Raw genomic sequence first — 72,089 nt, forward strand, 5'->3', positions numbered from 1 at the left:
GGTGGTGTTAACAAAAAGTATTTTAGCTGCATATATTAGATAATGGTATGTTCCACCCTTTGCATGTGTTACAAAATTCAAAAATATATTAGATAAAGATTATTTGTGAACTTCCTAATAAGAGCCAAAGCACCATAAATAAGCTGAATATAACTATGTAAGGCAGGAATAACATTTATTTTTTGTAGAAAAATAACAAGGAAAAGCAGTCTCCATTTAGAATTTGTGTGTGTGCATGTGCGTGTGTTTGCCTGTGATTATATCACTTTGACTGGAACTATTATTCAATAGAAAAGTCCTTCAAATGTAATTGCAAAGTCAGAGACCTACAGGGAAATGGGATCAAAAGCTCTCATCACTCCAGATGCTACAAAGCCTTCCCTTCCAGATGCTACCGATTTTACTCCCCAGGTATTTTTAAATTAGGAATCTGTCTTAGCTGGTACAGGAAGACAAGAGGTCAAGCTCAATCAGATGATTCACCTAAACCTATTGAAAAAGGAAAGTGTCCTAGGAGTCTTGTCGCTATTGTAAAGGATTATTTAGTGAATCCGATTGCTGAGTTTCTAAATATCTCAGCAGTTTGACAAAACTTGATATCTTGACTCGATCAGAACAGAGTCTGAAAATACTGAAACCTTTATCAGAGAGTCTGAAATCACAGCAGCTGCTCAGAAATACTGATTACTGCTCACTGTGGAAAAAGCCCAAGTGTAGCGGCCCTGACTAGAATGCCACCATTACGTTCTAAGGACTAACTTCTCAGCAGAAACCAGGACAACATAGTTAGGCTCTTGTTCCTAACTTATATTCATAATTACTTATGAAGACGATTTTAGAAGATAGATATGTTTTTGTATGAGTAGTCTAAAGACAATAAATAGCATGATATTTTAAAATATCTATGTCACGGATAAGGATAGATTCATAAATCATTCTTTAATTTCTTTGCTCATGGCATTCAGTTTATAAAGCCAAACCGATATCTATGAAAAAATACCTTAAGTTATATTGTCTCTCCCTCACTCAGAAGGGGATAATAATGACAAACAGCAAAGGTTGTTCTTAAACATTTGTATCTGAAGACTATGAGCAGAGCTCAGAAGATTTGTATTAATTAACCCTTTGTTCTTTTTTATATATATATATATGAAGTTTATTGTCAAATTGGTTTCCATACAACACCCAGTGCTCATCCCAAAAGGTGCCCTCCTCAATACCCATTACCCACCCTCCCCTCCCTCCCACCCCCCATCAACCCTCAGTTTGTTCTCAGTTTTTAAGAGTCTCTTATGCTTTGGCTCTCTTCCACTCTAACCTCTTTTCTTTTTTTCCTTCCCCTCCCCCATGGGTTTCTGTTAAGTTTCTCAGGATCCACATAAGAGTGAAACCATATGGTATCTGTCTTTCTCTGTACGGCTTATTTCACTTAGCGTAACACTCTCCAGTTCCATCCACGTTGCTACAAAGGGCCATATTTCATTCTTTCTCATTGCCCTGTAGTACTCCATTGTGTATATAAACCACAGTTTTTTTATCCATTCATCAGTTGATGGAAATTTAGGCTCTTTCCATAATTTTAACCCTTTGTTCTAAATATGTGCAAGTATTCGATGTCATTAAGGAAACCCGGTAGTGCTAAAATCAAACTCAACTGCTACCTGCAGGAGAAACAAATTCTCATAGCAGAATGGAGAGAAGGGAAAGACAGAGGGATACAAGAGAGAAAAAGATTGAGGTAAATGCTTTTGAAAACTGTAGGGGTGGGGTGCCTGGGTGGCTCAGTTGGTTGAGCATCTGACTTTGGTTCAGGTCATGATCTCCTTAGTTCCTTGAGTGTGAGCCCCACATGGGGCTCTGTGCTGACAACTTGGAGCCTGGAGCTTGCTTTGGATTCTGTGTCTCTTGCTCTCTCTGCCCCTCTCCTGCTCTCTCTCTCTCTCTCAAAAATATATAAACATTAAAAAAAAAACAAAACTGTAGGGGCTATTTAAGGGTTGAAGAGAAGAATATTATTTGCAAAAGAATATCATTTCCAGCACAACCCCAAGTGTATATGGCCATTAATTAGCTGACATTAGGTGAGTTAAATAACCTCTTTGTGCCTCTCTGCTCTCATCTTTGATATTATGCGAACTGAAATCAATCAATCAAATGATGGGGTAATGGATATCAATCCTCACACCAGGATGTTGTGAGGACTAAATGAGATAATAGCAAATACAATGACAATATTAAATGGCTTGTATAGTTGTTGCTAGGTGCGTTAAGAGGGGATTATAATAACACAAGGACTTATTGAAAGGGCTAAATAAGATAATATTTAAGATATTGAAGAGGCTTAAGATAATCAGTTAATAAAACTTCTAAATTCTTGTTTTATTGTTTTGCAAATTAGATTGCTTTTTAGTAAATTATGTGAAAACCCAAATTTTACTAATATATCTACCATACTGAAAAATTGAGAATAGCAATGTTTCTAATGCTGTTTATAATTTGGAATTTTTCTACAAATATGTCAACTATTTAAGATTATCCTATTGAAATGAATTCATTCTAGGGTTGTAAAAGCACAGATTTAGGAATTTTAAGAAGGTATGGGCTTTTTATAATTTTTAAACCTGAAAATATAAAATTCTTTGAAATAAGAAGAGATATTTTTAAATGAAGGAAAACATAAAGTATATATATTTAAGATATTAAATATAAATGATAAATTATGTGAAAATATAGATTATGTTTTGTGTATTTTATTCCTCTAAGTAAAAGATATATTCTAGAAACTTCATGTGAACAAAGATTTTTTTATCCCTTAATACACATTTTCCCATTTTTATGTTTCCAGAATGAATAAGATTTTGACATCTGAAGGATGTCTATACTGCACATTGATCTTTATAACCTTAGGGCCTTTACCACCTGTCAGAAATTTCCATAATATTAATAATTCATTTCTTTAGCTGATTCTTCATTTATTCTAACATCTACTAACTTCACCACATTCAATACAGTGGTTTAGGAGTTGATACTTTGAAACATCCCACATTGCTCACTTGTAGAATATACATAAAAAAAGAGGAAAATGTGTTACATGGTCTACAGAAAAAATTAGTAATCATTCCATACCAAGAAATTACATGCAAAGTTTTAATCCTAATGCATGTTTTGAAATGCTTAATAGTGAAGTACATATTAAAATTTAAATTTCAATGGACTTTAGAATTAATATAATAAACAATATAATTAATTTCTAAGGTCTAATTAATACAGATCATTTTTCTGGCCCATAGAACACAGAAAAAAGAGTTGACATCATTGCTAACTCATAAATTCCATTTCCACAGTAACTTTTTTCCTTCATCTTGCCACCATTATTTTCTTCCTTTCTTATTTTTCTTCTTTTATTGTAACATTAAAAAAAGTACCATTTGGTATAGCCAATGAGAAACATGTAGAATACAATTTTGTTGATTAGTCTTAAGGCATTTGAGTACTACAGAGTCTATCAAATTTTGAGTTTATATTGATAAAGGAAATTTTCAACCTTTAATGTTGTGGGCCCTGCTCCTGGGCTCCCAAGGAAGCTATGCTTCTATCAGCTTCCAAAGGATTTCACCAAACTTCAGGGCTTGGGCTCTATTTCTGCCCTGAGCACCTGCTTCGTTAGCAAATAACTTAAAGAAACAGTTCAGACTAAAGATAGGAGTAAATAATCTCCCGAAGTTCCATTTCCACACCTCTAAAGCCTGCAACTTTGCACATACTAACAGCACAAGATAAAGTCTGTAATTTTCTGAACCGTCCTTCATCATGATGATTTGTAACTCTTCATGAAACGAAAAACATACATAAGCCTGTATTAAACGTTCCTTCTCCAGAGCATTCTTTTCTTTGTGTAGAGTGTGTACCCTGGGCAGCTGTCCTCAAACTCTCTTCTTTTTCTTTTCTTTCTTCTTCTTTTTTTTTTTTTAGAAATTCTAAAAGGTTCGTTCATTTTGCAACAGTATTTATCAAAAAACAGCTCTGAACAGCTAAATCACCACTACTTGTTCTTAAACAGACACTTTGTAGTCACACAAAACTAGAAACTATTTCATGCATAAAAGTTCAAAATGTAATAGAAAAAGATAATTGTCAATGTCAATAAGAGCTTTCAGGGAACTTAGAATAAGTAGGAGCAGGCTTTCCTCCCACAACTGGTGATGTTTTGCTCTATTACAAAGAAGCAAAGGTTAATTTGACAGCTGGCTTTAATATATTCTTCATGAATATCAGTTGGCTTTTATACCATAGACAACCTTCTGTAATATGAATATGAAACAATCATGCCTCACACTGCAAATTAATACCGGTTCACCTGATTATATATTTTTTTACATTTGACTCAAGTGCATAGTTTTATAATGTCACAAATAAAAATGATTTTCAATTAATATGTAGTAATGATAAAGTATTTATCTCAAAATTGTAGATTTTTTTCAGGAGCAATGCTAAATCCTCTCCTTATCACTTAATTAAATCAGGCTATTTTGCAATAGTTTCAGGGCTGTAATAATAGTAAGTCATTTGGATTACACTTTTGATTGACTTTTCTTAAAGTACTGAGTTAACGTTACTGCAAGTATGTTTTCCTAAGAAAATCCTGGAAAACGCTTTTCCTAACTATAACATATATCTGAGTTTTGAAAATGCCATAGGTTGATTTTAATTGTAAAAAAGAAAAAGACATTTATCTTTTGAATGTCAAGGATTATTAATAGTCCATTTTAAGAACTAAATGACAAATTAATGCCTTCATAAATCAACATGGAATCTGAAGGAAAAAAATTTCTTATACATTTTTTAATGCAGCTTTAGGCTCTGTGTTTTGAAGTTGCGAAGCTTTCAAGAGATGTTTACTTTGAATAACTTACATGATATTGTGCATGATTTTAATCACCCACCAGAGCTAAAAATTTAACTTAAAAATTGTAATCCTTATGTAAGTATGCTATCTCCAACAAAATTAAGTATGTAACCATAATTGCTAAAACATAGCACAGTGAATGTTTTTCAGCTAATCCATTATTCTAGTTCCCTTCCTCTTCTTGGCCAGGGAAGAATGGAACTTGCCTTCTCCATTAAAATAAGGCTATAGCTTGTTCCTGACAATGAATACGAACCAAAATAATAGCTCTTACTTCTGCGTAGAAGCATCTGATTCCTCATCATTGATTTTCTAGATTCAGCCCATGAAAGCATGTAAGGAAATATTTATAAGGAAGTGTTCCCAAGACCAAGGCAGCATAAAATGCTAAAATAACCCCTGGAAGACTGAGAATGTTTGGGACTGAGAAATACATTCTATTCATTTGTTATTGTTTGTTATAATAAACAAATCCTATCCTGACCAGTGTACATGACATCAGAGTAAATTCATGATTAATACATTTATCTCAGTTCATGTGTTGCAATTAAATCAATAGTCAAATTCCACTTAACAGTTAATCACAGATTTGCACATATCCTTGTCTTCCATTTTGTTTTCAGGGTTAATTTTTTTCCCCTAGGCTAATCTTTTTCACATGTGCATGATATTATATTTAGAGGAATAAACAAAATAGTATCTTTTAAAAAAATTATCTGTCCTTTGCAAAGAAATAAAATCACTCTCTATAATCTTTCCTACTTTATAATCCATGATGAAGCATAAAAAACATGAAATCCTCTAAAATGTAATGTCAGAGGAAAGAATTGACATATGTCTCATTAAATAACTAAGATACAATGGTTTCAAATATATGTAGTTATTACATATTAGTAGCTACAATTATACCTCATATACATTATACCTCATATATATCTAGTGTATTTATAATATATATATAGCTCTCAAATAATTTTGTTAAAATGATGCTTCACATATAGTAAATTAGGCCTTCTTATGTTTTTAACAAATTTTTATTAGAATTACATAGTTTGGCACATATGTATTAAGAAAGTCAATAGAGTTTTATTTTTATAGACCTGTTTTTTATTTTTTAGGTAAACATAAATATTATACCAAGATAGAGATATACCTGCTTTATTTCAGATATAAATGATTTCTTTTTTTAATATTTTCAATCTTTTCTGTAAGTTACAGAATTTATAACATTGAAAACGGAAATCATATGATTATAGATAAAAGAAATATATTTTTTAGAAGTTGTTAGGGTAATTTTAAACAAAATTATGCTTTATCTTTTATGTAAGTATGATTTTTCTTGCTTGAATTTTTTATTGTATTTTTATTTATTTATTTTTAGAGTTTATTTATTTTGAGAGAGAGAGAGGGTGTGAGAGAGAATCCCAAGTAGGCTCGCACTGTCAGTACAGAGACTGATATGGGGCTTGAACTCACAAACCATGAGTTCACGACCTGAACCAAAGTCTGACACTTAACTGACTGAGCCACCCAGGTTTCCCTCTCGCTTGAACTTTTCAAAGAAATTGAATACATGAAGCAAATAATAAAAGTTTTCCTATTAAATTCTGTTTACTTGTTTCTGATCAGTTCAATAACTGCTGTAAAGATAGGTTTCAAATGACCATTTTAAGATCTCCAAAAATTGAACCAGTCAGAAATATTTTGTGATTTATTTTACTATTCTTAAATTATAATACCTGCATGTTTAAAATTAAAATATTCACAATGTAATTCATAATAACTGGTATACTTTCCCCAAACTGATACACACATGCATACACGCATATCAACAAACACAGAGGGATGAGTTATTCTAGATCGCTGAATATTTTGATTAATACAAAGTTATGTGTGCCATATATAGCAACTAATTTCAAATGATAAACACATCGAAGATGATCATGGTAAAATAATTTTCATGTGTTAATACTTTATGACTACATTGTCACTAGCTCCCTAAAGTAATAAAAATATACTAGATAATTGAAATTGCAAGAGATCTCAGAAAAAATTCTGAGTTAAACATTGAGTTTCAAGTAATAAGTTAAACATTGAGTATCAAGTAATTTGAATGGTTCTATGGAATAAAAAGTGATTGGGCCACGTTATCAGACAGATCTGGGTTTGAATAACAGTATCACTGCCTGTGGTTTAACCAAGTGTTCTCTTCTTTGTCATCTCTAGAAAGGGGAAAAATGGACCTAATTAAACAAGACATTTTATATAAGTAAGTTGCCATTAGTAAATTACCCAGGACTCACAAACTCTTCAATATCTTACAATCACTTATTAAAATAAACAAGCATTTACAGTGTTCCTGCTGCAGTCCAAGTACTGTGCTATTCAAGGCATATAAAAATAGTAGTGTAGAAAAGAAAAATGGACAAATAAGGAAATTGCTGCTTTTTTATTAATAACTAAGGTTAATAATGAAGACCACCACTTTTGTTCATTGCTTCATTTATATTATGAAGCAGTTTTAAATTGCTATTTAGTTTACCAAGTGCCTGTAACTGTTCATTTATTTAAAAATATTTTATGCGGGGCGCCTGGGTGGCTCAGTCGGTTAAGCATCCGACTTCAGCTCAGGTCACGATCTCGCGATCTCGTGGTCTGTGAGTTCGAGCCCTGCGTCGGGCTCTGGGCTGATGGCTCAGAGCCTGGAGCCTGCTTCTGATTCTGTGTCTCCCTCTCTCTCTGCTCCTCCCCCGTTCATGCTCTGTCTCTCTCTCTGTCTCAAAAATAAATAAACGTTAAAAAAATTTTTTTTTAATGTTTAAAAAAAAATAAAAATATTTTATGCATATACATATTCCAATCACTATGTTAGCTAATGGGAACACCAGTGTATGCAAATAAGTAAGTAAGTAAGTAAGTAAATAAATAAATAATAAATTTGGCTTTAGATAATGACACTTACTGTCTGTCTGGTAATGTTATCAATCACTGCTGCATAACATACTGTACCAAACACATTGTGACTTCAAATAACCTGCATTTATTTTGCTCCCAAATCTTTAAGTCAGCTGGGACATGGCTGTACTGAGACAGTTTTGCTCCCTTTGTTGAAGTCAGCCAGAGAGTCAGCTGCAGATTGGTTTTGCTAATCTTGGCTGGGCTTTTTTATGTAACTGGGAACACGACAGAGATGAAACAGTAGACTCAAGTCGGCTCCACATGGTTTTTTATGCTCCAGCAGTCCTAACTAGGGCTTATTTATAAGCAGTCTTCAGGGAGTCCAAAACAAAGAGCAGAAATCCGCAAGGTAACTTAAGGAATAGGCTCAGAACGAACACACTCACTTTTGCACACTTGGCTGACCAAAGCATATTACAAGGCCAGTGCTGTGAGGGTGGAGTAGACTCAATTTGTTGGGAGGATTTCCAAAGTCACTTTGCAAGGCAAAGCAAATAATTGCAGCCATTAGTTTTCAAAATATTAAACGTTACAGTTGACACTGACATTAATGAATCATGGAAACAAATGTATACTTTGAATACACATAATAATGGTTTTCCATTTCATTGTTTGAAATCTAAGGCCTTACCGTGAGCATGGAAATTAAATGGGTTAAAATTTACAAATGCTGTGCATTTTGTGTAATTAATTTCTCAGTATAGTAAATACAACAAATGTCTGGGGGAACTATAAAAAATTGATAGGTACATCTCCAGGCCTGCTTTTTATTTTCCACAACATTATGCACCAAACCTAAGTACTCATTCTTCCTCTAATGGGCCTGGTGATTTCTCTCATTATTGCCTGACTTATGCTCTTCCTCATCTCCATAATGCATGGTGCTGTATCAGCATAGCCAAGTCTTCCCCAGCCATCACATATTATTTCAAATTCTGTTTTTTCCATGACAAAATCTCATGTCCACACTCTCAATTGGACCTCTCTTTAATTTTCATCGACTATTAATTTATATAGCATATGATATGAAATCACTTTAATTTCAAATGTAATTCTTTATGTATGTATCTTCTCTTTGCTACTAAACAGGGAGGTCCTTAGTAGAAAGGAATATACTCACCAACCATGTATCACTAAAATAACAGAAAAGTAATTTATAAAAATCCTTAAAGACCTAAAAAGATAAGAGCATTAGTCAAAGAGGCAGAAGTTCAATATTTCAATATAATTTTCAAAGCTGAACAGTGTATGCAGCGAAATAAATGATTTAGGAGAATGGGATAAGCAGGCTAGGAAATGTCTACAGAGGTGCAGAGGGAGACTTTAATAGAAATAAACCAGAATCTCACCCCCTTTACCCAACACAGAACTCCAGAAAAATTAGGAAGTGGAGACATGAGGTACTTGGGGCTTCAAGGCTGACACAAACCTCATTATTATCTCAATTTAACAGATGACAGTGACTTTGAAGAGGTTAAGTAATTGCCTAAGGCTTCACACAACTATTAATTCATGAGACTTGTATTAGATCCCCAAACTCAACATCTTGACTTACATTTAAGAAAACCTTTCTTTTATTTAAAACTTGCATTCCATTCATAGCCAAATCCTGTTAATTTTATTTAAACAATCTGCTTAAAATACGTTCTTTACAATCCTCTATTTCTGTTCCGAACTTTTTTATATATTCGATTATAATACACTTATGACAACAACAACAACAAGATGGAAGGGATTTAGAATGAGGATAAAATCTGTATGATCTAAACAAGTTAATTAATCATTATGATAATCAGTTTATTCATCTGTAAAATGGTGAAAATGAATCTGTTATGGACCAAAAGTTTGGGCCTTCCCCCTATTTCATATGTTGAACCCTGACCCCCTTAGGACAGTATTTGGAGATGGGGCCATTGAGGGGTAATTAGAGTTAGATGAGGTCATGGGGGTGGGGCCCTCATGATGGGATTAGTGCCCTGGTAAGAAGTGACTCCAAAAAGCTTCTGTTCCTCCACTCCCAAACAGAAGAAGTCACACAGAGTGAAGGCAGTGCCCTCTGCAATCCAGGGAGATAGTTCTCACCAGAACCAGATCGTGCTGACATCCTAATCTTGGATTCCTAGCCTTTAGAACTCTAAGAAAATAAATTTATCTTCTTTAAACCACCTAGTCTGTGATATTTATGTAAGGCAGCCTAATATGACTCATACAGAAATATAATACATATATTTGTCCCTGCAAAACAAACAACACACACCCCCACTTTTTTTTAATTATAAAGAGAACGGAAAAGAGTTTTATTCGAGCCCAAGTTAGGACAGCTGCCCAGGATACACATTCTTCACCAAGAAGAGAGTGCTCTGGGGAAGTAACATATGGTACAGGGTTAAATATGCTTGTTTTTTTTTTTTTTGTCTTTTTTTTTTTTTTTTTACATAAAGAGTTACAAATCTTCATGATGAAGGACATTCCAGAAAATTACAGACTTTATCCTATATTTTTAATATGTACAAGCCTGTGTGACTTTAATCTTTTGGGAGCCACGGAAGTTGCTTTGTTTTTCTTTATGTTTGGCAAACTTAAAAAAAATTTTTTTTTAATGTTTATTCATTTACTCTGAGAGAGAAAGAGCGAGAGCTGTGCACGTGCACACCCACATGAGTAGGGGAGGGGCAGAGAGAGAGAGAGAGAGAGAGAGAGAATCCCAAGCAGGCGCAACACTGTCAGCTCAGAGCCCCACACTTGCTCTATCCCACCAACTGCAAGACCATGACCTGAGCCAAAATCAGGAGTCAGATGCCTCATCAACTGAGCCACCCAGGTGCCCCTAAAATTTATTTTATTTTATTCTTTGTATTTTTATTTATTTTTAATGAAGCAGACATACAACGTATTTTCAGGACAGAAATACAGCCCATGCTTTGGGGTTTCGCCAAATCATTTTGACCTTGGTAAATGTTAAAGTACAGCTTCCCTGGGAGTCAAAGATCAGGGCCCATAAATGTTAAGAGTTGAAAATTTCATCCCAAATTGGTTATAAGAATTAGTTGAGATAATATCATTCCAAAAGCATTGTAACAAATGTATAGTAATTAATTTTATTTATTCTCTCACAGATAAACTTTATACTCAGTATTCTGAGATAGCTTCCCCCTTATGATATCTGTTATCTGCCCAAAAGTTTTCAATGGCAACCTACCGCCCAAGGAAGAATCCAACTTTTAATGGCTGGTAGGGCACACCAGGTGAGTTAACAGGTTTGAATACTGCAGTCTATAGGGCTATTTTTAGTACAAACTAGGCAATTATAGAGTTAGTGGTTTCCATATAGGAGGAGAGTTCTAATTTAATAAAAAAATTACCTATTTTTCTCTCTCTAAGCATATGAAGCCAAGCTATAACCTCAAATCTATTGCCAGGGTAGGTGCAGAGAGAAGACCTTCCTGGATTAATAAAAAAGTATTTGCAGTAACATAACCAATTCCAAACTATTTTGTTTTTACGTTTAACCCAAGTTTTATGTAAAAGAAGTTTTTGAAGTGCACGTAAAATAAGTTCCATCCATCTTAAAAGCAAATATCTCAGTTCTTAGAAAATAATATTGGAATACTAAAATATATTATGAAATATTTAAAATATGTATATATATTTATTGTAATTGAAATGATATTTTAATATATAAAGGAAAAAACTGAAATAATATGGAGGGAAAGTAAATAATAGGCTCTTATTTTTTTATTACATGTTTCCAATTCTTTATATATTCTTGGAAACAAAACTCTATTTATTTGATTCAAGTTTCATATAAATTTTTTTTCCCTTTTTTCATCTGGGAAGAACTTACAAAATTGTCCTGTGAGAGCTTTATTTTTGAAGATGTGAGAAAGTACTCTGATGAGGAAATTTTAGCCTGTGGAGCATAATCATCAAGGCTGCAGATTGCAGTATAAACTACACAAATACTAGCTCTGTGACTGTGGGAAATCATTAAAGGTGTTATCTCCATTTTATCCTGTATAAAATAAAGGTTAAATTAGTATTTATTACTTACAATTCAGTGAGAGTTTATATGTAAAGCCTTTTGGACTGTACCTACATGTGGTAACATGGCAATAAATGTTTACCTAGTGAAAAGTAATGGAATGACTCCATAGACATGTCCATTCTCACTTTAGTTAAATGTAAAAGCACATTTATTCATCAAAAAGTAGGAAATCCTAAGAATTTTCAAAATATCTAAAATAAAGTCAAAGTCAAAGTAGAGATGTAGAAACAGTCCTTTGTGTTCAAAGGCATTGTTTTAGTTATCTGTTGCGGTGAAATAAATCACACTAAAACTTAGCGGCTTACAAAATTTTCTCCTGATTTTCAGTATGGACTGGGATTTTCAGCTGAACTGATCAGCTTTAATCCTAGTATTGTGATGGTCACTTGTTCAGCGGGTGGGTGGACTGTACTCAGCTAAGACTTAGGGATGTATGAACCTTTCTTCTCTTCTGTGTTTTCTTTTCCACATTGTGTCTCCCCATGGCCTCACCCACAGGGTAGCCAGACCAATTATGTAGGGGCTCATGCATTCCTAGAGCACAAGAGCAGAAGCTCCTACGTCTTAGGTCTGACACTTGAACAATATCACTCTTGTAATGTTCTGACTCAGCAAACCACAGCCCAACCAGAGCTTGTATGACAACAATCTATAAAGGGGCTTACCTATCAGGATATGCAGCTCATTGGCAGCCACTAAAATAATAATGTGCCGCAGACATACTGGAAAGGGCGGTAAATTTATAAAGTCAATCAATGAATCATAGGTATCACCTCAGGCACTACTTGGGGGAATTCTTGTTATTGTCAGATTTTTTTACATCATTACATAAACCTGATATGTCATCTTAGTTGCCTTAAAAATCTCTCTGAAATATAATTTTTTATTAAAAGAATAAAAAAACTTGTATGAAGTAAATTTGAATACTAATTAAGTTGAAAAAGTTAATATATAAACTTTAAAGTATATGTTATAGATACTTTGTAAAGTGTATAAAAAATGAACTATATTCTATCTTATAAATGTAGAAAATGAATTATATTATACCTTATAAAGGTAAAATGAAACTTCAATGAGCAAAGCCATGCAGATTTTTCCACTGCTAGAAAACAAATATTATCAGTTATTAATGTTTATAAATTGAGAAATGTCTTCTTATCCATTGGCTGATGAAATCTCCCTCAAAATTCTGTATTGCATTATATTACTTGCATTTAACAAATTAAAAAAGTGAACTCAGTTCTAAAGATTACATGGGATAGCAGACCTGATATTATTAAAGACTGTCCTACAGCATACAGATAATGGATAATAACATCAAAATATATGTTTTAATGCATTACTGAAATTGCCAAAAAGCAAGAGAAAGAAGAGGAAGGAGAAGGAGGGGGAAGGGGAGCAGGAAAAGGTAAGAGATGGCAGATAAGGAAAAAGATAAAGAATGAGCTGAAACCTGAAAGGTTACCAGTAATTATTAATTGATTAATTAATTAATTGAATAAATACTTATCAATCATCTATTATTTTCCTACATACTATTCCAGACACTGAGGATCTATTGGTAGGAAAAAAAGATAAGGATCCCTGCTCCCATATACTTTATATTTTAGTGAGGACAAACAAGCATTAAATACACAAATAAGTAAAACATATAATATGCCAACAGAGGTTCATCTTGACTAACACATTAGTGTAGCAATCTACAATCTTCACATACCAATGCAAAGCTTGTTGTCCTGACCTTTTGAAAGCCAAAGAGTGCACTTTAAACCTATTTGACAAAATGCAAGGACAAGATCTATAAATACTGACAGGAAAGAAAAAAAGGTTAACTTTTTTCAATTCTTGTTAGACAAACTACACAAAGAAGTGATTCATATTAATAATAAAACAAATAGTTTCTAAAAATAACAGTGTAATAAACAGCCCTGCAACATGACACATAATTTATAATATACTACATTTCGAAGGAAGTATTTATTCCCATTTTTCAAATGAAGATTATGCAGAAAAAACATAGCAGGTCTGAGATTATCCTCAGAAGGAACTGCTTGTGAGGCTGTTAGCTGGAATCTGGGGAACTTGGATTTCGAGGGAGTTCACCATTCTCAGAACTCATGAGGGGCTCATTGTACTTAAACTGTGTATGCAAACAATACGGTTTACATTGAATACTAATTTATCATCTGAGAGTCTGGAATTATGGTATGTGCAAAGTAGGACACATTTGCATTGAATAATGAGCTTTGTTGGTAGACAATATTTCACATGTTACAACTCACTGTTAGAGGAAATGGGCAAGTCTTGTGTGACTCCACTGGAAAAGGACTCTTGGAAGCTTATACCTGGTTTCCTCAGGAATTTGTCTCGTGTACCTTCTCCCTTTGTGTTTGCTTTGTACCCTCTTGCTGCAATTAGTCGTAACCATGCATGTGAGTGCATGCTGAGTCTGGTGAGTTCTTTTAGAAAATTCCCAAACCTGAGGTTGATCCTGGGGACCACTGACACAAAGACTCTGAGAGCTGAACTTATTTGTCCTTCCCCATGGTATCTGATTTAAAAGATTTCAATAATATGAAAACTCCTAGTCAACTGAGAAAATAGGAAATAATACTGAACAGAGTGATGGTAATATTACTCTGAAGGAGAAAAACTAAGATTCTTACCAGAAGCAAGGTCATATCTATCATATACCTATTTCTCTGTAACAAATTTTTATTAAAAGAGTTTCTATCAATGAGGTAGACAACCATATCAATAAGTTATTATTTAAAAATCACAAGTCACAATCCCTCTTTCCTCACTTTCTCCAGAGTATTTAAAGAATTTTTAAGAGGAACTTAGCAGGTCCTGTTCCTGATTAATATAAAATGTAACTTCAGAAAAAGCAAAGACCTTTTGCTTCTTGGTCTTCTCTTTTTAGTTTTCTAAAGAAATTCTCTGTAAACAGGAATAGGGAAGAGGATATGATGTAATCTTAGCCTCACGCTCAATGAAACACTTTCTTTCACTCCATTTTCTTCCTGAATCTGTTTCTCTAGACAACATTTACCTCTATTTTATCCAAAGTCATTCATCTTCCCAGTATGCTAAGCTTGCATAGCCCTTTGTGTTGTGACCTACTGATATCAGCTAATCCCTGTAGATACAGAGATCAGAGGAATGGAGCTGTGTTGGCAAGACCCAATGTCAGCCGACTACCCATGGCACCTACTTAAGAATATCAGGTCTCATGGGGGTTGGGAGGGCACTTGTAATGACCACCTGGTGTTGTATGGAGGTGTTGAATACCTATATTGTGTACCTGAAATGGATATTACACTGTATGGTAATTAACTGGAATTCAAATAAAAATTTTAAAAAAAGAAAAAGAATGTCAGGTCTCAGTAAATGCACTAATTGTATTGTATACTTGTGCTCTGGATGTCTGTGTGTCGAGGAGGATATAAGGGTGAAAGGAAACATGAAAATAATCTGTGGAAGAGGGAGATTAGTGAGAGTATGAGGAAAGTGAAATAAAAGAGAAAAAGAAACTTCTGCTTTGGAATTTGTCCTTGGACTAATTTCACCTCCTGTATGCTCATTTTGTCAATGATTAAAGAAGGTCTTTGATAATTAAATAACTATGGCCTAACAACTTAAATTAAAACTTGTTGACAGTTTAATATTTACTTTCAATTATGATTTATATAATTCTTCGTTAAACAAATATTTGTAATGTAACTACATTTTGCTAGGTATTAAAGAATACACTATTCAGCAGATAATATAATTCTCTTAACCATGTATTAACTTTAAAGAATTAAAATATATCATTTCGACATAAATTATTTGACTGTTACTAAAGCAGTCTCAGAAAAGTGTTTTGTTTTTTCTGGTGAATGTCGGTGAAGAAAAAAGTGACCTTTTCCTCATGAGAAAATTAACAATATATATTTTTATTTCATGTTATGTTTTTAGTATGCTAAAACAGCATTTTTAAGAAGAGAAGCAGTTTCTTTCTTTATGAAATGCGGAAATAAAGATGAATGATGTGAGAGTTTATAATTAAGATGACCTTGACTTAAAGTTATTAAGTAAGTGTTGAATTGTGTTCAGAAATTAAGACATAATACCAGGTCCTTGGATTAGGAGTGTTTGCAATCATTCATTATTCCATAATTGAGGTCACTGGACTTATAAAATGTACTATGTCAAAATTAATTCAGTAATTCATATCCAAAGTCCTTTATGCACTTAGAAGCTTGAATTAAAGTCTGTGAATTAACAACAAAATATTTTGTTTACTTTTTTGGTTTTTCGTATAGCATTAATGCTATCTAAAACTTTATATCATTAAAACATATATTCTTATTTCTTGAAAGTTTTTGAGTATTATATTTGTATGTGTTATTGCAAATATATGAATTGTAAGGTTGAATATTAAACTCAGCTAGCATTTGAAGGACAAGATTAAATTATTCTGATAACTATTTATGATAATTTTACTCTTTGGCTATTGCAATTATAGAAAATAATTAATTTAATTAAACCATTTTTATTTATAAACAAAGTATGGGATGATATTTTTTTTCCTATGCTGTGCTTTTTATTCCCATGACTTATTCATTCCATAACTGGAAGCCTGTATGCCCCACTCAGTAAAGGAAATTTTTATGTCTTCTACTTTGTACTCAATTAAATTATGCATAATGGTTTTAAAAATTATGAACTAGTGTTAAAATAATGTGCTAATAAACCTTTTGATAAAGCCTTTATTGTTATTTATTATTTTATATAGTTATTAAAATATTCTTGCTCATTCTTATTTGATTAAAAAAACCCTTTAGACATGATTATAAATTTTACTAACACTGTTATATAGTAAACTTTGGTAACATTAGCAGCTTTAGTAAACTCAGAATATGTCAAATATAAGCTAAAATACTGGGTTGACTGGGAAAATTATCACTTTCTCTAATCATCCATATGCATGCAGTTTGCAGTGTGACTGCAAACCCTCCCATCAAAAAACGGAATCAATTTCCTCAGGCAGGCTTTGTGCTTTTCTTTGGCCAATAGAATTTTTCAAAGTGATGGTATATTAGTTCCAAGTTTAGGCCTCAAGAATCTTCATACAATTCTACTTCCTATTGAAACTACCATAAGAACAAGCCTGAGCTAGCCTATTGGTAGATAAGAGTACAGGTGGGGGTAGAGAGGAATTGTCCAACTGAGAATGTCCTAGAACAGTCAACATACAACCAAGACATTACCTCATGACAAGGGTGAAGTCAGAAGAGATCAACAGTCAGCCCTAAGAATATTCACAAGCCTGCAAACTAGTGCGAAATAATAAATGTTCTTATTTTAAGTAACTGAGATTTGTGGTAGTTTATTACAGAACAATAGTTAATTGAGGTGCCTAGGAATGTTTTTGTTTTTGTTATTCTTTTAAAGTTCATTTATTTTGAGAGAGACAGAGAGAGTGTGAGTGGGGGAAGGGCAGAGAAAGAGGGAGAATCTCAATCAAACTCTGTGCTGTCAGCACAGAGTCCAAGTGGGGCTTGAACTCATGAAACCATGAGATCATGACCTGAGCTGAAATCAAGAGCCGGACATTTAGTCAACTGAGCCACCCAGATGCCCCTAGAAAAATGTTTTTTGTATAAACATTATGTTTAGTATACAGTTTGGAATTTTTTAAATTTTATTTTAGACGGAGAGCACAAGCCAAGGAGAGGGGCAAAGGGGGGGGGGGAGAGAGAGAGAATCTTAAGCAGGCTCCATGCTCAGCATGGAGCCCAGTGTGGGGCTCAATCCCATGACCCTGGGACCATGACCTGAGCCAAAACCAAGAGCCAGAAGCTCAACCAACTGAGCCACCCAAGGTCCCTGAGAATTATTTTGGAAATAGATTTTTTAAGTGCTAGTGTGAGACCCTGCTGACACATTTGTTATACGACTAAAAAGGTGCAGATATTAATTCTTTTGATTTGGACTGCACTTAATTGGATTAGATTTCAAAGAAGGTAAAGAAAAGTGAAATACACTAAACAACTGAAATAAATAGATTTGGAAATTCCAAACTCAATAAACAAAACCAAGAATTCACTAGATGTGTTTAAAGGCTCACTGAACAAAATTGAAGAGATGATTGGTGAACTGAAAAACTGGAAGAAAGAAATATCCAAAATGAAAAGAAAAGTATTAGGAGTCATAGGAGGTAGAATCAAAAAGATGAACAGAAAATGATTGGAGATCCAAAACGAGAGGAAGAAGAAAATATATCAGAACCAATATTTGAAGAGTCATTGCCTGGAATTTTCATGAAATTCATGAAAAATGTCAAGATAGAAATTAAAAATTACTATAAATCCTATCAGAAAATAGCACTCCCCCCCAAAATTCAGAGACACATAATTATAAAACTGTTACAAATAAAATATAAAAACTAATTATTTTAACAGTAATTGACTTTAATTTTTTTAATTTTAGTTAAAAAATTTTTTTTTTCAGAGACAGAGAAAGACAGAGCATGAGCCGGGAGGGGCAGAGTAAAAGGGAAACACAGAATCTGAAGCAAGCTCCAGGCTCTGAGCTGTCAGCACAGAACCCAACATAATGCTCAACCCACGAACCATGAGATCATGACCTGAGCTGAAGTGGATACTTAACCAACTGAACCACCCAGGTGCCCCAACAGTAATTGACTTTAAAATGAAGAGGGGCGCCTGGGTGGCTCAGGCCATGATCATGATCTGGCGGTTCATGGGTTCGAGCTCCACGTTGGGCTCTGTGCTGTCAGCTCAGAGCCTGGAGCCTGCTTCAGATTCTGTGTCTCCCTCTCTCTCTGCCCCTTCCCAGCACATGCTCTCTCTCTCTCTCTCAAAGATAAATAAACATTAAAAAATTTTCTTTAAATAAATAAAATGAAGAAACCGATTTTTCAATTGTATATGTGATTTATCAAAGAAAATATTGTACATAGGGGAACCTGAATTGAAATACATTTGTACTTGACTCAAAAGTTTTTATGTTTTCCTCTGCATTGTATTTCTCCACTTCATATATTCCTAGCCTTTCCAGATGCATTGCCCCTAATTGGTTTCTTTAACTTCACCTAAGCTGAGTAAATGACAATTTTACTTTCCTTGTTTTCATATTTTTTGGTTTTGTTGTTTGAAATTGTATCTTCTGTTCTTAGTGATCATCACTTAACATAAATTGTATGCAGAAAGTCATCTAATAAGTGCTGTGGATGATTTTTTTGGCCAGTTATAGAAGTTGTGTTTCTTTTTTTTTTAAGTTTATTTATTTATTTTGAAAAAGAGAGAGAGTGTGCATGAGTGGGGGGGCAGAGAGAGAGAGGGTGAGAGAGAATCCCAAGCAGGGCTCCACATTCAGCATAGAGCCCAATGTGGGGCTTGATCTCATGACTGTGAGATCATGACCTGTGCCAATATCAAGAGTTGGATGCTTAACTGACTGAACCACCTAGACACCCCTAGAGGTTTTATATAACATGCAGTAAAAGTCCAAAAATGCTGATGTTTTCCCTAAGAATTAAAGGAAGTAGGGAGATGAAGTAACAAACTATCATCTTTATGGTTGGTAAAGCAGAACTGGAGGGCACAGCTTGCATAAGCCTTCCTGCATTTTTCCCCTTGGGATATGCAAGTGGGGCAAATCATATCTGCCAAGCTGAAGTTTAAAACTAAAATGGTTTATATCACATAACATTATCATTATGACCATAATTACCATCTTAATCCACAAAAATGCCTGTATCAACATGATGTATATTATTAGGATGACCGTGTGCAAAATTAGAATAACTTGATTTATCTTCTAGTTTTTCCTCTTACTGGATACAGCTCTGAGCAAGTCACATAACCCCTCTCTCACTGTCCTCCTCTATGAAATGGGAATAAGAAAGGCTTCCTTGTTGTATAATTTTGTTTAATAAACAAAGTATTCTGTATGAACCAATTTGTGAGACAAATTATCACAGTATCTTACATAGGAAAGCCACTCAATAATTGTTAATAAAATTATTATTACTATTTAAATATAAAAATCTACCCATGAGAGATTATAAATGTATGAATACATAAAGTCGTAATAACATAAAAAGGGTTTTCGAAGAATTGAAAATAAAGTTGAATAATATAAAAATTAATGACAATTACATTGTATAGGCTATGCATTTTGGGGAATGAATCCATACTTAGAAAACTTGGGAAAGAAAGTCTTACAAAGTCATTTTTACCTTTGAGAATCTTTAGTATTGGCTCTCCAAAAGTGGTTCATCAGTTTCTGGTTTAATTGAGGAAATTTTTATCATAAACATTCTTGTGATAAATATAGGATGGATGATAGTTTGTTAATCATTTTGACACACTAAGATATATATATATATATATATATATATATATATTAAATGTAGCAAACACTTTTGAATGTTAATGTATATATCATGTAGCAAAAGTATATATGACTATCACATCTAACCCGTTCATACCTAATAAACAATCATAAGATACTAACATATTTTGGAATGTTTTTTTTTTTTTTTTTTTTTTAATTTTTTTTTTTTTTTAATTTTTTTTTTCAACGTTTATTTATTTTTGGGACAGAGAGAGACAGAGCATGAACGGGGGAGGGGCAGAGAGAGAGGGAGACACAGAATCGGAAACAGGCTCCAGGCTCCGAGCCATCAGCCCAGAGCCCGACGCGGGGCTCGAACTCACGGACCGCGAGATCGTGACCTGGCTGAAGTCGGACGCTTAACCGACTGCGCCACCCAGGCGCCCCTATTTTGGAATGTTTAAAGATACAATCATAGGGGCGCCTGGGTGGCGCAGTCGGTTAAGCGTCCGACTTCAGCCAGGTCACGATCTCGCGGTCCGTGAGTTCGAGCCCCGCGTCGGGCTCTGGGCTGATGGCTCGGAGCCTGGAGCCTGTTTCCCATTCTGTGTCTCCCTCTCTCTCTGCCCCTCCCCCGTTCATGCTCTGTCTCTCTCTGTCCCAAAAATAAATAAACGTTGAAAAAAAAAATTAAAAAAAAAATAAATAAAGATACAATCATTAAAGATAAACTTAAGAAAGCATATAAATAAATTAGATACACTGAAGATAAATCAAATTATATCTACATAAAACACATGGTATATAAACTTTGCTGAACTAAGCACTTAAAATTAACATACACAAAAAATGAAAAAAATAGATGTAGGAAATCATTATCCATGTTTATCTGACATTGCTTTACTAAGGCAGTAACTTTAATATTTAAAGAAAAATAACCCTGATTTTGGATTGTAATACACTACCTTCTCAAAGCTACATTATTTAATTGAAAGAACAGATTTTATTTCAATTATTTTTGTCCCTGTGACGTAGTTACTCTATAAATCCTTAGTTTAGCAGTCACTATTTCAAAATCAGAAAAATCATGATTGCTTTTGTGCATCATTCTTGACAAGGTTTTAAGTCAAGTAGCATTAGTAAAGACTATATTATAGAAAATAGAAGTCCAAAAAAATTCTCAGACAGATTTCAGCATAATTTCTCACCACTTGATATAAATAAAACACAGCAGAGGCATCCCTTTTTATTGCCTCAGGGAACAGAGAAGCCACACTCAAAAGGAACTCTTCTCTTGGGACTATATCCAAGAGTGGCAGACAAATCTTTTACACTAGTACGGAAAAAAACCAGTTCAGAGAACTCCTGCTTATGCATTCACACTTAATAAATCCAATTTTAGCAACATCCTTATTTAAATGAGAACAAATTCCCTGAAGCTTTTATTCCTCACCACCTTCCCTCTTCCATATCTTTATTTGAGACTTCCATTTAGATTTCTGGATAAAGTTCAACTTCAGCTAATTTAGTGTGCAGTGTTTGCCAAAACAAAACAAAACAAAACAAAACCTTCCAATACGTTAACACAGAAAGTATATTTGCAAGCATCCAATATACCCATCTTGTTTTCTGGCCCCCGGGCATAAGCACTACCTGAAAATTTTCTTTCCCAAGAGATATTGCTGGGTACATTTACTTGTCATTACAATGGATACTTCTTTAATAAAGATATAGTTCAGAATATCTATTCAATCACATCAGTATGAGTTTCAGATATTTCTTACCTTCTAACTTGAGATTAAACCTCAATGACACAATAAAGTTCTTTAAAGAACAAATAAATATATTATTTTATTGTTCTATTTGAAAAAAAACAATTACTTGGCATACATTTATAAGCTGGAACAAATTTCCATTCACTAAAAATGACAGTTTCTTAAAATAATAAGTTTAGCCCTCTATTTTCTATAATACAGTCTCTAATAATTCTTCCTGACTTAAGCTTTTATATATTCTAGCCCTTCCATTCCTAGGCATTTACACTCACACAAAAATTTATCCACAAATTTTCATAGTTTTATTTTTAATAGCCTCAAATTGGGAACAACCTAATCATCCATCAACAATTGAGTAGATTAAAAAATTATGGTATATCCATAAAATGGAATGTGACTCAACAATGAAAAGAAATTAACTATTGATAAACACAAAAATGTGAAAAAATCTGAAAACAAACACAAGCTGAGTGGAAAAAAAAAGACAAAAATGAGTACATGATGTACTATTTCACTTATATAAAATTCTAAACAATGTGAACTAAACTATAATGATGGGAAGATTAGTAGTTGTGAGTAAGAGAATTGGGAATGGTCTCAATATATTCATTCGGGGTTGGTGAATATATTCATTAATTCAATTGTAATGTTATTTTAGGGGTTTATAAATATATCAAACAATCAATTGAAAAAAATAATCAAGTAGTATACTAAATATGCACAGTTAATGGCACATCAATTATACTTCAGTAAAAATATTAAAATGGTGGGGCACCTGGATGTCTCAGTCAAATAAGCATCCAACTTCAGCTCAGATCATGATCTTATAGTTCAAATCCCTCATCGGGCTCTGTGCTGACAGCTCAGAGCCTGGAGCCTGCTTCCGATTCTGGGTCTCCCTCTCTCTCTGACCCTGCCCTGCTTGTACTCTGTCCCTCTCTCTCTCTCTCTCAAAAATTAAAAAAAAGGAAAATAAAAAAAACATTAAAATTATTTTAAATATTAAAATGAGTCATTAATTAACATGCTAAATATTAGTCAATGGATGTACTTACAAATGAATAGGAGAAATTATGAACATGGATAATTTTAATTATAAGTTAATGTATAAAGGGAAGCTACAGTAAATCATAATATTAAATATTAATATTAATCATACTGTATATATATCCTATTTGCTAAAAATTATTTTGTTCTATTTTAATTTATATTTTGACTTTTTTTCTCTGCTTAATAAACCAGGTATGGGGGAGTTGTTATACATTTTTAAAACAGCTTCATAATTCCAGAATCAGTAATAAATGTGATACGAATGGAAACTCTTTGGGTTTTAAAAAATAGGTTGCCTTAGGAATTAAGGAGTGTGCTTGCTGTGCATGATAAGCACCTGGTGTTGTATGAGGTGTACTATATTGTACATCTGAAACTCATATAACACTGTATGTTAACTAACTGGAATTAAAATGAAAACTTAAAAAAATAAAATAATAAAATAAAATATCATTGGCCATAAAAAATAAAAATAAATAAAAAATGCATTGCCTGTACATCTGTCATTATTTAAATATGGAATACATCATATAAACACAGTACATAAATGCCCATACTTTAGTTTTACTATCAGCAAACTACTTTATAAAAATCAACTTGACTATCATTGATCCAATCATATCATCTGCTCATAAGATATTTAACAAATTTATCTAAATATAAACTCTTCAGTTTACTTGCTATCAATGGAGCATCTATACTGGAAAGTTAAAAATGGCATCAGAAAAGGCATATTGAAAGAACAGTGAAATATATGGTTACCAGGAAGAGAGAGTAACCTTTGTGTTTTAATAATAAGTATCTGATTAATTCCAGACCTCTATTTCAATTCATAGCTATAATCTTGTATATTTTGGCTTGATTAAAAAAAAGACTCAATGAAACATCAAATGGGGAGTAGAGAGACAATTTGCAATCAGAACTGAATTATCCACTAACGCAATTCATTCCACAGATTCTTAGGATAATGTACTCTTCAAAGCATATTTACTGATGTGTTGCTGATAAAAAAAATCCACCTTCTGGAATAGCAAATTGGTTATCACCACAGGTAACAACAACAACAACAACAAACAACTTTTGCTGGAATTAAATAAAAATTTCTGAGCCAGGTTTGACAATATGAAAAATGTGAAAACTAGTGGACAATATGAAGATATAGATAAAATATTTCAGAAATAAATGCAGATTTGTAATCACTGTTTATTCCACTAGGAGAAATGCACTTAGAATAATGTAATATTAACCATAACTTATTTTAGAGAATAGTCAAAAAGCAAAGATACCAGGAAGAACTTATATTAAGTTGTAAAAAGTAGAGTCTGAGTTAACTAGGAGAGCAATTCTCTTATTGAGAGTTGTAGAAATAGTAGAATATTTAGACTTCCTTTTCTTCTGAGAGAATGAATGATCAATGGATTTAGTAGGAGTATTGTCTCTTACGTCCATCTTAGATGTATTTTTTTTTCATTTCCTAAAACTGATTTTTTTAAATGAAGTGTTTCTTTTTTTTCCTTTTTTTTTTTTCAGTTTCTTTATTTCAGAGAGAGAGAGAGAGAGAGAGAGTGAAAGCGCATGAGCGGGGGAGGAGCAGAGACAGGGAGACACAGAATCCAAAGCAGGCTCCAGGCTCTGAGCTGTCAGCACACAGCTGATGAGGGGCTCGAACTCACAAACTGCAGATCATGACCTGGGCTGAAATTGGCCGCTTAACCGACTGAGCCACCCAGACACCCCATGAAGTGTTTCTTGTAGTCAGCAATCATTTGCCAAAAACGATAATTTTGTCACTAGTAATTCTATTTACTTTAACACTTACACACACACACACACACACACACACCCTATTGTTTAACTTGTATATTTTATTATCAGGTTAATTGCTGAGGCACTATAGGGACAATTAAAAATTAGAGACTCCTTTTGATGTAGAAACATTCATGAGTTGTTGAAATTTTTGGTTTAATATTTATTATTATGAAATTGTGACTAGAATATTTTCCTATGACAAATAAATAAATATTTGTAGATAACCTGTGCCTTTTCAAGTTCCCCTCCCCTTTGTATTTTTAAATTAGTTTCCCAAGGATTTATCTGCAATATACTGTTATTCATCACTTGAGTAAGGAACTTTCTTAAAATTAAAATTTGCCTACAATCAATACTGAAATCCTAAACCTTGTGAGGAAAAATGCTTCTTACATAGTTGATACTATATGATAATTGCATAATGCTTATAATAAAATACACATTATGGAATTCCAAAAGAAAAACCAAACTTTAATTTAGAGGAGAACAAGGTATATGTGCAGCTGCTTATGTGGACAAATAGCTTGATATGTTATTTAAAGTTTGTTCACACACTCAAATGTCTAGATCATATAGGGACAATAATAATTTATATCACTTATTACATCTATTTTTGCTATATACAGAAAAATAAATTTCACAACCCTATATTGACTGTGATGGACAATGCTTGTGCCATATTGAGAATGACAGCTGAGATGAATCAAGGACAACCGTGCAAGCCAAGTTCAAAAGGAACTGACGTGATGAAGAGCAATTTTACCACAGGCCACAGAGTGCACCAGATCATTGACTGCAAGCTCTTTAGAACTGCCTGTGTTCATCCACAATTATATAGGAGGGACAGAAGTTTGGGAGGTGGGAGGGAAGTCATCACATTTAGAACTCCAAAGCATATTAACACTCTTTCTGCAAAGCTCACCATATTTCATACATGCTTACCTCAATGCTTTTTGATAAATTGCTTAGTCAAAATAATACTTGAGAATGTGCTAAACAACTATAGTTGTACTTTACTTGTCAGTAAATAGAAAACTTTGATCATTCCTTACTGCACAACTGTGCTCTGGGTGATGATGGAGTTAAAGAGGAAACAAATGCCTGATTACATGATGATGGTGTAGAATGTGACACATTTTAACTGTGAGTGTTTTGGGGGAATAACTTTTCCACTCACCTTTTCAGTTGCCAGTTCAAAAGTGGGTTCTCAGTGTGGCTTTCTCTAAATTCAAAGATTAAAACAGGTCATGGACCGCTAGGGTGGCTCAGCGGGTTCACTGTGCCCTAGAAAATTTGTTTGCCACATATTAGACACTCAGTACATATTTTGCCAAATAGCTTTATGAATGGATTTTATAAGTGAAAAACTAGAAGGACCACTAGTTTAATATACAAACTATACATGTGCAATGCATTATAATTATGGAGCAACATATAGCCATTCATATTTCATAAATGTAAGTGTTAGAGTAAGTTGTCCAAAACCATAGAACCAGGAATCACAAGTTTAGGTTTATGCAAGAACTATCACTAAAATACGTGTGTCTCGGAAAATTTCTCATGGAATTATGGGGGGAATTCATTAAGATAATAGATGTAAAACATTGTGTACCATTCTTGGCAAGTATTTCATATAAGATTTAGTAACAGACATTAGTAGCAAAAAAAAAAATGTGGCAGTATAGTTTAACCTGCCCTTCCATAGATGTGACTGTGTTGGATTTGGAAACATTCCATTTTCCCTGCTTGCATCACATTTCAGTATGGAAAGACTGCAACATCTCACTGTTCAACTCAGGAATAGCATGTGACCACAGTGGCAATGCAATGTAAAAAGATGTGAGTTACTTTGAGGCAGAAACTTCAAGAATCAAGGGCAGATGTCTCTTCTCCTCTGCTATATTGTATAGAAGTATTCAAGATGGAAGCTGCTGTCATTTATCCTATAACTTAGATGACACTGAGAGGACCAACCAGTGACCCAAAATGGAAATCAACTAAAAACGGGAACTACTGTTTTTATAAACTTCTGTGATTGTTAGACTGTTTTCTAGAGCAGCATAATGTAATTTAATCTGACAGATTTAGCAACCCTCTTCTTATTTAATTAGAGGCATTCAAATTTTGGTGGCAAGATTACATAATGAAAAAAAAATAATGCTAGTTATAGCATCTCAAAATATGATCTAGAAATCTTAGAAGAGCAGTCTTGAATGTCCAGAATTTAAATTTTCAAAGCAGGCATTTTTTTTTTTTAAACAGTGAAGTTTTGAAAAACCTCGCCTTAAAGGAACCATATTATAAAAGTTTATACTGTAAACAATGGATGAGAAAGAAAGTAAATGAAGAGCCAGGCTAGCACAGGGAAGGACACACCTAGAAGTGAAGACAGTGTATATATAGAAGCTAGTGAGGACTAGTGTTTAGTGTAGTGATTCTGCCAGGGTACATAGGAACACCCTTCCACTCAAGATAAATGCATAGATCTGAGATTAGAGATGTGCTCAGGGCATTTGAGGCGGTCTGAGCAGCATTGCGCCTTGTCTGCAATTAACCAGTACCAGAGTGATGCAACACTGAGGGCTGGTACATGGTGAAGCTCTTCTAGGTTGACTCTCTGAGAAAACCTCTACTTCCAGCCTAGATGTCAGATGATTAGGGCCACAAAATTGACTACAGGTAGTACAAACAGAAGAACCATAAGGTTTTCAAAAGAACCGTGAGAAACAATAAATTGTTATTTTATATTTAGTACTATTTTGCTATGCTGTGTAGTTGTAAGCTAGGCCTGCCATAACAAAATACCAAAAATTGGGTGGCTTAAACAGCAGAAATGTATTTTTTCATGGTTCTGAAGACTGGGAGTCCAAGATCAAGGTGCCATCGGGATTGGTTTTTCATAAAGTATTTCTTCTTGGCTTGTAGATGGCTACCTTCTAGTTGTGTCCTCAGTTTTGTTTTGTGGTTTTTCTGTTTCATTTTGTTTTTGTAGTATTCTACTTGTCAGTTCATTTATGTCTTTGCCAAAATCACAGACTTAATTATTATAGCTTAATTGTTATAGCTTTATAAAAAAATGGTATCCATGCAATTTCCTCCTTTTGTTAGATTTTCTTTATTTTTTAATGTTGGCTTATTCAGAAGTAATGTTTTTAATTTCCAAAGCTATTTTTCCCCTGGGTTTCTTTAATTATTTTTGCTTAATTGCATTGTGGTCCTAGAATGTTATTTGTAAGATACAAGCCTTTCTGTATTTGATATGTGATCACTGACAGCTTTCAGGCCTCACAGCCCCCTTCCTGTGTTTGCACTGTATCTGGACAAGCAGATAAAACTTGCAGACTACTTGCAAACACTCATGCTTGGGTTCTTTCACAGGAATCCCTACCCTGATCCCCCATCCTAACCACTAAACCAGAAAGTCCCATTGTGTGAGTAGTAGATCTGTTCATGCCTTCTTGATGCATTGTGGCATCATTGGTCTTGACATCCAAATCATTTTGAATCCCTGATAATTATGTATCTTTAACAAATCATATTGCTTTTTACTTATAGTGTCCAGACCCCCTTTTTAAAAAATATTTTTTATTTTTGGAAAGAGAGAGAGAGAGAGAGAGAGAGAGGCAGGAGGAGGGGAAGAGAGAATCCCAAGCAGGTTCTGTGTTATTAGCGTAGAGCCCGACATAGGGCTTAGACTCACAAACCGTGAGATCATGACCTGAACCAAAACCAAGAGTTGGATGTTTAAGTGACTGAGCCACCCAGGTGCCCCTGTTTAGCCCTCTTTCAAAGCATTTCTTGAGACACACACACAAAAAAAAAACCAACAAACTATTAGAAATTATTGCATATCTGGTAATATTTATTTTATCCATTTCTTTGATTTGCTGGTTCTCATAGTAAATACTTTTCTTAAAGTTAGGTTCCTCAGTAAATAATTTGTGTTTGTACAATGTGATGAGTTTATATATATATATATATATATATATATATATAATCTAAAGGCACATTATATGCATACGTATTATATACATAGTGAAATAATTACCCCAATAAAGTTAGTTTGTCCATAACATATAACACATCCTTAACCTCACAGTGTTACCAATATGTGTGTATAGTGAGAACTTTTAAGATCTATTCTCTTAGCAACTTTCAAGTATACAGTATACAATACAGCATTGTTAACTATGGTCATCATGCTGTAAATCATATCCTCGGAACTTATTCATTTTACAGCTGGGAGCTTGTACTCTGACCATTTTCACCCATTTTCCCCCTCACATCCTCTTGCCCCTGTCAACAACCGAACTACACCCTGTTTCTGAGTTAAGTTTTTTTTTTTTTTATTTCACAAATAAGTGAGATCATACAGTATTGGTCTTTCTCTGATTTTACTTATCATAATGCCCTCAGAGTCCATCCGTGTTTTCCCAAACAGTAGGATTTTCCTTCTTTTTATGTCTGAATAAATATTCCATTGTGTATATACCCAGAAATAGGATTAGTGGATCATAAGGAAGTTATACTTTTAATTTTTTATGCAACCTCCATACAGTTTTCCATATGCCACTTTGAATTCCCACTACGGTATACAAGTCTCTTTTCCTTGACATCTTAACCTGCACTTTTGTCTCTTTCCTTTTTGATTATAGCCATTTTAATAGGTGTGAGGTGATGTCTCATTGTGGTTTTGATCTGCATTTCCCTGATAATTAGTGAAGGCCTCTCTTAAGCAGCCACCTAGTGGGGGGAAACACTGCACGTGATGGTCTTTCCCTAAAACACAACCTTCTATTTGTAAGCTACCTTTTTACTTTCATTACCACATTACAAAATGTTGGAAAGCTCTCTATGCAGCACCCTGGACTCTTTCAGGAGAGTCATAATCATAATGTATCTCCTGCTGCAGCAACTAACAAAAGGCATATATCCTTTGGAGCAAGGTTATAAGGAAACATCGTTTCTTGTTTGTTCCACTACACCCACAGTGTCCTTAGGGGCTCCTAACAACATTTGTGATATGACTGCACTACCATTATACTCTAGATAACAGATTATAAGTCTAAGTATTTAAGAGGTATTCTTGTTGTGTTCAAATAACCTAGCAAATACGAAAGTCGCCAATATAATTGAGTATTTTTTCACTTGTGCTTTAAAAGGTGCTGCTTTGTTTTATATTTTCAATACCATTTGTTTGTTTGTTTGTTTCTTTGTTCGTTTGTTTGAAGTAGTCTCCACACCCAACACTGAGCCCATCACGGGTCTTGAACTCACGACCCTGAGATCCAGACCTGTGCTGAGATCCAGTTGGAAGCTTATCCAATTGAGCCACCCAGGCACCTCCCATTTGATTATTTTTATATAATGTTGAAAAAAAGAGATAACCAAACACTGAAAGGAATTTGGTTTAAAATAAGGCATGATTTAATTCTGACCACATTTTTTTTTGCTATAATCTAAGTGATCATTTATATTCGATTTATAGCTATAATAATTATTTCAAAGAGCACCAGGTGTCAAAATGCATTTTAGAATGAGAAACATTTCATTGTTGATAAAATAAACAGGTTATAGTTGTAATTAATAGATGAAATATACAATCATTTAGTTATTTTATAATTTTATTTAATCCTATAGCACTAAAATATCTGACTAGACAGCTGCAGAGACTGAGAATATGAAGGTTAGTAATATTCCTTTCCATCACTATGCAAAGCATTGTTATCTATTTTTATATACAAATTGATGTATGATAAAGTACATGTTTAATTTAAAATATAGAATAACAATGAGAACCTTGCAATCATGTGACTTCTAATTAAAATTACAATAATATTGGTTTTATTGGCCTTTTGAACAAAATACACAGAAGTAATTCTTTTGGTTAGAAGAAAACGTTGGATTAAAAAATTATCACATGGATGCCTGGGTGGCTCAGTTGGTTAATCATCTGACTTGAGCTCAGGTCGTGATCTCGCACTTCATGAGTTCCAGCCCCGCATTGGCCCTGTGCTGACAGCTCACAGCCAGGAGCCTGCTTCGGATTCTGTGTCTCCCTCTCTCTCTGCCCTCCCCCGCTCACGCTCTGTCTCTCTCTCTCTCTCTCTCCCAAAAATAAATAAACATTAAAACTTAAAAAATTATCACAGTAAATATTACCATGAGGTCATTTCTAAAATGTATAGAATACGCCTATATACTAATAAAAATAGATATTTTAATGGCTAAAAATGTGTACATATAGAAAATTTGCTCTATCATTTTCATAAGCATATCTGATACATTTAGTGCCTAAGAAAGATTGTGAAATCTTCACACACACACACACACACACACACAATGTCTTCTGAATTAGAAGTTAAAATAAAATATAATGCACTTAATAGGGATTTTTATAAGATTTATATTCTGGTGGGGGTATATTTAAGTAAACATATTTTTTCTTAAATCTTATGCTTTCAAAGATTTTCCTGAAAACAAATGAACATTGTTAAATAACTGAAGTTATTTATCTTAAGGGATTTCAGTCAACGTAATCTAGCCAACAAATGAGCCTAGGTATTGAAACTAGAAAAAGCTTAAGTGAACTACCGACTCAAGTTAAGCATAAAATCTTCAACAAGATAATATTTAGGCTTACTTACCTCAAATGAAAATGGGAAAAAATGCTTGTTTTAAAGGATATAAAGTAAAATTATATTCTGAGACAATATACATATGGAAAATATCATTTTCTTCTCTCTCTGTGTATTTATATTTTCTCAAAAAATTACTATACCACTATAGCTATTTGGACACACTTCTAAACTGATACTTTTTTTCTTAAATAAAGTTTAATTATTTATTTTGAGAGAGAGAGAAAGAGGGAGTGTGTGTGCAAGCACGAGCAGGGGAGTGGCAAAGAGAGAGAATCCCAAGCAGGCTTCACACTGTCAGCACAGAGCCTGAATCGGGGCTTGATCACACGAAACGTGAGATCATGACCTCAGCCAATATCAAGAGTCAGACCTTTAATCAATGGAGCCACTCAGGCACCCCTAAACTGATACTTCTTACAATAAAATGAAACTATAGTGTTTTCCCTCACTTGAAAAATAATAATGATATATATATATATATATATATATCTATCTCAAATATATATATCTCAAATATATATATATTTATATCAATATACATCATATATATCATATATATCAAATATATATATTTATACAATCTCTGATAGCAAGATATCTATATCTGTATCTATTTATATCTATATCTATATCTATATCTATATCTATATCTATATCTATATCATCTATATCTAAAATCTCTAGTGCACCTTTCATGTTGAGGACAAATAAAGCAAGCCTAATTTTATTTTAGTAAAACATCTCTTTATCTGAATTAAGGGTTAAATAAAACAAATTTGGATGACACTAAATTTTTTCTAATGGAAAAAGCACACAAAAAAGTGAGAAAGTATTGGTTGCATTTCTTCAAAATCGGTAACTTGGAATAATAATTCAAATCATGGCACATTTCCTTAAATAAAAACATTTTTGTTTGTATTTCAGTACTAAAATTCATGTTTTGAATTAACTCACATCTTCATCTGTTTGGCTGAGAAATTTTCCAAGTTTGAGTGAAGCCTTGTCACATATTCAGATCATTCTCAGTGGTTTTCATCCTTGTCTAAATACTACAGTCATCTGGGAAGCTTTATAAATTACTGATGCCTGGGTCCTACCCCTCGAGATACTGATTTAATTGGACTGCGTTGCGTCCAGGGCATCTGGGTTTTTAAAAGCTCCCAAGTGATACAAAAGGGCAGCCAAGGGAGAGAAATACTGATCTAAGAGATTATTTTGTGCAAATAATAGGCATGTTCACGATATTTAAAACCTTCAAACTTACTGTATTTTTAATCATCATTATTTCTACACAGCTGCATCAATATTTTAAAATCAATTAGCCAATAACCTTTAAGTCTACCAGGTAAGATAGATATATTTAACACACCTTCTCCCTGATCAAGGAGTATAATTTAAAACAAAACAGTTGATGATGATTTCCCTTCCCACCTCAAAACATAAGTATGGTGTATTTGTTTGTTCTTTATAAAAACACAAATCACTAAACAAGTTGGAACCGTTAGGACTATACTATATGCTTTAAAACTACTTTGTGTGGAATTCTGTAGTGCTTAGTGAGCCATTTCCCAATGGGAGGCTCTCCAGTGGTTCATTATTATTAGGTGTTCTGTTAAAGTAAGTGTAACATCTACTCATTATGTAATGCTTCCTATGAAAGAACGCTAAGAGCCCCCAAATTAGTGTTCTACTAAGGTATTGTTTTAACGATGGCAATTATCACTGATGGCAATGTGACTTCTTTTCTGAGTGAGAGTAAATAGTCTTACTTTGAAGAATGTTAAGACAGAGCATAATGATTCATATTAATGAAATAGCCTGATAATCTTGTCAGATGAACTGTAACACCTTGTGGGACTATTAGAAACTGTGTTAACTTGTTTCTCTTCCTATTTCCTTAACGAGTTTTAATTTATGTCAAGTAAATTTCCCACACTCCGTTAGACTGAGGTCAGCTCTGGATATTCTCACTGTTGTAACAGAAGCATCAGGATTCAGAGCTCTGAAATTTGTCTCTAGCATACTCCCTAGATACATGCGCAAACACACAGACACACATGAACACCACAAAAGGGAACCAATGGCAGCAGAAAAATTCAAAACCGAAGAAAAATCCCCACAAAACAACAAAATAAACCTCACTGCAAACAATAAAATCAGACACATATAGAAAAATGGGATACAAGTAAAGGTTAAAGAAGCACTACTGTTTATAACAGATAGCTAAAAATAAACTCAGTCATGCATCAAAATGATTACTAAGGATAATGTTTCTCACCCGGCCCCCTCAGCTCGAGTATATGGGTACAGGAATGAAATAAAGGGGAGAACTTCTTCCTATATTCCAACCTTTTCATTGGTTTTTGATTCGGGAGTGGACAGGTATGTCTCCCTAGGGGGTTTTAGAATTGATTGCTATTTACTTGGGCTGGTCTACTGTAGCACTATGAAGATGAACCCTATATAGCCCATGAGTCTACAATCAGATGATCATACTTTCAAATGAGTACAGACACTTTCACCAATCTATATTTCCAAATGTAAATTCTTTAGAATGATGCATTTACATCCTTAGATAGTGGATTATAATTTACTCTTTTCAAGCACATCTTTTTTTCAAGGGTGAATGCACAGCATTTTATATTTCTAAAAACAAACAAAACCAAGTGAACATGGATTTCAAAAATTTTACTCAAATTAGCATCAAATATTAAAATATTTTTATTTTATTATTATTATTATTTTAAACATTACCCTTTCATTCATTCAGCCTTAAGATGTTTACTCAAAGCTTCCTAGCAAGGTAACTTTGGGTGGTATTAATAGAAAGAGATTTTCTTTCACAGATATAAAAGATATATTTATTAATACACTCAAACTATTTACTAAGTGGCTACATTTCCCAGGAACTCTTCTAGCTTCTAAGAATACAGCAGTGAACAACACAGACATATTTCCTTGTCCTCGTGAATCTTACAATCTTTTGACCTCCCAGTAGATAATTTTCAAAAACTTCTGAGGATAGAATTATTCTTAATGATGTCATTATTATTTAATCCTTACATTCCCCTAAAAATTTTCACTTAAAACAGTTATTGATATTAACCCTGAAAAATAAAAAATGCTTTATTTAACATAATTTCTTTAATGTTATATATAAAATAGAACTATTAAAAATAAATTGCAATATAACAGTTCTATTTTATAATTTACAACCATAATAGAGCTAATTGGAAAAGAATCTTACCATGTTCCCTATTTGTAACAAACGTAGTAAGTTTATTATCATTCCTAACATGCTTTGTTGCATATCACAACCTGCAAAAAATCAAGGACTAACATTGCCATTTTGAATTAATTTTAGTACATGTGCTGCCGAAGCGAGCACGCCATTTTGAATTAAAACAACAACAACAACAAAACAAAACTTTCCATTTTATGGTGTCAAATAAATTGCAACTGAAAAAAATCATTACATGGTTCCTTCACTTTTTTAATTTGAATTTTTTCATTTTCTTATTTTAAATGTAGTTGCAAGAACTAGTCGTGTTTATATAATGTGCCCACCATATAATTTTGTAAAAATAAGTAAGGTCTTATTATATTTCTGGCAGTTGATTTTTCTTACCTCTAACTAGTTATTTGAATTGCCATTGTCCCTTTTTTTGTAGCATCAAAACAGAAATGGTATCTGAGAGAGCAAGGAAACCTTACTAAGAGCATGGGACAAGGCACTGATCTGCCACTGTAATAGCATGATAATTTCCTTTTTTTAAAAAAAAATTATTTAATGTCTTATTTATTTTTTGAGAGGGCATAAGTTGGGGAGGGCAGAGAGAGAGAGGGAAAGAAGATCCGAAGTGGGCTCTGCACTGATAGGCTGATAGCAGTGAGCCCAATTTGGGGCTCGAACTCATGAACCACAAGATCATGACCTGAGCTGAAGTTGAACTCTCAACTGCTGAGCCACCCAGGAGCCCCTAGCAGATAATTTCTTAAATACACAAGGACTAGGAAGACAACTATGGGATTCCAATGTAACAGATGAACCATATTTATAATCAGGGTGCTATTACCAAAGAATCTACCTAAGGGGTAGTATAAAGAGTGCCACCAGAGACTCTGGGGAAGTATTTAGGGCAGGACAGTTCACTAGCTCACCAAGCCCAGCTAATCTGGGATCAAGAAATACGTTTTGTAATACATATGCCTTCTAACATCCATCCCAAAATTTAAAATTCATCCCATAATGATCTGTGGTCTAATTCATTTTTTTTGACACATTCTTATGACACATTAAACTTTTCATTGTATTTTAAATAATTTCTTGTCAGGTAAATTGTAATCATTGAGATCAGATGCCATATGTTCCTAAGCTGTACTCACAATACCTAGCAAGGTAGTATGTATATAATATTAATTCTACATATACCCCATGCTTCCCACATGGTCTTTAAAATCATCTATCATCTCTCTTGCACCCATTCTGTATGGTCTGGCGGTGGGCTAAATACACTCTTTTTCTCTCATCATAGCAAACAGACCAGTATACTCTACTTTACCCAAACCCTCAGCTACTTTGAAGCTCATGACAGTAATCTATGCCAAGTATTGTCACTTTTTTTGGTCCAGTTATTGATAGATTCCCCAGTCCAACTCCCCTCAGTCTCTGATAATTTGGTCACCCAGTTCATTGTGTATCTCCAACACTATTCTGTCACAATTTTCAAATCCACATCCACTGTGTTTCCCTTTCTTCTCTTTTTTTCTTTCTTTTCTGCTTTTGTTTTTATTTGAAAGTGAGTGAGCACGTACAAGTAAACATGGTGCAGGGGCAGAAGGAGAGGGAGAGAGAGAATCTTAAGTAGGTTCCACGCCCAACGTAGAGCCCAAAGCACGACTTGATCTCACCACTGTGAGATCATGACCTGAGCCAAAATCAAGAGTTAGACACTCAACCCACCAAGCCACCCAGGCACCTCATACACTGTGTTTTCAATATCCAATTAGACACAACGTGTTTTAAAGAATTCTCCTAAAAAAAAAAAATTAAAAAAAAAAAAAAGGGGGCGCCTGGGTGGCGCAGTCGGTTAAGCGTCCGACTTCGGCCAGGTCACGATCTCGCGGTCCGTGAGTTCGAGCTCCGCGTCAGGCTCTGGGCTGATGGCTTGGAGCCTGGAGCCTGTTTCCGATTCTGTGTCTCCCTCTCTCTCTGCCCCTCCCCCATTCATGCTCTGTCTCTCTCTGTCCCAAAAAATAAAATAAACTTTGAAAAAAAAAATTAAAAAAAAAAAAAAGAATTCTCCTTCAGCGACCACTCAGGGACATTAAATCAATCAGTCCAGTAGCAGCTTATTCTTCCTCACTGTTTACTATATTGATTCCATCTTCCAGTCAATCTATTGATACTACCATTGTTTTCTCTATTCTCCATGGCCTCATACCTGTCTTCCTTACGTACCTGACTTAAATTCATGATAACTCATTTCAATCTCTCATTAGTGCATAAAGTCTCAACACAATTACCCACTGCCTCTTCTGTTTTATTTGCTGAAAAAAAGGGTGCTATTAAATTCAGTTATCTGCTCTAAGTCATCATTAAATAAGTGAACTTAAAAGATAAGAACTTATAACTATGTTGAGTGATCTTATTTTAACCTCCTGACCACAGAATTCAAGGGTGTCTGACGATCCCACCCTTTTTCCTACTCCATTCACTCTTCCGTTACTCTAGAAAACTATTTAAATTATTCTCTGTCCTATGTAACTACAGCATCTTCTTGCAGATATACATCCACGGTTATTTCTTATTTCATTGTCAAAGTAGAAGAGCTATGAAGAAAACTACTGCATTTTCCTTGTCTTCCTTTTCCATCGTCAATATTCTTGCTACTTGGTCATTCTCACTTGCATAGAAACATATTATTGTTTCTCCTAGCATAAAAGCAAAATTAAAAAACCACATAAATATATAAAATACTCTTTACCTGCCTCTTCCTCTATCTAGTGCCTGATTTATCTGTCATGCTTTTCAGCAAAACCCATTGAAAGGATAACTGTACCTATTGTCTGAATTCCTCTCCATTCTCTTTCTAACCAACTCCAATCAGCTTTGCTTTTCTCACTCCAAAGAAATATCACATGCCATCATCCCCTCCACTCATCCAAATCCAGTGGTCAATCATCAGTTCATATCTAAGTTGACTTAGTCAAATTATTTCACACACTGCTATCACTTCTACTCCTTCTAGAAACACTTAATTCCCTGGACTATGACACCATTATTCATCCACTTTGTTTCTATGACACTGGCAGCTGCTTCTCAGTCTCCTTTGCTTATCCTTCCTCATTTTATGGATCTCATACCTCTGGTATTATTATGTTATTTCTTCATTCACTTTCTAAATTATCCCAAACTGTCCACTGCCTATAAATGTCATCTGTAGATTTGATGGCCTTGATATATTCACTCTATTCCCAGTTCTGTCTCTGTGTCTGGCACATCATAAGTCCTTATTAAATACTTTTTGAATGAAAGTATAGATGAATGAAAAGTGCCTGGGTGGCTCAGTTGGTTAAATGTCCGACTTCAGCTCAGGTCATAATCTCACTGCTCTTGAGTTCAAGCCCTGTGTCGGGCTCTGTGCTGACAGCTCAGAGCCTGGAGCCTGCTTCGGAATCTGTGACTCCTCCTCTCTCTGCCCCTCCCCTGCTCACGCCCTGTCTCTCTCTCTTTCAAAAATGAATAAACACTTAAAAAAAAGGAAGTATAGATGAATGAGACCTAAAATATCAGATATTTTGATAATAGGCATTTTTGAGACTCTTAGTGGCAGAGCCAGGGCCAGTGTTTTGACTTCTAATATCGTGATGAGTCGACATAAGGAAGTCATTCTTTTCATTCCAAATTTATTTTTTAAATGCATTTTTTTCTTTACAAAATGGCACTTGTCAGATGATTGATGCGCTTGAATGTCAGCCATAAAACATTCCATTTGTAGGCAATATAACACTTAGAAATATTAAATTTCTTTTTAATTTGGAGAATGGATTAAATGAGTTACAGGGTCAGGATATTTTCCAATGTTGATATTGTAAGATATGAAGTTGATAGAAAGACATATAGATGATAAATAATACTACCTGTGCACAGGTTTAAACACAATAAAGTAGAGCTTTAATTTTTATTTTGGACTAAAACATAACTGTAGTCAAGTTGGGAAAATTATTTAAATCTAAGTCTCACTTTCCTCATTGATAAAAAAATATTATAGTAACTTTCTCAGTAGGTTGTGAGAATTAAACATATTAATGTACACAAAACAGAATAGTATCTGACATATTAAAAGTTCTTTAAAAGATATCATCATGATTTTATTATGTTATCAGCTAATCCAAGTTGACATTAAGTTACAATTACATTTATTGAGTACATTGATGGCATCAAGATACCTTAATGTTGGAATATATTTAGATTTAAACTACATTACAGAGAGTAGCTGGACCAGATCTAAAGTATGCCTTTTCTGATATCTTTTCAATGTTCATTCTTTTAGTAGCAAGTATATGGTATTTATTTATTCTTATTTTTTTATGTTTTACTTGAATCATAAAATCACCATTTGACTTCAGAATACAGTATTCCTGGATTCATTCCTGTTTTATAGAACTGTCTGTATAAGGAAAGAATAACAATACACATTAAACATAATTATGTCGTAGTCTATCCAGATCAGTCTGTCAGTTTCCAAGCTGCCTCCCTTGACCATTACTGTAACATGTTTCTGCAAATGTCAAGACATACCTACAGTTTCTTTAGTCACAAATCCATTTTTAGTTTTGACAGTAAAAATATTTGCTTATATTCAGGAGAATATTTGTCTTTTGAGCCTCTATTCATTTACCTTCCATTCTTCAAGTTTATCTTGATTGATTTAATTAATTCTCTGTGAAATGAATCTTTTTTAAAGCCTGCAGCATTTTCCTGTGTTTGTTACAACTGTTTTAAGTGAATTTAAAATGTATGCTAAGTACATCAATTAGCAAGAATTCTGGTACAATATATGGTGACTTCTGGAGAATTACTTATTTTAGAAATATACTTTGTTTATTAATGCATACCGACTTAGAAAAGCATTGCGTCATCTCAAGTGTTGCTTGAATAAAATTTATACAGTAATGAGTCACCTTGAAAAACTATGCCAGATGGTGAAGGAACTGAGAGATAGGAGCACCAGTTAGGTTAATGAGAAATGCATTGATGATTCGAGGACACTTGTCTGAATTCTTCGAGCAAGTTTAAACAGTACAAGTAAGAAGGAAAGCTTCACATTGGCAGGATAATTTTTTCTTTACCATCTACCAAGCAAATAATTATGCCGTTTCCAGTATCTTCCACTAAGAAAGTAGATCCATGTGATAACCATTTATTGTTTTCAGTGAATACAATAAGATAAAATATAGAGAGAATTAGTGAGCATAGCTATAAAGGGATGAGGTTAGCTATTAAAATATCAATTTATTTTAATATATCAGGGTTTCTTCTCAGTTGCTGGAAATTTCACCTCCTCTTTATCACAGAAAACTTAATAACTTGCTTGGTTCAAATGTGTTTTCCATATACTTAATTCAGTTCCCATGATATGTCTCCACATGTAAGGAGCCAGTTATCGGTAGACAGCTTAATTCAAATGAGAGTTCAGAAATTAGAAATTTAGCAAAATTTCTAAACAGCTTGCATCAGGGAGTCCTTCAAAGCCAGCATTAAATAAATCAACTCATCAAGCTATGTCAACAACTTTTGTTCTCCTCATTTATCCCATGAGGAGATTGAAAATCCATGAGATTTGTAAGGTTTTGACCATGTTTGCATCTTCTATATTTTAATGAAATCTTTTCCCCTTTCACACGAGTACTTCCAAAACAAATTCATCATATTTTAAGTCTCCAATACATCTGGTTTTAGTACGTGAAAATTATTTTGTCTTTTTCTTAAAGTTCTTAAAATATTTATTCAATAATTCTAGGTACAATGATATATGCAAGCATATTTATATACTGAAAACTCCCAGTACCTTTCCTTGCCTTATTTTGTGGGAAAATGTACTGTTTTGAAATTTTGCTTGAGATCTTCATGAAAAATAAATCGCTACTCAGCCATAGGAAAGAATGAAATCTTGCCATTTGCGACGACGTAGATGGAACTAGAGAATATTATGGTAAGTAAAATAAGTCAGTCAGAGAAAAACAAATACCATATAACTTCACTCATATGTGGAATTTAGGAAATAAAACAAATGAACAAAGGGGGAAAAAGAGAGAGAGAGGCAAACCAGGAAACAGACTCTCAGCTATAGAACAAACTGATGGTTACCAGAGGGGAGGTGGGTCCACGGGGAAGGGATGGGTAAAATAGTTGATGAGGATTAAAGAGGGCACTTGTCGTGATGACCACCAGGTGATGTATGGCAGTGTAGAACCACTATATTGTACACCTGAACAACAATATCATACTGTATGTCAACTAACCAGAATTTAAACAAAAACCTAAAAAAAAATAACTAGTAGGTTATGTAGCAAAATTCCTTCTCCTGTCATCTGTATATAACAGGAATTGAATGATAAAAGTAATTTTTCCTATGGATTCAACAACTCTTTTTATATCTTTCTCCAGTATTATCCATATAGTCACTAAGCAGATTATTCAACTTACTTCTTTCCTCTAGGAGTGATGGTTCCAAATTTTAGGAACCATGGCCTTTCTAGGAAAATGTGGAAATTTAGTCAGGATACTAAAATAAACAATTCCTATTATACCAACGGGGGTGGGGTGGGGGAACAAGCCATGCTTCCATAACTCAAGTTTTAAGTTAAAGAAAAAGCTATGGATTTGGGGTATCATGGGAAGTGTGGAGAAAGATTAGAAAGTTGAGGAAATACCCTGAAGAAGTAAAAACAGGACAGAGATGGGTCAAGGTAGGCTTATTTTTTTGTTTGTTTTCTCTCCTAAGCTGTTAAAAGCCTCTAAACTTATATATTTAATATACACCCTACATTTCCCCTAAAGCCTTGGAGCATGATTTTATTCTGCCATAGTTTGTTTGGAGAAAAAGTGATTTGAAATAATGAGCTCTTTTACATGTGACAGTATTCTATGGATAATTAAAGTTTGTACTATTCGATTTTTAAGTAAGCAAAGAAAACTGCTGTGAGCTGCTGTAATTTACAATTTCATATAATGGTGCTTTCACAGATATAGTTTGGATTCTACTTTTAGAACATCCAGGAAGGTGGATATGTTATGTTTATATAGAAAATGGCAGACCATTACTTGAAGAAATGGAAGAATATGACAAATGAAGAATTAAAGAACCTCATTTTCAAGCTCCTAATGTTTCCTTGAAGATTATGCCTAAAGTAAAAAAGCAATATTAGTTTTTCACCTCATTTCACTGATGCAGTGGTAATTCACAAAAGTGCTTCTATGAATTGTGAAAGTATGTCCAGGTGTATGAATTTGAAGGCATCCAAGCATTCAGATTTTGCTTCAAACTGCATTTTTTGTTTATGTCAGAAAACCTTTGAGACACAAGTGGTTAAATGAAGAATAATTAGAAGCAAGGTGAGATTGAATAAGCATAATAGAAGTACAGAATGATGCCTCAACACTTTCTGGTAATGAATATTTATTATGTTCTTTTACTGCTTGTACAAACATGTATTTCCATGTACGTTTGGTTAGCTCTAGTATTTGAAATAAGTTTTTAAAAGCTTTAATGTTAATACCTAACTTCCATTTAAAATATATCTTTATTTAAATGATTCGTTCCATTGTAGACATTATAACCTTTTACTATAGACCCCGGGCTCTTCTACAACGTTTAGTTAATTTTTTTTGTTTTTCTAGAATGCTGAATAGTTCACCAATTTAAATGAGAAATATCAAATTTTAATCTTGGTTTCCCTAAACTTGCAATATCACAGTTATTCTTTTTTAAGTTTATTTATTTATTTATTTTCAGAGAGAGAGGAGAGTGAGAGAGTGTGTGGGGCAAAGCATAGAGAGAAGGAGAGAGAGAATCCCAAGCAGGCTCCTCGCCATCATCAGGGAGCCTGGCCACTGGGAGGAGGGGGGGAGACCAAATCCATAAACAGTGAGATCATGACCAGAGCCAAAATCAGGAGTCAGAGGTTAACTGACTGAGCCACCCAGATGCCCCCCACAGTTAATCTTAAGATAGCAACACAATGAAAAAGAATTAAAAAAATATTAAAATGGCGCTATTTGAATTTAAATTCCATCTTTATAGCATAAAAGGAAAGTAATGGTTCTCATATCTTGATAATATATTTGATGATCCTCAAAGTTTTCTAAAATACAAAATAACCCTTCCTACCTTCTTTGTTTACTTCTTTAACCTATTACCATTATTCTTGCTTTGTGACTTTATTTATTCTGAAACCTTAGTCATCACACAAAGGGAAATATTTTTTTCAAACCTGTATTGCATTAATATACTTTAAATTCCATTGTATGTTGCGAGTAGCCTCCGTACATATATATGCCCTTATATTTACTTTATGTTTATTTATTTTTGAGAGAGAGAGAGACAAAGATACAAGGTGTGAGCAGGGAAGGGGGGGCAGAGAGAGAGAGGGAGACACAGAATCTGAAGCAGGTTCCAGGCTCTGAGCTGTCAGCACAGAGCCCAACGTGGGGCTCAAACTCACAAACCAGGAGATCATGCCCTGAGGTGAAGTTGGATGCTCAACTGACTAAGCCACCATATAGTCGCCCCTATATATGCCTTTATCTTAATGGCAGTTTGTTTTAATAGCTTTATGATTAGATTTTCTAAATATTTATCTATTTGTTTTTTTCTCAAAGTTTTTGCATTAATATCTATGGGTTACTGTCTTTTCCAATTAATTTGCTTTTTTGCCTTTGCTGTTCCTCCTTGTATAATATTGTCATTATCCTTTCCTTTGAGTTGTGTTAAGTCTTTAATTTATTCATTGTATTTCTAAATGAAAGAATTCAAATATTGACTTCATAACTGTGCACAGTTCTGTGTACATTCTCTATATTCTCCACATGTTATATGACACAGAGAGTTTTCTTTTTAAAAAAAACTTGTCAGGTTGTACTTTAATTTTTTGTGGAATTTTCAAACAGATTCTAAAGAATTAGAAGAGCCAAGTTAATTTAAAATTTGAGACCATACATTACCATATATCAAGGCTTTCTATAATGCTACAAAAATTAAGTGTAATATTAGACAAAATAATAGACAATAACGGAGGAGGAAGTCCAGAAACAGACTCATCCCTATATGCTTATATGAAATATGAAAAGAAAAGAGAAATCACTTATTTTTTCATAAGCGGTACTGAAGAAATTTAATATTCATATTAGACAAAAGGTAAACTTTGAACACTAGCCCATACCATAAAAAATGTTCAGGTATATCATAAACTTAAATATGGAAGCTAACATATAAAGCTTCTAGAGGAAAACATAGGAAAATATCTTCACATCTTTGGGGTAAAGAGATTTATTAAATAGTACACAGAAAAGATTAAACCTTAAAGAAAATATTGGAATATTTGGATACAATTAAAATTAAAAGTTGTTTCATCAAAAAAACTTTGAAGAGAATTAAAAGATGGGGTGCCTGGGTGGCTCAGTCAGTTAAGTGTCCAACTCTTGATTTTGGCTCAGTCCTTGATCTCGCAGTTCATGGGATAGAGCCCCATGCTGGGTTCTGTGCTGACAGCACAGAGCCTGCCTGAGATTCTCTTTCTCCCTCTCTCTCTGCCCCTCCCCTGCTCACATACTCTCTCTCTCAAAAGAAACATACTTTAAAAAGAGGGTGAGAGAATTAAAAGACAAGCCACAACTGAGAGGTGATATTTGCAATGCACATATCTGACAAAATGTGGGTAGGCATAACCTCAAAATAAGACAAAGACATATAACCTTCTGAATATATATGTTAGAAGGATATCTCCCCAAATTTAAATAATTTAAAGTGCAGTGAGATACTTTAAAAATATGCTGCAACTTAATATTAATAAATAAATATCAGGGAAAAATACGGAATACTTGTTTTCTTTATTATTTAGGCTCTCTATAAGTTTTAGTTAACATTACCTTAAGGTAAACAGAGAGTATTTATAAAAGAGTGCATTATGTTTAATCTGGAAGCCTCAGTGAGCATTAATAAATAGTGGCTAACATAATTACAATGTAAATAGATGACTCAAAGATAGAAAACATATATATATATATATATATATATATATATATACATATCCAAATTCACAAATACCTATAAAACTTAAACACATTTGCATATATTCTAAGAAGGATGCAATAAGAAGAAAAGTAAAACTATTACAGGAGTATTGCAGCTACTGGCTCATTGTGTTAATGAATAAAATAATTATAATTTAAGATTGGAAAATACTTGTGTTGTTAAACCTAACTTGAAGGAAAAGTCAGTAATAAAATGCAATGAATAGAAGAGATAACAAAAAGATGACAGGTCCATTTCAAAGATAAGTCACCTTTGCTTAAATGACAAATGAAAATGAGCTAACATTATTAGCTTTTCACTGATTTCACTGAAGTTGTAATTTCCTTTTTCATGAAAATGTTATATTCCTTTTTCTTACTTTGTTTTATTGGCTCTTTATGGAGGTGTATATATGTATTTGCTGTATATTATACCCATACTGATATTTTATGTATAAATTTAAAACATTTAATTTTGTTATAATCTTAGAAATTAAATTGTTTACTCTTATAACTGCAAACAGTTGTAGATGAAGGAGGAAAATTCCTTATTATTATGTGTTTATTAGCTATTAGATATTGTGTAACAGGGGGGAATTTTTTTTAATATTTATTTATTTTTGAGAGAGAGACCGACAAAGTGAGCAGGAGAAGGGAAGAGAGAGAGGGAGACACAGAATCCGAAGCAGGCTCCAGGCTCTGAGGTGTCAGCACAGAGCCTGACACAGGACTCACACCCACCAACCCAGAGATCCTGACCTGAGCCCACATCGTACGCTTAACCAATGGAGCCACCCAGGCTTCCCAGCATGAGGGGGTTAATAAGATTTAGAGACTGAGAAGCTTTGCAGACCTTTTCGATGGTTAATAAATATAAAGGGAGAAAGAAAGGAGATAAGCAAGTGCTAAGGAGAAGAGGCCAATGTAAAATTCCCCAGCTTTTGGTTGGAACCCAGAAGGTCTATAATGTGCAAGTAAACACGAATCAGAAATAGCCTTCACAGGAACAAAGATTTAACTTTGAATCATCTCAAACTCTGTTTGATTCCTGTGATCTGTGAAGGCCATGTGATTGAGAAAAGCTAAAGTAGTCTTTACCTTGAAAGGTACAATGTTTACCATTCCATCATGTATATTTAGACATGCAAGGAAGACAAATGCAACCAAAATCATCAAAAACAAAACAAAATGTAAAGATAGATGAACAGTTGTACAAAGCATTTATATTTTTTTTCAGATGTGAAAATTAAAACAGATATGAATAAAATTCAAAGGAGGGGCACCTGGGTGACTCAGTAGGTTACGCATCCAACTCTTGCTTTTGGCTCAGGTCAGGATCTCACCATTTGTGAGCTCCGTACTGACAGCATGGAGCCTTCTTGGGATTCTCTCTCCCTCTCTTTGCCTCTACCCTGCTCATGCCCTCTCTCTCTTTCTCAAAATAAATAAACATTAAAAAAAAGTTAGCATTGGTAAAGTCTTACTAATTCTACCTGAGATTCACTCTTTTACCAATCACGTTTTCTTCTTTTCACATATGCTTCTTAACCTCCCCCATGGTCCTCCGCCAAGTTTCCAGGATCCACATAAGAGTGAAAACATATGGCATCTGTTTTTCTCTGTATGACTTATTTCGCTTAGCATAACACTCTCCAGTTCCACCATGAGGGAGGGGAAGGAAAAAAAAAAGTTAGAGGAGGGAGGCAAACATAAGAGACTCTCAAAAACTGAGAATAAACTGAGGGCTGATGGGGGGTGGGAGGGAGGGGAAAGTGGGTGATGGGTATTGAGGAGGGCACCTGTTGGGATGAGCACTGGGTGTTGTATGGAAACCAATTTGACCATAAATTCCATATTAAAAAAAAACAAAACAAAAAAATTAAAAAAAATATGCTTCTTAGAATCCACACAACTATTTCCCATTTTAATCCACTTTACCTTTTAGTTTAATCTAGACTTTCCTTTTTATTTGAAAAGGGCTTCCTGGGGGAAAATAATTTTTAAATACTGTAAAATTTACAAAATTCACTAGAAGCGTTTTAAAATGACGGGATATTTTATTTGCATGCTATACAGAGTGATGAAGATCTCTTAAAAATAAAATACAATAATTTGCATAAGTTCTCAATATTTGTAAAATAAGCAGCTTTTGCATGTTTTTTTCCTAGTTTGCATACACTTAATTATTTTTAAATTATTAACATATGTTTTGAAATGGATAACACTCACCATTTGATATCTATGGACTCAATCATTTTAGCACAGGCAACGCAAGAGAAGGTTCTTTTTTATGCCTACACTGCAGACCTTTTATGTCTGTGACACACTCTGAGTCAGCCCCCACTGCTGTACTCACCACACCACATTTTAAATGACTGTTTCCATGTATAGCTTTCTTCAGTTCATTTAGTGTGGTGCGCACGAGTGCTCTCTCTCTCTCTCAAAGTAAATAAACATTAAAAAAAAGATATGTAACATTATACAATTATTAAGCAAAAATAAATAAAAATTCGTTTTCCCTTTAAGTGAAAGGATTTACCAAGAACATTGATAGGAAAACTGCTTTTTAATTTCTTCCCAAGTCAATCTTCATAATTTATACATTTAAAAAGTAGAAATTGAATTGATAATCTTAAAAGGTATGTAGAGGGTTGCCTGGGTTGCTGGACTCAGTCAGTTGAGCATCCGACTTTGGCTCCGGTCACAATCTCAGAGTTTGTGCATTCAAGTCCTCCATCAGGCTCTATACTGATGGCTCAGAGCCCGGAGCCCGCTTCAGATTAGGTGTCCGTTTCTCTCTATTCCCCTCTCCCACTCATGCTCTGTCTCTGTCAAAACTAAACAAAACCATTTTTAAAAAATTTCAAAAAAAGGTATGTGGAGAGGCACCTGGTGCATGTGAGTGTTCTCTCTCTCTCAAAGTAAATAAACATTTTTTTAAAAAAGATATGTAGCATTATACAATTATTGAGCAAAAATAAATTTAAAAAGTTTATTGGCCCAATCTGGAACAGGGGCCCAAAAAACATACCAGGGACATAAACCCAGTCCAGCCTGAACTGCTAGTGACCAGGAGCTGGGTGTGTTCATCTCGGCATCCCCAGCTCCCAGCATGCACTGTGCACCCTTCAGGGACTAAAGGGAACATGCAGTGGACTGTACATCTAAAGTCAGAGGACACTGGGTGTGAATCTTGGTTTCGCCTCTTTCTCAATGGTGGTCTCTGAGAAGCCCTCAAACCCCTGGAGCCTCAGGCGACTCATCTTTTAATATTTTACATTTTTAATATTTACATTTAACCTTATTTTTTGGCATGTGAGAAGCTGTACTTACTTATGGAAAAAACTTGCGACTCTTGGTGGTGGTGATAGTTTCACGGGTGTATACTGACTCCCAAACTCATTCAGTTGTGTAGGTTAGAGACAGCTTTTTAGGTATCACATTAAACATTTTTGTTACATTTTTATGTTCTCAGGAAAAGACTGGTTATTTTGTAGCCATGATTACAAATAACCACCAGATTCCATTTTAAACCTGTTTATTTAATTGGTGACCAGCCTCAGTGTGATCATTGGGTGCTTTGACCAGATAACACACTTCTAATGTTTATTTTTGAGAGAGAGAGACAGAGACAGACAGTGAGTGGGGGAGGGGCCGGGAGAGAGAGAGAGAGAGAATCCAGAAGCAGGCTCCAGGCTCTGAGCTGTCAGCATAGAGCCGGACTCAGGGCTAGAACTCACGAACCATGAGATAATGACCTGAGCCGAAGTCAGAAGTTCAACTGAGGGCACTCCCCACCCCCAACCCCACCCCCTGATAACACACTTCTAAAAGTGACAGCACCATACTTTTGAAAGTGAGTCATTTTGTTACAACTTCACTGTGGTGAATACACTGCCAACCAATCAACAGTCTCATCTGAATAACCACACCTCCATAGCTGACATTAACCAACACTCCCCTTTGAAAGGCCACCAATCCCTAAACTTGCTTCTCTAAACCCTATGTTATATTACATCCCCATTTTGCAAAGAGAGACTTCATTGACAAAGAAGTGGAACTCTCTTCTACTTGAGTAGGTAGTGCATTTAGGCTTTGTTTTCCTATATTGCTGCTGCCTCCTACTCTTTCACCTTTCAATGATATGACTGATGATTTTTTAAGTACAGTTAAGATTTCTCCACTTTTTGGTATACACATTTCAATAAAAATTTGTAGAACAAATGATACCCCTTAAGTTTCTGGGAATTTTCCAGGAATACTTAAGGACTCAAGGTAAGGAACACCTTAGTGCAGTCCAAAATTACTAGGAAGCTTCTGATAACAAAAAGTGAAGTTAGATATGACATTGGTTTGATATATTATGTCACTGTATTTTCTGTTAAAGATAATTTCTCACAGAGCAGGTTTGTTAAGAGCTGGAAATAGTAACAGAAGTTATACAACAACAGCATTGATGAAACACAATAATGTTAGCCTTCCTTACAAAGGGTCAGTTTCATTGGTCTCAGGGTTTGGGTGGATGTGTCCACCATCATAAGTAGACCCTAAATATCCTAAGTCTATGATAAATTATTATACACCAAGGTTTGCTGTGTGTCATTTCTTACTGGATGTTGTCAAAATCATTCCAGTTGTCCAAACTGGAAAACCATAAGCAGATTTGACAATCCCTCACCTCTTTCCCTCACAAATCAAATCCCAGTAACCTATCTTTTGTAAGTGTAATTTATAAATGTCTCCCAAGTCTATTCATTTATTTTGAATCACATTGCCACCATGCACAACTGAATTCACCATCATCTTATGCCTTGGTATAGCCACAATTTTCCTGTTTTCCATCTTTTCTTTAGTATACAAATATTCCTAAAAAAATAATTACTTATATTGTAGTCAGTGTTTTATTGAAACAGACACGTCATTCTCCTGTCCAAAACCCACAGGTTGGGGGCGCCTAAATGGCTCAGTCAGTTAAGCGTCTGAGTCTTGATTTCGGCTCAGGTTGTGATTTCATGGTTCTGTGAGATCGAGCCCCACATCAGGCTCTGTGCTAACAGTGTGAAGCCTGCTTGGGATTCTCTCTCTCCCCCCACCCCAGTTCACGTGCTCTTTCTCTCAAAATAAATAAATAAACATTAAAAAAATATTTATTTTATCCATCGGATAAAGTAAAATATATTTAATACCATATGAAAGCATAATGTGGGGTTGCCAGAGGCTGGGGGAGGGGATGGACAAAATGAGTGAAGGGGCTAAAAGTACAGTCTTCTAGTTATATATGTCATGGGGGTGCAATGTGCAGCATGTGTAGTTAGTAATACTATAACCACTATATAAATAGTATGATATAATCATACTATAGTTAATAATACTATATTGCATAGTTGAGAGTAACTAAGAGAATAGTTTCTAAAAGTTCTTCTTTATGAGAAAAAATAAATGTATACGTACAGTGTCAGATGTTAACTGGACTGATTGTGGTGATCATTTTGCAACATATACAAATATGGAATCATTACATAGCATACCTGAAACGAATATAATACCACAGGTCAATTATATCTCAATAAAACAATATTAAAGCATGATGCTATGTAACTCCCCCTTTTTATATGAATCAAGGTCCTTTGAACATAGTTACTTTGTTTAATTCCTTCCTACTATATGCCATCTTCATCATGTGCTTTAATACTGCACCTGCTTTAAACACACAGTAAGTTCTCATTACTGGTTCATTCATTCAATAGCCATTTAGATTGTGAAAGCATTTATGTTATTCTTTTTTTTTCTTGTTATATCACAGAACTTTATTTTATACCTTATATCTGAAAAATACTGTGGGTTTGTGTATTAGTCTGCTAGGGCTACCATTACAAAGTACCACAAACTGACTTCAACAATAGAAATTTATTTCTCACAGTTCTGAAGACCAGAAGTTCAAGATCAAAGTGTTAGCAGATCTGGTTTATCCTAGGACCTCTTTCTTTGGCTTTCAGATGATTACCTTTCCCTCTGTGTCCTTATTTGACCTTTCTTCTACGCATGTAAACCCCTGGTGCCCCTCCCTATTCTTATGGGGATACCATGTATATTGGAATAGGGTCCAACTCTTGTGCCTCATCTAATTTTAGTTATCTCTTTAAAGGCCCTATCTCCAAATTCAGTCCCATTCTAGGGTACTAGTCATATGTTTCCAACATATAAAGTTGAAGGAGATAAAATTCAGTCCATAAGAGGGAAAAATTCTATCAATTTTTATTTACTTGAAAATATCTTTGTTTCTGGGCACTTGGGTGGCTCAGTCCGTTAAGCGTCCAACTTCAGCTCAGGTCATGATCTTGTGGTTCACGGATTCGAGCCCTGCTTCAGGCTCTGTGCTGACAGCCCAGAGCCTGGAGCCTGCTTCAGATTCTCTCTCTCTCTCTCTCTCTCTCTCTCTCTCTCTCCTCTCCACAGTATATAAAAACATTAAAAATAAAGAAAATATCTTTGTTTCAGTTTTATTATTGAAGGAAATTTTCCTCCACTGATGAATTCTAGGTTGCCATTCATTTTTATTCTGCTATTCCAGGGTATATGACTCTGTTTTCTGTCTTCCTTTCTATTTCTGTTTGTTTAGTTTTTATTTTTCTTTTGAGAAGTTGGTGGTAGGTGTCGCTGTTGCTTACTTCAAGATAATGCCTTTTGCTTTATTATCCTCTGTTTTCCATACGGTGAGGAAACCTGTAGTTTCCCTTGCATTTATCTTGAATGGGGTTCACAAAACTTCTCGAACACAAGTCTTAACACCTTTTCATCAACTTGGCAGAATTTTACTATATATCTCTTCACACATGTCATCCGTTCCATTCCGTTTCTCTTTTTACTCTTAGATTTCAGTTTCACATGTATCATACCTTTAATCTATCCTTCTCCGTCTCATATTTTTCAATATTTTTGTACCTCAGTGCATCGTTCTCTGTATATGTAAGTCTGGGAATCTTCCAATTCACTAATCTTTTCTTTGACTATGTATACCATGCTGTTAAACATGTTCATTATATTTCTTTAAATGTCATTTATGGCTTTTTGATTTCTGGAAATTTTATTTGGCTTTATTTTGATTTGGTAACTTTAAAAGCCACCATTTTACCATTTATTTTTTTATTTGTTCTGTTTATATTTTCCCCCAAATTGTTCTCTTTTTATGTCTTCTTTTGAGTTAATGGAGTGGGTTTTTTTTTGTTTTGTTTTTTTGGTTTTTTGCTTGTTTGATTGTATATTATTTTGAGATGCCATTTCATCTCTGTATTGGCTTTTTAAGTTATCCTTTCCAGGGGAGGGAGGGTTGAAGGAATGAGCTTTAGAGTATACATAGAATACCTTCAAGTGGTATTTCACCCCACATGCAGTATTAGAACTCTACAATGGTAGACTTCTGTTCCCCATCTCCCAGCCTTTATGCTGCCTTTGCCATAAATTTACTTATACAAATGTTGTAAACCTCATAATACATTATTATTGCTGCCTAAAACAGTCAATTACTTTGTAGACATACTTTTAAAGTACTTTATAGTCCTAGATATGGCAATTTTAATTTGGAATCAAAAAATTTTTTTAATAAAGGTAAAATAACACTTTTCACGAATAGCATAAGATCTAAGTATTATAATCACTATAATTTTACCTGTTTATTGTATGTTTATTTACACTGTTTATTTACACTGTTATTGTATGTGATATATTTACATTAAATAACATAGTAATTAATCTTAAAGTGTTACTAAAATTCTACTGGCCATCTAGGGGAGACTGGGTGGTTCAGTCGGTTAAGCGTCCAACTCCAGCTCAGGTCATGATCTTGCAGTTCACATATTTGAGCCCCACTTTGGGCTCTGTGCTGACAGCTCAGAGCCTGAAACCTCCTTCAGATTCTGTGTCTCCCTCTCTCTGCCCCTCCCATGTTCCCTTTCTCTCTCTCTCTGTCTCTCAAAAATAAACACAAAAAAATAAAAAATAAAAAAATTCTACTGGCCATCTAAAAGATTGTCAGTACACTTAAACATTAGGTTTTAATAATTCTGCTATAGGAATAAATACAATTAAATTTACCAACAATAGCCTTATTGACTTTATTTTCATAAGTTTCAAACTGTCAAGGGGTACAATCTTTTACTTACAAGATAAATAAGGTAGGGATCTACTACCCAGCATAGTGGCTACAGTTAATAATACTATACTGTATATCTGAAATTTGCTAACAGAGATCTTAAGTGTTATCACTGATAAGCGACTGAAGCAGGAAAATGATCACCTTTAACCCAGAAGGCTGACCTACTGCTTGCATAGTTTCAATAAGGATCAAATACATGCTGGTTACTATATTCTTACAGGGTCTCATGACTATCTTTAAATCTCATCAACAGTTAATATCAAACTGAATGGTAAACACCAGAGAAATCTTGCGAAAGTAGTTTTAGGGGTAGAAATTTGAAGAAGACATTTATGATCTAACACTCTCTGCATGTCCCCTCCTTCTTGAGCATGAAGCATATAACTACCATCTTCATAAAGCAAAAGTGCAGCTCTTTCTGCCCATGGGTCCTGTCCCAGTGTTATTCTAATAAACTTACTTAGTTGCACCATAAAACATCTCAAGAATTCTTTCTGGACTATTGAGCTCAACATCCTGCAACATTACCACACACACAACATAACAATGATAACTATATGAAGTGGTGGATGTGTTAATTAACTCGATGGTGGTAATCATTTTATAATGTATATCAATCATCCACATTTTATACTTTAAAAGACAAATTTAGAATTTCAAAAATATTTTTCTGTATAGAGCAAATTATCAAATGCTCACTTGCATCTGTGTCAAAGATAATTTTGATTCAATTGTTATTTATTTATAACATAGTATATGTGCAATACGCATCTCACCATTTGCATCGTTTTAAAGAACAGGGTATAATATTATGTCTATTTGTTCAATAGTCTAGGTACAATTTTATTAGTTACTTTTCTAGTACAAAATTGAACCACTAACCTTAAAATTTATGGATACACAGAATATGAAATGAAGAGCATTAATGAAAAGAATACTCGTGGCGCCTGGGTGGCTCAGTCAGTTGAGTGTCTGACTTCAGCTCAGGTCATGATCTCACAGTTCATGTGAGATCCGGCCCTGTGCTGACAGCCCAGAGCCTGGAGCCTGCTTCGGATTCTGTGTCTCCCTCTCTGTCTGCCCCTCCCCGGCTCATGCTCTTTCTCTCTCTGTCAAAAATAAATAAACACTAAAAAAATTTAAAAAGAAGAAAATAAAAGAATACCCAAGAAACAATTACAGAAACATGACTCTAGTACCTAACTTTTACTTAGTTAACCATAATAATAGTCTTAAATCAGCAAAAAGTTTGGCTTCAGAAAAGGGGGAAAGGAATACCATTAGCTCCTCTCTGTATCCCTTCTCCAACACATATTTAGCCTGACATTTTATTCACAATCATTATTTCTTGTTCTACCATTGGGTAAGTAATCATGTAAAGAATGGCAAAATGTTCTTGCCAATGAAGATCATACAACACCAAGATGGGCACAAAACTAATCTATTGCTGAGATGCTTTTCGTGGTGTATTATGGAAATGTATCTAGGTTACTTGAAAATCTCCTTTTTGAATGTTGATTTTCATATTTTAATACATAGAGAATATATTAATAACTATCTTGCCTAGAAGAGGAATAACAGAAGACCTATAGACATGAAATCATTAAACATTAAAACATCAAGGCCCAATATAGATACCATGTTTACCAGTGTCTCTAAGTATCCCCGAAACCCAGAGAATGACTACAAATGGGATGATTAAGAATGTTTAAAGTTATTTAAGAATGATTAATAATGTTTCATGATTAAGACTATTTAAACATGATTAACAATGATTGAGGATTAAGGAGAAAAAAGATTAATTGTAATCTAACTTAAAAAGTCACTTGTATTAAGTAGGGGCTCAAAAATAAATTTAGACTAATACAGTAATTACATTTTAGCATCCCTATAATGAATTCACTGGGGATAATATAAGAGGGCACATTTACAATGAAACATTCTAGGGGTAAAAGAAAACAAAGATATGGAGACAAAAAAAATGTTGACTCAATTTTTATAGACACACATTTTAGCTTAGTTTGGACAATAAATGCTTACATGTAATTAATCAGTTCCTCTATATTATAATATTAAGACAAGTTTAACCATCTGAAAACACTTTCAGAGATTTGCGTCTTATATTGACAAGTGTAAGATAAAATTTAACAATGTGAAACTAGTATAAGCTCTCTACCTGAGATTTACTCTTTTGTCAAGGGCACAGAAATGTGACTGTAGATATATTGAATAGTCTCACAACTGTTATAAAAGTGAACCTTGAGCACATCATACTAGATTGTTTTGCTACTAGTTTACATTAAATTGAGTATTGGTGGTATGCCCAGTACTATGTTGAAGCCTTAATACTGCAAGGCATTGTTCTTGCCCTAGAGAGATTTACAGTTTGGAAGATAGTCTGTCCATACTGTGAAAAAGAGGGAATAAGAGAGAATAAAGTGCTGAATTCCAAGTTAATTTCTAAGATGGCTTTTTTAAATACTTTGTTTTTCTGTAATAACTTCATTTGTTTATACTATTTGGAACTCTTGTTAATCTACTAGGGCAAGTTATATGATAAAATTATATGAAATATATGATATATTATAAAGCCTGAGATTCCTATAGATAATTTAAAGAGGAAAGTAGGGTAACGAATTCACCATTGTGAACTTTATAAATTAAGAACAGAGATGCTTTAGAAAAACAGTACAATGCTTTACCTCTGTAGATTTTTTTTTTTTTCAACGTTTATTTATTTTTGGAACAGAGAGAGACAGAGCATGAATGGGGGAGGGGCAGAGAGAGAGGGAGACACAGAATGGGAAACAGGCTCCAGGCTCTGAGCCATCAGCCCAGAGCCCGACGCGGGGCTCGAACCCACGGACCGCGAGATCGTGACCTGGCTGAAGTCGGACTCTTAACCGACTGCGCCACCCGGCGCCCCTCTCTGTAGATTTTTAAAGGAAGTGTAGATTTGTTTGTTGCAGCTATATTTTGTTCCTGCCTCTTCCATGAATCGGATTATAATAGCAATTTACTCATATTGGTAAAATATGTATTTTTTTTAGTATTTTTAGTATTTAGTATTTTTATATTTATATTTATATTTATATATATATATATAACTATATTTATATATTTATATTTAGTATTTTTAGTATTCCCTTGATTAGAGTTTAGATATAATTATTTTCTATTGTGGTAATCAAATTTTATTTTACTTTTTTTTTTAAATTTTTTTTTTCAACGTTTATATATTTTTGGGACAGAGAGCCCAGAGCCTGACGCGGGGCTCGAACTCACGGACCACGAGATCGTGACCTGGCTGAAGTCGGACGCTTAACCGACTGCGCCACCCAGGCGCCCCTCAAATTTTATTTTAAATGTCTCTCATTTTAAAATGAAATTCAAACAAAATTTATGATTTAATATGGGCATACATCAAACTATATTTTAGGCTTTTATGTTTAAAACTTAAAATTGGTAGCACTGACTTGAATAAAAAATATTTTATGTACATGCAGAAAAAAATATTCTCATTTCATTTGTCATGTAGAATATATTTTAGGAAATAAAATCATTCATTTAAAAATATAATTTTCTTTACAGAATATCACAGGAATTTCATCTCATGTAAAGTTGTCCATTTCTTATCCCTATTGCATCTAATTACTCTTCAAGCATTGAATTAATTACTGAAATTTCTGTGAAAAATTAGAAGTGCAAATTATTCCTTTAATCATTTATTATTAATTTTGTATTGTATTCTAATTTTTTTGTTTGTGTTGATACACATTTAAAGTATACCAAGTATGGTTGAATTCCGAAGGCGTCTTCTTTATATCTGGGCCACTGTCCAGACCTAAAGCTGCTCAGCATTTCCACCTCTGCCCAGAACTCCACACAAATTCCATCTGGATTGTGTTATTTGGCCCATGGACCTAAATGTTTTGGAGCATCATGAGAGATAATGTGTTACATTCTGAATATAGATTTTAGTTTTCTGCAGAATTTCCACTTAGTGGACATACCATTATGATTCTGGATATACCAGCTTCTGGTTCAGAAGAGAATTCACAGACAAAAATAGGGAAATGAAGCTTATTTATCAAAATTTAGGCAATAGTTCAATTCACTGTCATAGTTTAGAACTCTCAGGGAAGAATGCAAAAAAAAAAAAAAGAAGAAGAAATCTAGGTTCAGAAAGAATAAATTCCACAGGAATACTTAAAATCAATAATGTAAATTAAAGGAAATATTTATTTTGGTTGCAGAAAAAGACAGGAGTTACAAGAAATATGTGTAAATATGTTTGCTGCTATCGGACTTTTATTATCTCATTCACTAGAATTTTGCTAGTTAAATCAGTAACTTTAAGAATAACAAGTACAACTCTATTAACCCAGACTATTTTTATTTGAAAAGCTAATGTACTGAATGATATAGTTGAATAAGCTTGCTTGAAAACAAACAGACTAATAAAAACATAAAATTAATATAAAATGACTCCTGGCTTGTTTCTCAGTCCCACCTCTTAAGTTCTATGTACATTGGTTAGCAAAATCTCTTTAACAATTCTGAACCACTTCTTTAACTGCAAAATAAGGGGAAATAGGGCCTATCTCATAATGTATTCTGAAGGCTAAATTAAACACATAAATGTTCGTTTCAGCAGTTCCAGATTCACTATAAAATTATTTTATTTACATACCAATGACGCAATACACATTTAAAAAGATATAGACATTTATATTCTACTCTAATTTCTTCAAATTGAGGTTGAAAACCTTCTTCTATAAAGGGCCAGGCAGCAAATAATCTGAGTCACAACTACTTATTTCTGTCATTGTTACATAAAAGTTGCCACAGGCCGTAGTTAAATAAATGAGTGACTGTGTTGCAATAAAGCTTTATTTACAAAAGAAAAAAGAAAAAAAAAGCTGTGAGCCTGATTTAGCCCACAATCATTGTTTGCTTATCCCTGGAGTAGGGAATTATATTTAGTATTAGAAATAAAGCACAGAATAAAAAGAAGAAAAGAAATTTAATAAATAGAACAAAAATTTTTCCTCTCCTGTTACCACTCTGTATTTGTTGTCCTGAGCGATACTGTTTTACCATGGCTTAAGTCATATGATTCTCAACTTCCAATGTTTAATTCTATGCTTTCCAGTTTCGTATGTTCAAGTGTCTTTTTTTTAATGTCTCTATATCAAACTGATTATATAAAAAAATTCAAAACAAATTCTCTCATAAAGCAAATAAGATTCCTCTTCCCTATTCCTACGAATGGCATTGCCATTCTTGAAATTGTATGGCTATGAAATCTTAACATTGTTATGATATACAATATTCGTTGACTGATATAATCCTAATTCCCCAATCCTTGTCTTCCTAAGCATTTTTTCAGCCTACCATAGCTGTGTCACAGAGTTCTATCCATTGAGGTATATGATGCATGTAGTGAGTATTTTAGAAGAGAATTCTGTCCTTTTTCTTTCTTCCTGAAAGATAGATAGGATAACTTGGGGGCAGAAGCTATCCAGTGACCATGAAGAAAAGGCCATAAGAATAACAAATACATCAGCTGTAATATAATTATGCCTCTAAAGACTAAGCCAATGCTGGCAGCCTTAACCTCTAAACTTAAGGGAGGAACAATCCCGAATCTGTTTAAGCTACTGTATTCAGGTTTTCTATCCTGTACAGTGAAAGCATCCTGATTAAGTTATCTTTGTTTTTTTTTTCAACTCTTTAACTCCCAGCCCTGTTATATTGTTGGTTTCCAAATTCTGTTGATTCTTTACTGAGAAAAATGTTTCTATTATTATTCCCAAACATTGCATTCTGATTCACCTATTTAGATGAAACTTTAAATTATCCAGAGTAAAAAGATATGGAAGAAAAAACTCTAATGTTCTATTATTAGGGCGCCCACATGTCCTAATTTTCTTAGACAGTTAACACCTGGTGTACTGGTGTAATTATTAATAGCATTCTTTTCAACAGTGTCTAGATTTAACAATAAACTATAAGTTGTCTATAATCAATCTATTATTGATTCATGTAGATCAGTTTAGTTAATAATCTAAATAGTGGAATCTTAAAAACTGGACAGACTGACATTTAGTGGATCTGGAAGAACATAGTGACATTGATTGCTCCATTTATCTCAGTGTCAAGTTTTGATTTCTGCATTGGATATTTCAGCATCCTCTGTGATACATATTAGGCTAGACTTAAATGGTTTGGTATAATTGAAAGCTGTTGTTTTGTTTTGTGGGAAAGTCAAGCACGAAACTGTATCGTTTGAAAAAAGCAGGATTCATATCGCAATGACTCATTTTCTAAACAGACCTCAGACCTTTTATAGAATCTCCCACTCCTGTTGCTGTCACCAAAAGCAGGTACTGTTCTTCACTTTTGCATCAACATCAGATGTGGATGACTCAACAGAGGCTTATTTTACTCCTAGCACACTCTCATTAAAAACTGAAGTTTACTTAAGGTTGGCTCAACTGCTTTAAGTTACATAGATAAAGTTTGCATCACTGGGATTTAGAAAATCTTGCGGTCGAATCAGCAAAGTCCAGAGGTTACTGTTGTGGCTTGTCACAGTAAAAGCAGTTAATGAATAAACAACTTTTCTTTCTTCCCCCTTCACAGTGAACCATGTGAGTTATCATACACATCTCAATACAACCTAATTGGACCTGGTCCTATTTTTTTCCCTTTTAAAATACCACTCCAGGGTGCCTGGGTGACTCAGTCTGTTGAGTGTCTGACTCTTGGTTTCAGGTCAGGTCATGACCCCAGAGTCATGGGGAGTGAGCCCTGCCTCTGGCTCTGTGCTGAGTGTGGAGCCATTCTCTCTCTCTCTCTCCCCTTCCCCTTTTCCCCCACTAGAGTTCCCTCTCTCTCTCCCCAAAATTAAAAAAAATACCATTCCATTTTCACTTTAGTTTCTATTCTGAATAACTCAGATAAACTCTCTTCTAAGTTTAAGCTAAATTTTTGGAGACTATCTTTCTGAATACTGTCCTACCAGCAGTTGCCTCTATATATTTGCTGTCATCCTAATCATCAGATGTTGAACTTTTCTTTTATGTATTGTCACATGAACACTGCATTTTTTCATTTAATATCTAGAAAAATCAGATTATTTAAAATAAATTAATTTGGATTTTTGTACAGCTTTCAAAGTCTTTAGATTCCCCTCTGAAGTAAGCTCAAACACCTTAGCTTGACATTTGCGGTCATGAACAATAAATTTCATTTGTTGCATCATCTTTGTCGCTTCAAGCCCCTAACACAAACCCTTGTTCAAAGAGAAGCTCATAGTTCCTTTTCATTTCTTAGTTTAAAGTTTTACTCAAACCTTCTCCCTAACCGTAATATGTTCCTCTCTTATTCCTAAAAGAAATCTAAATAACTATTTGTGTCATAATGGAAAAAACTTCTTGTTCAAATGAGATCATCTGAATTTCTTTCTTCTCTGACTCTACATAGGACGGGCATTTGTGAAATATGTTTTGGCACTTCAGTATGTCCTACTTGAATTAATAAGTACTTTTTGATGTTTCCTGTATGTGTTTCCCAAATAGTTCCTTGAGAGAAATTATGTATTTGATTTATATCCCATTTTTGCCAATTATTACAGAACCATAAATATGTGTAAAATTTTAAATGAGCAACTTTTGGTAAAAATTGAGTGAATGGGTATAATGTTGACCAAATTTAATAATATGTGGACATATAAAGACTCTTTGTCTTACTCTTGTGCTAGCTTATATTTAAATATGCTCTTCAGGTTATTTCCCCCAGTTTTTAACCTCTTCCTGCAAATTACAATATGTGTAAAATGGAGGAACTATGTTCTCTACACTATTTGTATCCTAGGCAATAGTAAAGCGTACTAAAGACATGAGCTCTTCCTAAATATTCTATGACTTCCCTCAGTAACTTTCTTCTGTATTATGTTCCCTGAGGAGTCAGAATCAGGTTCCCAATCCAGCAGTTCCTACTTGAGACAGAAGAGCGCATGATGATTTTGATAACTGCTAGATTAGAAAGTGAATATGCCTTTCTCACTGCCAGAGACGTTGTCTGTGGCCAAAGGTGTCCCCATTTCCTATCGATGTACACATAGAACTCTCATTAAAACTGTGGAAGTTTTGAATGCACTTCTCCAAGGGTATGTACCCCTTTGTGCTAAAAGATGAACATTCCTAAAATAAACTCCTTTTACATCTAAATTGCAACTTGCAGGAGGTCTCACTCCTGAGCTGTGCACAAATAAAGAGGAGGAAGACTCTCCTGTGGATAATGAGTATATGCAGAATTCTTTAGTGAATAATCACAGATACTGGTTAAGGCAAAATGCAGCTGTGCATGCATAATAAGAGTCACAAAAAGCTGTGCTGTTAGGAGCATGATTCGCTGCTGTGGGTAAAAGAAATTAATCTGGAGATGAAAATGTTATTATGGCACTGGCTTAAGAAACTATACAATAAACTTAATGTAATTACATTTAATATAAATTTAAGAATGTAGCATAGTCACTGGATTTGAACAAGATGATTCTAAGAGAATATGAAAGACCCATGATGGTAATTATTTAATAATGCCTCAGGAAACATCTATTTAGAAAGTTGGATATGCTTTTCAAAAACAAAAAAAGAAAAGAAAGTTGAATATGCTCAAAAAGTTAAATACAAACAATAAATTATTTACATTTAGGATGGGTAGGTTTTGAAAACTATCATTTTGCTGACTAAGATCACACTCTAATCTGGATTTGCCAAAATTGGGGCTTGGGACCCAAATCAGGCTTGCATAGAAGAAAAGGAGAAAAGGGATTGGCCCTTTGACCCTCATCTTGCCCCTTACTCTCTTGTTTACTTTGTCACTGTTCTTTCTTTTTTGTCTCTGCACTTCTGATTTTCTACATTCTTACTCCCCCACCCCCCCCCCCGCTCCATTTATATTTGACCTTTACCTGTTCACCTGCATCCTTTTCACCCTTAATAGCATCCCTCCTCTTTTCCTATATCCTTACCCATGATATTCAGGGAGTTAAAGTTTTTATGTTATTTCATGTAGATGAAAAACAGGAGAATGCAAAACCTGTATGCCAACCCTCCTCCATCTTCTACCATCTTCAAGGATTATTGGTAGGTAAGCAATAGGTAAATAAACACCAAAATTTAGCAAAAATTGGCTAAATTGGCTGTTGTATGTTATATAATCAATTAGTCAAGAGAGAAAAACTGGGAAAAACTATCATGATGGTGTTTTTTTTAATGTTTATTTATATTTGAGAGAGAGAGAGAGAGAGCATGAGCAGGGGAGGGGCAGAGAGGGAGGGAGACACAGAATCTGAAGCAGGCTCCAGGCTCTGAGCCATCAGCACAGAGCCCAACACAGGGCTCAAACCCATGAACCTTGAGATCACTACCTGAGCTGAAGTTGGTCGCTTAACCAACTGAGCCACCCAGGCACCCCATGAAGGTTTTTATAAGTATCTTGTCCTCTGAATGTGAGTCTTGAACTCAGGACCCCAAGATCAAGAGTCACCTGATCTACCACCTGAATCAGCCAGTCACCCCAAACTATCATGATGTTGATGAAACAGCAGGGACTCAACAGAGCTGAGGGCGAACCTTAACTCTGCGATATACAGTACTAATTTGTAATTTATGCTAAAAATAGCTGTTGGACTTAGCCTTAACATATTCTACAGTCTATTTCTCTCTTACCCGATTATCTTTTATTTTTATTTTTTAATTAAAAAAAATTTAATGTCTATTTATTTTTGAGAGACAGAGAGAGCGAGACAGACAGAGAGAGAGAGAGAGGATAAGCATGGGACAGGCAGACAGAGGGGGAGACACAGAATCTGAAGTAGGCTCCAGGCTCTGAGCTGTCAGCACAGAGCCCAACTTGGGGCTTGAACTCACTATCCATGAGATCATGACCTGAGCCAGAATCAGAAGCTTAACCGACTGAGGCACCCAGGTGCCCCTATTATCTTTTATTTTTTAAAAATAAAAGATATGTTTTTAAAAGGGTATGTAGTTTTTAAAAGGGTATGTAGTTCCCTAACTAAGAAGTACAACTATAAGCCCACAGAACTTCCATAAGAAGTATTCTGTCCACGGAAATATACTAATTCTGGGAACTGGAAGCCCCATTATGTAACTTTAGTTGATAAATTCATCCCATCAACATAGAGTTCTACTATAAATGTTTGAGTATGCATGTCTCATTACCACCAGCCAGTGAACTTGGTTTCAGAAGACTGGGATGTGTAACTCAACACAAGAACAGAGAAAGCGTCTTTTAGGTAAATGTTTCTCAAGCCTGGCCACATATTTGAATTACCTGGGGATCTTTTAAAAAGTACATGTTTTGTCCCCACCTCAAAGTTGTCAAGGATGGGGTCTGGGCATCAGTATATTTTAAAAACTTCCCATGTCTTTCTAAAAAGTGCCCCTTGATATATGACCATCTGCTATAAGTAATTGGGTTACATTTATGGTTGGAAGCTCCAGGGAGGTCATAACCCTACAATTCGTTTTTCAATAGGCAAGTTGAGAGATGTAATCATCCAATTTCTGTATTAAAAATTTTGGGGCTCGGGGCGCCTGGGTGGCTCAGTCGGTTAAGCGGCCGACTTCGGTTCAGGTCACGATCTCACAGTCCGTGAGTTCGAGCCCCGCTTCGGGCTCTGTGCTGACCGCTCAGAGCCTGGAGCCTGTTTCAGATTCTGTGTCTCCCTCTCTCTCTGACCCTCCCCCATTCATGCTCTGTCTCTCTCTCAAAAATAAGTAAACGTTAAAAAAAAATTAAAAAAAAATTTGGGGGCTCTAAGTTGTTGGTGTGAGATGTCAACTACACGAGCAACATACTGTCGGTCCCAGTACCTGTCATAATTGTTTGGATGCCAGTCTACCTTCATAATTCTCCCTAAAAGCATTTGAGTCCATATAATGCCTTTATTGTGTTTTAAAAAGCTTTCCTCAACCACCATTTTAGCTTTAATTATTCCATCTTCTTTCTGTCAGTTCTGTCTGTTGGCAAGGTCTGTCTGTTGGTGAAGCATCATCCCTGCTATATGAAAAAGATGGTCGTTAAGGAAACTATTATTATAATGCTTTTGAGTTGTGTTCCCTCCAAGGTTACCAGGTTGTCTTCTGGAACTGATAAAGTTACCATTAATCATGAGAGAAGAAAGTTACTATTTCCCCAATCTATGCTGCTGCCACCACTCAAAGCATTATTAGCACAATTGAATAAACCACTACCACTTTCTCAAGCTTTGCTATGCAGCTGGGTCAATTTAGTGTTTCATTTACTGTACAAATATTTAATTAAACTTTAATAGGTGTCAGGTTCTCTGCTAGAAGTGAGAAGTAACTGTTTCTGTAGTCGACAATACTTTTAGTGCAGTTTCTGCCTTCTGTTGACATCCACAGAAATAACATGGCAACCAAAATCATTGCCCTGCCCTAACTTCAGCTCACCCAAGGAGAAAAATTCCTATTTCCACTTTTGTGACACCTTCTTTTATTTTGGTACAAAAGCGCTATTGGCTTGTTATTGGACTCTTCTCACAGCTTTTTCATTTGAAAATGTTTTTGACTGGTTCTTTTTGTTTGTTTGGTTGGTTGAACGGTCTACTTTATTCCCTAGGGAACTTGAAGAGCTGTGTGCTTATGTGTGAAATGGAAAAGGGACTTTTATTCTGAATGACATGCACCATGTTCTGTTAAATAATGTTTGTTTGTTTGTTTTCCTTTTCCCCACAAGCTGAAGACATTGGTCTTGGAAAAATTCCTCACCATCTGTTCCTCAATCCTTTATGCTGACAAACTCTGAGAGACATTTTGTGGACATAGGGGAATTATATGTAGGCTCATGATATGACACTTATAATTAGATATAATTATTTCATTGATCATTTATTACACATTTGTACCTTTAAATTTTATTACTATTTACCATGCTTTAATAATATACATTTGTTTTTATAAGAAACTATTTAAGAGGCACCTGGGTGGCTCAGTTGGTAAAGTGTCCAACTGCAGCTCAGGTCATGATCTCACAGTTTGTGAGTTCAAGCCCCACGTGCTGACAGCTCAGAGCCTGGATCCTGCTTCAGATTCTGTGTTCCTCTCTCGCTCTGCCCCCCCCCCCCCACTCGTGCTCTCTCTCTCTCTCAAGAACAAATAAAACGTTAGAATTTTTTTTAAAAAAGAAACTATTTAAAATGGTTATATAGTACATTCCATATAACACACCTCTTAGTAACCAGCGAGAATTTTGTAGGGAAGGGTGTTTGATTTCTTGTCTGAAGTATACGATGTCTGCAGACCAGTTGTTGGAATGCATCGGAAAGAGCTTTTGTGTCTCACTTGAGAAAAGTAACAAAAATGAATATGCAAAATAAACAATAGCTTATCAGCACATCTTATTCAATATTCTAGAAAAGTAGTTTGTAGTCATTATCTAGTCTGTATCGGTATTATCAAACTTGGCAATACATTATGTATACAATCTCTACATTTTTACTATTAGGATCTATATAAACAGAAAACACTATGGAGAGAGTAAAGTCTTTTATTTTGAAACCCAAGAAATGCAATGTATGAACAGCAAAAGGCAGTGGGAGACTGCCAGCCTCTCCATTGATATAGCTCTTTTCATTTTCTCCTGGGGTCTTGCTGGTCATGGGATTGTATCAAATATTCTTAACAGCATGAAATAATCAACAAACCGGAACTAGAGAAAGAGCAAGATCAGTAGGTAGGAAAATGTTCTGATGGATTAAAAAAAATAGTTATGAAATTTGGGGATACAAAACTCTCTCTTATAGTTCTATTAAAAATATGTACTTATAAAATGATTTTTAAAAGCATCATGTGGGTACCTTAAAAAAAATCCTACCCTTGCTCATACTTTCCTGGATGTGATTTATAACACAAGAGCTTCTCAAGTCTAAAACTAGAGAAAAAAAAAATTATGTTTAGGAAAAGCAGCTATTTTAGTAACACTTTTCATTTGCCCTTAAATCTAACATCTTAGAATTATAACCAAGAGGAATAATACAAAATATAATAAACCTCATACTTCCCCAAAGTTTCTCCAATTCACTTCAAATTCTCTTTCATGGAAGTTCTTTCTTCTCACTCATATATCACATATTATAGTCTCAGCACTCTGCCTACATGCACTTTCTTTTTTTTTTTTTTTTAATTTTTTTTTCAACATTTTTTTATTTTTTGTTTTTGGGACAGAGAGAGACAGAGCATGAACAGGGGAAGGGCAGAGAGAGAGGGAGACACAGAATCGGAAACAGGCTCCAGGCTCTGAGCCATCAGCCCAGAGCCTGACGCGGGGCTCGAACTCACGGACCGCGAGATCGTGACCTGACTGAAGTCGGATGCTTAACCGACTGCGCCACCCAGGCGTCCCATGCCTACATGCACTTTCTAGGGAAATGTTCCATGTGATACATTTATATCATGGGGGTCTACAGACTTAATGTAAATTTGTAGTTCCCAGTGAGAAATTTTTAATTTTATACCTTCACTTTTATAACAATTTATTATTAAAACAGTATGGATAACCCAAATAGAAGATTTTTTAAATGCTACATGATTTTAGTGGGGCAGGTGGTGGTGGTGTGGCTTGTATTTGTCTTTGTTTTTTGATTTTGGTGTTAGTTCCAAATGATAATTTTCACCATTAAGAAATTAGTAGCAAGAAATAGCATTACCTTTCAGTTTATGTTAAAGGTATGGTTAGATCAAATTTTACCATTGATTATCTCAAATTAAATAATACTGTTTGCATTGCAATAGATTTTCATGACAATGGTCTTGAATGAATCACCTCTTTGCGTGTTCACACCCTTACAGCATGACTTCAATGTGACTAGCAATCCATTTATGCACCTCTAAGAACAGAACTGGCTTCTGTCTCACGCTGGCCAACAGAATGTGGCAAAAATGATATTGTGTGAGTTTGACTCAAGAGGTCTTGCGGTTTCCATCCCTGCCCTCTCAGAATGCTTCACCATCATGAAAGAAAGAGTCTAGCCTGACAGTATATAAAAAGCCATGTGGGTAGGAACTAAGACATCTCAGCTGAAGCTGGTACCAACCACCAGACTTTGTAAATGAGGCCATGTTGGGCAATCCTACCCAATTGCCTTGTTGATGCATAAAATTCTGAGGAAACTGTTTTTAAGTCATTGAGTATAGAAGATAACTCATGTAGCCGTATTCTATTTTTAAATATTAATATATTTTCCATCGTTATATGAACATCATATTGTTAAACGTCATATCATTAAAACATCACATCTTTAAAATTCCCTAATCCAAAGTTCCCTAAAATTACTTAATTATAAGAAATAAAATATAATTTTTATTGAAAAAATGATAAAGAATAATTAATATTTTTCCATCTCAATATTACAGTTCACCCCGCCAATATTTGGGGGAAAGTTTTTGACTCTTAAATATTTTGGGGGGCTCAGAGGTTGGAAAAATAGTTTTATCTTGAACTCTGGGTAAGAAACTAGTATTAGGTGTTTCATGACAGAGAGAAAAACAAAATCTTCCATGATTCTTTACATTTCTGAAGGAAGATATTTGAAGACATATTTTGTTCACCATAAGAATGCATTTTAGGGTGGCTTGGGTGACTCAGTCAGTTAAGCCTCCGACTCTTGTTTCGGGCCCAGGTCATGATCTCACAGTTCCCAAGATCTGTGTCCAGCTGGGCTCTGACAGTGCAGAGCCTGCTTGGGATTCTCTCTCCTTACCCTCTGCCCCACCCCATGAACATGCACTCTTTCTCTCTCTCTCTCAAAATAAATAAATAAACAACAACAAATAAAGAATGCATTTTAGGGGGAAACATTGATCCTCCACTTTCATATTGGCTTTTTACTATATAGTATCTTTGTTTATTTAACTATAAAATCAATAATCTTCAATAAAATATTTTAGACAAATGGAACTAGATTGAAAAAAAATAGTTATCTAACAGTTTGAATTGCGTTTCAGTAGAAGTTTAGAATGGTAGACATCAGAATATTATTAGAAATCAAAATGACCTCTCTTGTTTTGCTCTGGAAAAATATTGATGAGCTGGAGAGCTAATTGGGAGGGAGAAAGTTATCAAATACATTCTGTATGGGAAGTGATGTGGATAATGTAAATCAAAGACTAACAAGCAAGTAACTCCTTCAAGGAAAGAGCTTGGTTATAAACTATTGGAACCCTGAAAACTAGTGTTTGTTTTATCGTTATTTACATTCTCCTCTTTTAAATCTGCATTAAGAGATGCCTCTTTTGCATGACTATTTAAGTGTTCTGTATTAGGAACAATGATCTTTATACATATCCATGTTAGTTTTTAATATGGGATATGTATAAAACAGTCTCAGCGAATAGGACAAGTTATCATTAGTGGGAAAGACTACTTTCATACTAGTTTACAATTTAAGTTTAGGTAAAGTATAGGTAAAGGTATGCAGAATGAGATGCCCCAGAATGTGCATAAAGATTATTTTGAGTTAAAAGAAATCAAACCCAGCAGATACAGGAAAGACTTGCTGCCTTCTCCATTTACATTGGAAAGAAAAGCCTGTAACAGGAAGACAACTACTAACAGACTCTCCTTTACCTAAGGAACTGACCTGCATAACAGGGCAAATTTGTTTTTCCAAACATTTTTTACCTTCTTACAAATGAGTTTTCTCCCCTCTGAATCCTCAGCCTCTACCCCTCTCCTTAGCTCATATGAGCCTCCTCTTGTCTCACTGTCTTTGGAATCTCATGCCTGTGTGGATTCCCCATAGATACACCTATTAAATTTGATTTTCTCCTGCTAATCTGTCTCATGTCAAAATGATCCTAAGTCCAGCTAGACGGACCACAGGGCAGAGGAAGTTCTTCTTCCTCCACGATAGGTAAAACTCCGTTTAGTTTTAAGTTTATTCTGTAAATAAATTATGAAAGGATACAGACATGATGTCTTAGACATAACATCATGTAAAAATAAAATGATTATTTAGGAACAAAATAATAAAATTTAAATATAGACATGATGTCTTAGACAATAACATAATGGAAACATAAAATTAAAATGATTATTTAAAAATAAAATAATAAGAGTAGAAATATAAAAATAAAAAATATTAAGTTCACTTAACATTTTAAAGCTACGTATGATCTCCCAAGTGACACACCGCAAAACTATAGAGTGCTTTCTTGTCCTTGAGCTGAATTATCTCCATGTTATATAAAGAGTAAATATTTATACCCTCAGTTCCTACAATAAATATAGGCATGCCATAGGAGACATGATGTGAAAGCATTTGTTTATAACTACCTTAATAAATATCATTCTCCTGCCTAATCTTTATACTGTAATGCACTTTAATTTGACAATAGAATTGACTATCTCTTTCCTGAATTTAAAGGTATGTAAATGATGCAATTTTCACCTCAGCCAGAGACCTTTATTTTTCTTTGATTGTGTCAATGACACAGGCAGAACATAGCCAAAGCTTCAAAAACTTTAATAGTTAACCATTTATAAGAAGTGGCACCTTTTAAATTAGCAAGACACCAAAAAGCATCTGTGTAAGAAATGTCAGAATGAAATACAGCAAAGCTGGCTTCATACTGAGAATCTTTATCAGAGTGCATAAGTCTTTTCCCTTGTGGTCCTTATCCTAGCACGAAGATCATAGGGGAAATAATTGCTAAAGGGTGCATCCAGCTGAGTTTCTATTTTATCTTTACATTTACGAGAAAGAAGATAAAGGGCAGTGCTCAATCTAGCAAGATTAGAGTTTATGGTTCCCCTTGGATGTTAGTCTTGAACTTGGGTAATACAGGTTGCATTTCCTAACGAACTGACCATGTGTGAAGATGAACAACTTAAGCCTTCTCTAAACAAAAAAATATTTCCAGTGGAATACAAAGGCTCCACAATTAATTAGTCTTTTTAAGAATTTTTTTTATGGCTTGATTTACTCTCAGGTTATTAGGATATGCAGTCATATTCCATGTTTAACCAATGGGAAAAAAAGGAGACAGTGTATTTCAACCTAATAGAGAATGAAGATCAAGGTAATTAAAACAAAATTGAATAAGGAAGACCAGAGACTCAGGGTGTGAGAGCACCTTTAATAGAATCATTTGATTGACCTGCTTCAGGAACAATATAACACAGTGTTTACTCAGAAAACTTTAGGTGTTTGGCAGAATTTGTCATTTTTGTTTTGGAATAGGGAATGTCAATGGTGGTATATACTAATAGGAAATAAGAAACCAAATTAAACTCTAAGTATGCTCGAGCACATAGCTATATCATTAAAAAAATAGTTTTAAAGAGCTTACCTTCCTTGTACTTTAATTAATGGTCTCCTGCACAGCAAAAACTAAAGAAATCTGCACTTCATATTTATGTATTCATTTATTTATAGTCTGCTCTGGTATAGAAATGTTATAAGGTAGTTAAATATTATGTTAATGTGTATATCTTTCATATTTTTGACTACACAAAGATATCCTAAACTATCTAAGATTTCTCAAAATCAAAGAGTGTGTTAATCATTAGTTTATCGATGATTGTTGACTGTTAATGGTTACACACCAGTACAGTGCAGATCAATACTTTAAGTTTTGCATTCTTTGATCGACAGCATGTAAAGAAGATAGTCTACATAATATTACCTTAGGTTGGTTTTACAAAATCCCACTGTATTGAAATATAAATGTTCTTGGTTTAAGATGCAACTATTTGAAAGTGTTGTGGAAAAAGATTTACTTGTGGTTTTTCAAAGTTACCGGTTAATTTCTATTGATCAGCTGTAACTGACATGGATATAAATTCAATTGTTTATATGAATTGATTGATATCTAGATTAACATTCTTAAAACTGTCAATAAGAACTTGTTCTTTAAGACAGATAATCTAAAATTTTACCTGAATTTCACTGAAAAATAAAAAGTTTAGAGAAGTACATGAACACATCAATGACTGCAATACTCAAAGGGAATCTTTCTAGAGTATTAACTGTCAACTGTTTTAATCAGTGCAGCATAAAATCTTGACAAGGTCAGTTAAAATGACTTTCCAAGTATTTAGTATCTATGTCATATGCATCAATAATTAATTCTGGATAATTTTATGTTTTAGAAGACAGGCTTGGATAATAGGAACAGTACAGACTTTAAAGAAAAAGAAAAAAAAATGGTTCTCATCCCAAATGAACTCTCAACTAGGTGTGAAATCTAAGGACTAATGACCTACCTTCATTAAAGACTTATTTTCTTATTTGTAAAATAGAGGTAACATTTTACACATGACTGTTAAGGAACATTTAACACATTGATTCTTACATAGCTTACATTGCTAAATAGCAAATAAAATGGCCATTTACCAATTTTCTTTCTTTTGTTTCTAAGAAAGTGGATTTCTGTAAGTTTTTCTTCCAATTCAAATGTTAAGACAGAAATTAGTCAAGCATAAAAATATTCACAATTTTACTTGTATCCATATAGTATTACATTTGTAAACCTGGTAATATTGACAGTCGAGTTTTATGTCAGCATAAAGTGTGTAATTGTCACTGTGAATGCAAAGCAAGTAAAAATTAGGGGCTTAAACAGGAGAACTAAATAGGACTGTTAATGTGCCATCAAGTTCATGTTCGCTGTGTCCTCGATGTTTAGATGCTAAGGGCTGAGAAAGGAGTTTGCGCACACACACACACACACACACACACACACACAACCTGTCTTCTGCCTAATCTTTCCATGATTTTCTCTTCCCTGAATTTTCACTCTGAAAATGATGCAGTTTAATACATACTTATGATCAGAAAGTGTCAAGATGTACTAAGCGTAAATGTATGAAAGCAGGTTTTAGAGACCTAGTGAACAGGTGAAAAATGCTAAAAGCACTACAACCTACTGTGTTGTCTTTGAATCTTGTTTATTTCATTTCACTCTTCCACACTCAAGTGAAATCTTTCCCCTCTGATTTCGTTTGTTCTTCCACTCATCCAGAATGAGTCTCCCATGAATTCTTTAATCA

This window comes from Prionailurus viverrinus, chromosome A1 (genome assembly GCF_022837055.1).
Source record: "Prionailurus viverrinus isolate Anna chromosome A1, UM_Priviv_1.0, whole genome shotgun sequence".
NCBI lineage: Eukaryota > Metazoa > Chordata > Mammalia > Carnivora > Felidae > Prionailurus > Prionailurus viverrinus.